The sequence below is a fragment of the Lynx rufus genome, unplaced genomic scaffold (genome assembly GCF_022079265.1).
Source record: "Lynx rufus isolate CCGP_SWC_20201006 ecotype Redwood Valley unplaced genomic scaffold, mLynRuf1.p SCAF_4, whole genome shotgun sequence".
NCBI lineage: Eukaryota > Metazoa > Chordata > Mammalia > Carnivora > Felidae > Lynx > Lynx rufus.
The window spans coordinates 4,314,440-4,366,690 of NW_025814856.1; the positions used below are offsets into that span (position 1 = coordinate 4,314,440).

Below are 52,251 nucleotides of genomic sequence, written 5' to 3' on the forward strand. Positions count from 1 at the left end.
AAAAAAAAAAAAAAAAAAAAAAAGCTTCCGACCATTTATTTATTCATTCAAGAAAGTTTTATAGCGCGTGTATATGCGCCAGGTGCTGGGAACAAATGAGACACATTTCTAAATAGGCAACAAAGAAACAAGTGTATAAATGTCAGGTTTGTCGGATGGTGGTCAGGGCTTAACACGGGGAAGTGGGAAAGAAGGGCTGTGATTTAAAATGGAGGGATTTGGGAAGATTTCCTAAGAGGGTGACATGGAGTGAAGAACTGCTGGGGCCCGGGAGCTAGCCATGAAATTGCTTGCCTAAGGCAGGGGGAGCAGCATGTGCAAAGGCCCTGTGGCAGGATTTGGAGGCAAAATTCTGCGGTGGCCTCATGTGTTGGAGAAACAGTGAGGAGGCCTGCGTGGCCGGGGCAGGCTGAGTGAGGGAAAGTGGTGAGTGGGAGACATGAGGGCAAGGAGGGGTACAGGGATGTGTCATGTGGGGCCTCGTTGGCTGCAGGGAGGTGGGCTGTAAGAACGGGGGCATCACGACTTGACCCGGGTGCTCACAGGTGTGCTCCTCTGTGGGGAGGATAGACTGTGTGTGTGTGGGGGGGGGGGCAGGTGGGGAGCCTGGGGACCAGGGTGGAGGGGGGAATGTGTTGATTCAAGCTAGGATGTTGGGGGGCCAAGCCAGAGTGGAGGCAGAAGAGAGAGGGTTCAGAAGAGAGCAGATTTTGAGTATTTTGCCCCGGGGGGGTACTGCTCGTGGGTTGGATGTGGCGGAAGGCATCAGGCCTCAGGCGCTCCAGCAGCAGCCCCCCACTCCTAGGTGCGCTGTGTTGAGCGGGAAAAGAGTCCTGTACAGGGGAGGCCGGACTGCCGATGCTCCCGCCTCTCCCCGCCCCGCCCCCCCCCATGGCTCCGCCTCCTCTACCCCCTCCGGGGCGACAGTTACAGGCAAAGAGGAAGTGGTAGCCGGCTAGCGTAGGCAGGCAGGCAGGCGGTGGAGGCCGCGAGGGCGCGGGCCGCCCGGCGAGGCAGCAACCATGGAGCTGTGGCGCCAGTGCACCCACTGGCTCATCCAGTGCCGGGTGCTGCCCCCCAGCCACCGCGTGACCTGGGATGGGGCCCAGGTGTGCGAGCTGGCACAGGCCCTGCGGGATGGCGTCCTTCTGTGCCAGCTGCTCAACAACCTGCTGCCCCACGCCATCAACCTGCGTGAGGTCAACCTGCGCCCCCAGATGTCTCAGGTGAGCCAAGGGCTGGGAGTTGGGGGGGTGCACCCTGGGCTGGCACCGGGAGGGGTAAGGCACTGAAACTCTGGGCTTGTGACGTGGAAGGGAATATATCCCCAGCTCTGGGGCTGGCGTGGAGGGGAGGATGGGGGGCGGCTGGAGGGGGCGGTAAACTCTGAGATTCTGGGGTATTTCACGCAAGGTTAACAGGGGTGGGTTAACAGGCTCTGAGTTAGTGCACGTCCAGGCTGAGAACTAGCAAACTCGGGGTTAACGCTCTCGGGTCCCGGACTGAGTCCACCGAGGTTCAAGCCCCAGGTGGGGCTGTGTGGGGGTTATTGAGGGACACCTGGGAACCCCCAGGTGTCCAATGGGGTGCCTGAGGTTTTGGCCTCCTTTGACATCCCCCCCACTTCTGCCTATGGGGGAGGGGCCTCCACCAACTTCTTCCCCCACATGTGTCTCCTCCTCCCGGGCCTGGGCCCCTTCCTTCCCCTCACATCTTCTTCCCCTTCGCTTCCTGCCTGGGCCTGGGGCGTGTGGGGCGCATGGGGTGGGTGGGGGGCTGTGGGCCCCTGGGCTCTGGTCTTCCTAGCTCTCTCCATCCCTAGGTGGCATTGAGAAAAGCCCCTGGTCCTGAGCCCGAGAGTGGATCCTGGGGTCTTGGAGCCTAGAAACAGCTGCCCTTTCTCTGTAGGGCTTTCTGCAAGGGCCCAGGTCCGGGGAGGGTGGATGGACTGAGCTGGCCCTGCCAGGCTCAGGAAACATATTCAAATCCCTATTTGAATGTGGTGGGGGCGGAGGAGATAACGTGACTGGGGCCACTGTCTGTAGCACCTTCTCTGGGCCGCTGTGGTCTCCTGGGTGCAGGGTGGAGGCCGTGCGTGCTGGGGTCTGGGGGCTCTGGTTGCCTCACCTGCCCTGGGAGTCTGAGGGGACCCTGGCCTCTGGCCCTCAGGCTCTACTCTGGAATGAAAGCTTTGTGCCAGGATCTGTGCGTTGTTTCATTGTTCTGGGGCCTTTTCTCTGGTCCGAGAGGCCATGTGCAGATGCGAGGGGAGTGGGCCCATGGCGGGGGAGGAGGGGGGGGGTCCCTGGGGGCATTCCCCAGGGACAGGGCCATGGGGTGGGAGAGGTGGGTGGCCCTTAGCCACCCTTCCTGTAAGGGTGAGGGAACTCCTGAAGCCCAGCCCCTCTGGCCACAGGCCATCCCAGATTTGCCTACATTTGCTTACCTCCCAGCTTCCAGCCAAACGTCGTCGTCCCGTCTGGCCCCAGCCTGGCAGGCAGTCAGGGTCCCCAGTGAGGCTCTAACAACAGCTAATCAGGAAGTGGGTAGACCTGAGGATGAACTTCCACCCCTGCCTGCGTCTAGCCTACAGCTGGTTCCCCAGGGAAGGGCACGGGGACGTGGGGTTACTGTCTAGGAGGGAGACCTTGGGGGGCTGCAGGGATACAGCTTCTGTCTTTGTGCCGGGCCGTGCGGAGGACCCAGGCGTGGCCTTCCGGGTGCTCCCAGGCTGGGAGACACAGACACCCCTAGCCCTGTGTTGTCAGGACTGGGACCCAGGGAGGAACCTCTGGGCTGGGGGCCCTTGAGGCAAAGGCAAGACATTGCCGGGTGATGTCAGGCTTTATACAAGAGGGGACATTTGTGTGATGTTTTGCAGCACGAGTAGGAGTTCTCTCATTGCTCTGGCTTGCTGTGCCCAGCTGTGTCAGGCCCCAGGCTGCACAAGGGGGTCCCCCAGTCCTCCCCATCTGGAGCTCTGTGCCTTCCTGCCCCTGCTCGTCTCGTCTCCCCTCGAAGCTCAGCCCCGGGCGCTGTTCCTAGCAGGGATGTGTGCTGGAAGCTAAAAGGTGGCTCCAGTAAGGTGGAGGGAGGTGAGGTGCCACATTCGGTTGTTTCCAGGGAAGAGGGCTGGAAGAGGGCATTCACGCATCACCAGTTACGATGTATGGTCAGGCCTCTTCTTGGTGCTGAGACGGTGGGAAGGACACACACACAGAGCCCTGTCGCTGAGGAGCCCCAACTGCAGTGGGCGAGACCGACAATGTCTAACTTGTGGGGAGGGGAGGGACAAAACAAAGCAGGGGAGGGAGCGCGGGAGTGTGCGGGTCACGCTTTTGAATAGGGGGTCCCGGAGGCCTCGCTGGTAAGGTGACATTTGAGCAGAGCCCTGGGGAAAGTGAGGGAATGAGCCTTGCGAATTCAGGGAATTGCCGTGAATACAGGGCTCCTGGCAGGGGTGCGGCCAGTGCAAAGGCCCTGAGGTGAGAGCTTGTGGGTGCCCACAGAGTCTGGTGGGAGTGGTTCATGACTGAGGTCGGACCAGGGGGAGTCTCTAAGCTGGATGGTCCCTCTGAGACCTGAGATCCTCACAGACGGCACACTGAGCCGCAGACAGCCTAACTCAGCTCCTTCCTCCGGGAGTCTGAGTGGCAGAGATGAAAGTATAAGGCCAAGGGACTGGGGAGGGAGGGATGAATGTGACAGTCATTGTGGGAAAGACCCGCCAGGGCGTGGGAGCTGATTAGACCTGGCAGGGACAGGCGCTGGGCCCTGGATGATGTCAAGGTCCCCAGCCTGTGAATGCCCCGGTCACTGGCAAGGCAGTGGAGAGGGCAGGAGAGTTAGAACAGGGCCTCAGCTCGAGGGAGGTGGCTCTGAGGGGCCAGAGTTCAAATTCTGACGCACCACTTCCTGGCTTCACCTCTCTGAGCCTCAGTTTCCCCATCTGTGAAACATGGGTACAAATGGCACCTTTATTGGGAGGACGGTTGTACTATTTCAGCACTGCTTAGCACGGTCTGTGACACCTGAAAACGCCTGGTAAACTGTCTGTTTAGGAAGGACGGGGGGTAGCAGGAGGGTGGGTAGCATAATGGCAAGCAGGAATTGGGGTTGGGGTAGTATTTCTCAGCTGGGGTGATTTTGCCCCCCCCCCCCGGGGCATTTGGCAATGTCTGGACACGTTTTTGGCCCCATCATGTCTGGGAGATGCTACTGAAATGTAGTGGGTAGGTATCAGGGATGCCGCTCAGTATCCGACACAGCAGAGAATGATATCCCCAAACATCAATAGTGCTGAGGTTGAGGGGCGCCTGGGTGGCTCAGTCGGTTGAGCATCCGACTTTTGATTTCGGCTCAGGTCGTGATTCCAGGGTTGTGGGATCGAGCCCCACGTCCACTCAGTGTGGAGCCTGCTTGAGATTCTCTCTTTCTCTCTTTTTCTCTCTCCCCCTCTGCCCCTCTTCTGCTCATTCTCTCTCTCTCTCTCTCTCTCTCTCTCTCTCTCTCTCTCAAATTAGAAAACAATTGAAAATAGTACCAAGGTTGAGAAATCCTATGCTAGGGGACAGAGAGCCTGCAAAAGGCTTTAAAATATTTGGTTAAATAATACATTCATATGGTTCAAATATTAAAACACATAAAAAGGTGCACAGGGAAGAGTTTAACTTCTAGTCGTGTCCCTCAGATACCCAGCTCCTTCCTTTCCTCATAAGTAACTTTTTTCTAAGTTGACTGTATATCCTTCCAGAATTTATTGCGAACATAGGCAACTAGAAATGTAGGTTCTTATTTCCTACCCTACTCCCTTAACTTGAAAGATGGTACATACAACTGGTTCCTTTGTATCTTGCTCTCCTCGCTTTGATAATCGTCTTGGGAATCTTTCCAAGTCAATATAGAGAGAGTGTCCTCATTCAAAAAAAAAAAAAAATGACTGTATGATATGCCGGATAATCCATTTGTTAAACAAATTACTTCTGTTGAGCTAACTATGTGCCAAGCATTAGTCCAAACCAGGGGCCAGCAAACTACAGTCCAACAGCGGAATCTGGACCACAGCATGTTTTTATAAATAAAGTTTTACTGGCACCCAGCCATCCCCACTGATGCATGCATATATCGTCTATGGCTGCTTTCCAGCTGCAGCTACGGAGTTGAGCAGTCGCCCCAGAGACTGTCCTCCCTGTGGAGCTGGAAATATTTACTATACAGAACTTTGTAGAAACAGTTTGCAGATCCCTGTTCTATTTTACATTTGTTTAATTCTCACAACACCCTGTTAGGTGTAATTATCCTCATTTTTCACATGAGCGATGGAGGCACAGAGATGTTGAGTAACCTGCTGCAGGGCACCCAGCTTGGAAGCGGCAGACTTGGGGACTGGAACCGTGGGCAGCCCGGTCCCGGGGTTCTTGCTGTCCGCAGTCACCCTCAAATGCCTCTGTCCCACTGCTCAGCTGGGTAATCATTTATTTTATCATCCTTTCTCTCAACGGACACTTGGGTGGTACCAGGCTTTTGTTATGATACATTTACTGCAGCCATTAACCTTGTCCACGAATCACTTTTTGCTGACTCTACCCTGTGACCTTGGGCATGTTACCTAACCTGCCGGTGCCTCAGTTTCCTCATCTGTAAAATGGGGATAATAAATCCCTATCTTTAAGCATCGCTGTGACAGGTAATGGATTACTCTAAAGAACGTAGAAAAGTCCCTGGCTACATAGAAATCTTACTGTTGCTGCCATACACATGAGCAAGTGTATTCATGGCATACGTTCTCAGAAGGAGTCGCTGGCCCAAAGTGTGTGAGCCTTAGTGTTTCTGGCAGATGTGGCCAAGTTGTTCTCCATATGGGATTGGTCCCCGGTGGACTGTTCTAATTACATTACCACTAGCAAAGCATAAGAGTGCTTACTGTCCTTCATCTTGCCACAGACAGTTCTCTTGTCAAGATTTTGGAGCTTTGCCAACTTAATGGGTGATAAAGCTCACTATAGATCAATTTACATTTCTCTTATTCTGAGTGAGGTTGAACCTCTTCCTTTGTCTAAGAGCTATTTCTGTTTTCTCTCGGCAAAGTAATATCTGTTCATTTCATTTGCCCATTATTTTTTTTTTCCCCCTTTCTGGGACCGTTTGCCTTTTTTTCTTATTGATTTTTAGAAACTCTTTACATATTAGGCTGGCTTGAATTTCAAGTCAGGTACTTACTACCTTTGTGATCTTGAAGGAAAAAAAAAAATGTTGCTTAACCTGTCTGAGCCCTGGTTGTCTTATCTATAAAGTGGGATGTGAATAGCACCTTTAAGGCTTGGGTGAGCCTTAAATGTGATAGGTTAAGTTAAATTCCTTATTAATGTGATTGACGTGCTGAATTTAGCAAATGCTAAAATGGTGGAGGCACTCTTTTGGTTAATTTGATTTCAGTCAGTCTGAGTTGGCTGTACGATGTGGCGTAAGTCAGCGTGTGTGATGTTAGCTGCTGTAACAAACTATTCACCTGGGTGGCAATAAGAGTTTACTTCTTGCTCACATCACAATCCAGTTTGGGTCAACTGGGAGCTTAAGAGGGTGGCTCTTCTTTACAAAGTCCCTGTAGCACCTGGGCTCTCCCCATCCCATGGCCCTTCTCTCCCTAAAGCCCTTGGAGCCGTCTCTATCCCAGAAGGTAGGGGAGAGGAGTGTGAGGAGGGAACCCATGAGAGGCTGTCATGGGCCAGGCCCAGAAGTGGTGCTGTTGTCTCCATTCTTGTTCCATTGGCCAGAACTCCATCACATGGCCCCCTCCAACTGCAAGAGAGGCTGAAAATGGTCTGGCTGGGAGCCAGGGAGGATAGGAAATGGGTTGGGTGGACATAGAAAAGTCAATGTCGTAGAACCCCGGAGTGATGCCTCACTGCCTTCAGAGATGCAGGTCTGGAGGGGTTGGCTTGGAGGAGTCCATGGTGGGAAAAGGAATAAGGAGGGCTTGAACCAAAGCCACAGGGGAGGGATCCAGCTAGGGATGGGGGAAGCCTGGGTGGGAGAAAATTGCAGCAAAGTAGGTTGGGTTGGGTTGACCAGAAGATCTTATCTGAAAATATCTACTATGGCTGATGGGGCTGGAAGTCTGGGAGCATCAGCATTTGGTATTGTGCCTTCTCTTCTAACGTTTTATTCTGTGTACTGACCTCCTTCTGGGTCTAGTACTGGGAAATGTCACCCTTCGGGACTTTCTTTCCCCACTCTATTCCAGCCACAAGAGCCTCCTTGCTGTTCCCAGAAACTACCAAGCCCCATCCAGTCTCAGGGCCTTTGCATGTCTGTTTTTTTTCTCTTGTTTTATTTTTTTCCGTAGCACTTACCGCCCTCTGACTTACATAGATTTTACTTGTTTGTTTATTATCCACTTCTCCCCACTGGATGTCAGGGAGAGGCTTTTTGTCTGTTTGGTTCACAGCTGTGTCCCTGTGCCTAGAACAGCACCTGGCACGTAGTAGGTGCTCAGTAAATATTTACTGACTATTCACTTCATCCATCTATTCATTGTCCCTTTAATACAGGAACAACAAACTATCACTTATCAGGTGGCTGCCTCATTTCAGAAACAAAATTTAATTGACACAACAAATCACACATCTATGGACGTTTTGTCTGGGGCTGATTTCATGATATGAGTAGTCATGACAAAGACACGAAGCCAAAAAAAGTTTACTATCTGTCTCTTTACAGAGTTTTCCAATTGATCCCTGATACAATGGGTATTTGTTGAGTGCTTACTTACTATTGGTTAGTGGTAGTGGTTTAGCAGTGGTTAAGTATGGATTGCTTGGGATCAGTCCAGCTTCTACTAGTTCCTAGTTATGTGACTTTGGGCAAGTGTCAAGGCCTCTTCTGCCTTTGGTTTTCTCATCTATAAAATGGGAAAAATGATGATGATGCTAGTAATAATAATGATGACACCACCCACGTCATAGACATTTCCTTTTATTAGGCCATGTGCAGGATGATAGAGAATTCCATGATGAACGAGACACAGACCCTCATGCAGCTCTTTGAAGTAGACCAGGAAATGGGCAGTTACAAAGGAGCGGAGCACAGTCCATGATGGGTGGGTGGAGCCCAGGGCATTGTGGGCGCAGAGAGGAGGAAACCCCCAGAAGCAATCAGGGTAGGCCTCCTGGAAGAGGAGACATGCCGATTGAGTGTGGGAGGTTGGGGCATATTTGAGGAGCCAAAATAAGTTCTGTTTGTCTCCCTTGTTAACACTAATGGCCAGGAAGTGGGCAGAACCTGAGGCTGTGTTGGGTGGGCATAGCTGAGCTCCTAAAGACCTCACCACAATGCAGAGATGAACTGTCGACCTTTGATAGCAGGGATGGTGTTCTGAGACCTGGACTTTAGGAGGAACTTGGGGGTCAGGTCCCCTGGGGAAGAAATAAGGGGTGTTCAGTCGGAGAAGTTTGAAATTTGAGGAAATTCTGAGCTCAGTCTGCAGAAATTTTAACCGAGAATTTTAGACCTTGTGACAGAAAACCCCACTGAAACTGGCTTAGTAAAACATAGGATTTATTAGCTCCCATAAGTGAGAAGCTTGGGAGAAAACGTCTTCAGGTCCAGCTGGATCCAGAGGCTCTGACAGTCTCAGGAACCCCTCCCCCCCCCATCTCTTGGCTCTGCTGTCTTTTGAGTGTTTTCCTTCGTTCTCGGCCATTCTTTCCCCTCATCGTGGTGGGCAAGGATGCCCTGCTGCTCCAAACGTATTGCCTGCGGTTCTGTGTGCAGTGGAGAATGGGCACTCAAGCCCAATCTATGCTTCATTCGACGAGATTTCTTTGCGGGGGCGGGGTGTGTGTGTGTCACGTGTCTGTTCCAAACCAATTGTTGCGGTTGGTAGAATACAGTGTTCTGATTGGCTGTGTTGAAGTCACACACCCATTCCAGCAGCTGGGGAGGAGGGGTCCCCACCCAAAGGAGCAAGATTAGGAGGAGGGGGCATGGTTCCACAGGGGACACCGAGGGTCTGCTGGCAGAAGAAGTGGGGAGTAGATGTCAGGAGGCCCCCCACGTTTATATTGGCTTCAAGTACTAACTTCAGCGCAGTTCACCGTTGACATTGGAAGCTGCATCTTTCTCTGTCCTGAGGGCTGCCTTGTGCATTGCAGGATGTTTGGAGGCATCCCTGACCTCCACCCACCCCATGTAGCACCCTCTCCCCTGCAGTTGTGACAACAAAGTGTCTGCAGACAGTGTCCAATGTCAAAGTGTCCAAAACAGAAACTCTGTTTTGGAGGGAGTGAGCTTCCTGTCTTGGGGAGGTTCCAAAGAGACGTGCATGAATAATTACTGTCTGAGGACAGTAAAGAAGAGATTGTGAGCTTCTTTGAGTTAGAATAATCATTTATTTTAGTATCAGCCACAGGCGCTGTGCTGAGTGCAGGGCTTATGGGATAGGACACAACAGATACACTCACTGCTCTCCGGAGTTCATGGCCTTGTGGGGGAGAAGGGTAGTGTACTTGTTTCCTGTGGCTGCCCTAATAAAGGATCACAAACTGGGTGGCTTAAAATAACAGAAAAATATTGTCTCATGGTTCTGGAGATTAGAGGTCTGAAATCAAGGTGTGGGCAGGGTCAAGCTCCTTCTGGAGCCTCTTGGGGGCAAACAGTTCCTTGCCTCTTCCAGCTTCTGGTGGCTCCAGGCGTTGCTTGGCTCCTGGCTGTGTCACTCTGCCTTCACAAGGTTGTCTCCCCTGCATCTGTGTATCTGTGGGTCTCCTCTGTGTATCTTGTGTATGGACACTTGTTGGAGGATTTAGTGCCCCCCCCCCCCAGTAATCCAGGATGATCTCATGATCTCAAGATTCTTAACTACATCTTGCAAAGTCCTTTTATTATTTTTTTTTTCTGGAATAATGTCACATTCATAGGTTCTACGCATCTGATGTCACATCTTTTGGGGAGGGCCACCATTCAACCCACTATAGACAGTAAACAAGAAAATCAACAGAATATTATGATAAGTGCTGCAGACAAAATAGGCCAGGGGTCAAGTTGGAGAAGAGGAAAGGGTCATGCTTCTGGAGGGTGGTCAAGACAAGCTGAAAGCTGTAGGATAAGGAGCTAGTTCTGGGAAGAATGGGGGGGGGGGCAAATGCTGTGCAAAGGCCCTGTCGTGAGGAGGGTCTGAAGGAAGGTGAACGATGAAGGGAGAGAGCTGGGAATAAGATTGGGGAGGAGGGCACTTCGCTGGCCTGGTTGCGGGTACGTGTGCAAAATTAAACGTGATGGGAAGTCCTTGGAGGGTTTAAGCAGACTGGTAGGTTGACGGGGTCCTAGTAGCTGCTCTGTGGGGGACCAGGCTGTAAGGGTGATAGAAATGGAAGTGAGGGGACATGGGCAGAGGGAGTCGATGGAGGTGTCCCACAGGGATGTGATGGTGCCATGGACTAGGACTTGGGACTAATGGATGGGTTCCCATTTTGGTGGTTGTGCCAATCAGAGTTTCTGATGGTCCAGATGGGGGAGGGGTAGAAGTGAACGAAAGGAGGCAAGATATTGTCTAAGCTTATAACTTAGGAACCTGCCCAAATGGGGACATTGTCTGCTAAGATTGGAAGGCTGGGGAGAGCCGGGTTTTGAGGAGTTCTGATGGGGCTGAGTTACCATGGAGAAGGAAGGCGGCATAGCCTAATGGTTAGTGCGGTGGGGAGTAGCTCTGTCCTCCCAGGGGACATTTGGCAATGCCTGAAGATATTTTTGGTTGTCACTACTGGAGGGAGTTGTGTGCTCCTGGCATCTAGTGGGTAAAGAACAAGGGTGCTGCTGATATCCTAACTGTCCTATAATCCCAGGACAGACACTGAAATATCAATCGTGCTGAGGCTGAGAAACCCAGTTTGAGGGGCAAGGACTCCAGCTGCATGGGGGTCTGAGTTCCAGTCCTGACTGTGGGATCGTGGATGACCTACTGAAACTTTCCGTGACTCGGTCTCCCCACTTTTCAAATGGGGGTCACGATAGCCCATGCCTTATAGGTCTGTCACAAGAATTAAGTGAGCATAATGGTTGTAAAGTCGTCACATGCCGCAAGCAGAACCTATTGTGATTGGTAAACAAACTCATTCGGGTGGATGAGATCATCTGGAGAGGGAGGAGGGGGAGAGAGAGAGAGAGAGAAGGAAAGGGGTCTGAGTCCCAGGGTGCAGCAGCGTGGAGAGGTCAGGGAGAGGAGGAAGAAGCAGCCAAGGAGTCAGAAGAGAGCCAGTGACTCAGGAGGGAGGAAAGCCAGAAGGATGTAGTGTCCAGAGGCCAAAAGAGGAAAGTGTACCCAGAATGATCCCCACCTGAGTACAGTGAGGTGTTGGTACTTGGAAAAGAACAGTTTTTCTGAAGTGGACGGGAATAGTGTTGGAAAGTATAATAAATAACAACAATAGAAACAGGTCCGATGCATGGAGCCCTTACTATGTGCAAGTGTTGTCCAAAGTACGTAAAACTTATTACCTCCTTTGGTTTTCACAGCAAATCCATGGAGTAGGTGCCATTACGTTCAGGTTACCTCTTCTGTGAATCGGAGCACCCCAAACTTGATGACGTAGGACAACTATTTTAGAATTCTCACAGATTCTGTGAGTCAGGAATTCAAATGGAGTGTGGCGATGATGGTTTGTCAGCCCCACGATGAGAAGCCTTGAATGTCTGAGGGCTGGAATCAGCTGGAGTACCCTTCACTCACAGTCTGGGCTGGGGTGACTCAAGGCTGAGCTCAGCTGGGGCTGGTGACTGGAGCACTGGCATGCGGGCTCTCTGTGTGGCTTGGGCTCCCTCACAACATGGTGACTGGGTTTTGAGAAGGAGTGCGGAGAGACCAAGTGGCTTTCACAAGGTGGAAGCCGCTGCCCTGCTTGGAGACCGCGTAGTGTCGCTTTGCTGCAGTCACCAAAACCTGCCTGGATTCCGGGGCCGGGGAATCAGACTCCACCCCCTGAGGGTGGTGTGACAAATCACACTGCAGAAGAGCTTGCTGCATGGGTGATATGTTTGTGGCCATCTTTGGAAAGCACAATCTGTTACTGATTATTAACCCTAGTCTCACAGATGAGGACATGGAAACATGGAAAGTTTAAGTGAGTTGCCCAAGTTAACAGGTAGCTATGTTGGGATTTGAAACCCCAAACCTGTGACCACCATAAGCACTCTATGAATATTGCCTCTTTGAAGGGACATATGAACCTTAGAAGATAGTCTTGGCTTCACATTTCTGGTTTTCTCAGTCAGGGTTTAGCCACGAAAGCAGAAATCATCTTAGATCTTTCAGAGAGGATTTAATTCAGGGAATGGCTCATGGATGATGGGGGAGCTGAGCAGACAGATGGGGAATACTGAGGCAACCCAGAGAGTGGCCACTAGGCTAGAGAAACAGTAGAAGAGGTGACGTGACCGGGATCCAGAGGCCAGAACCATGCAGGGGATCCAGGACGTTGCTCAAGAGCTATTATCATCAGGGAGCTGAGACCAGGAAGGAGACATATTTGTTGCTGTGAAGAGGCACAGCAAGAGAGGGAGAAATACCCTGGTTTCTCTTTCTCCCGCCCTCTGATTTCCTGCCTGGGCATCCCATTGGCTAAGCCTACCTGGAAGCCAGGGTGCAAAGGAGCCTGGGAAATGTAGTTCCCTTTGCTACAGAGTAGAGCAAATGGCAGGCAGGGAATGGCTCTGAGAGCAAGCAGGCCAACGGTCCTCATAGTGACTGCCTCTTTGAGCTCAGTGTATTATCTCAACGGGAGCAGCTGCTACTGCTATTTGCCTGAGAACAGACGAAATGCAGCGGCTTTAATTTGCAAGGCAGGGTCCTTTTTAGCTCTAATGGCTCTGGTGGTTTTGGAGTTCAGCTCAATCTTCGATCAAACCCAGATCTCCTTTTCTCCACCAGCACACAGCTCATCAGCCTTCCTCTAGACAACCCATCAGAGATCTTCCTGCCGTCATTATGTCCCCGGCTTCCTCCAAGTCACCTCCAGTCCTGGTGGAACACCACAGCACCTTCATGGCTGCTCAGCGGATAGTGTGTTTCCAGAAATCCACCTGGGGTTGTCTGTCTTGTGCCTGTTTGTCCTGGGGGCTCGGAATGATCCCCACCTGAGTACAGCATCCAGCACCCCAAGAGATGTGCGGCTGTTCCCTTCAGTGTGCTCTGTGTTGGGGCACGGGACTGGGGGAATTGGGGGAAAGGCATCAATCATTTGTGCTTCCCTCTCAAGGACTCAGAGATATGGCCAAAGGGTGGGGTGCTTGGGGGACAAGCACCCGCCCCATTTTGATGGCACAGTTTTGCTCTCCAGTTTTGGCAAATACTACCCTTTGTTCACTCCCTCCCACTCCCCCTTTCTCATTCTGCTTCAGCCATAGTGGCCTCTGACCTCTTCTTCCTATGCACCAGGCAGCATCCTGCCTCAGGGCTTTTGTCCTGGCTTGTCCCTCTGCAGGCAGGCACCCACCTGGATCATTCCATCCTTCAAGGCTTTGCACCGACATCACATTCTCAGTGAAGCCTCCCAGACCTCCTTATTTAAAACTGCACCCCCTCCTGGCATTTTCCATCCCTTTAATCCCACTTAGTTTTCTTCCTTAATACCTCCCCCCCTCCACATATGTATTCGTGTAACACTTTGGTTGTGTGTCTCCTTCTACCAGAGCGTCAGCCTCACACGGGCAGGGGTGTGTATCCCTTTTGTTCACAGCTGTATCCCCAGCACTGGAATCAGTACCTGGGGCCTAGGTGATGCCCAATAAATATTTGTTGAATCAATGAAGGGGTGGTTGCAAAATTAGAGTGTTCTCTCATGTGACATCATCTGATCATATGTTATGTACCCTTTTAGTTTACTTCTTTTTTTTAAATATATTTATATATTATTTTATATATTTTATAAATTCTATAAATTAAATGTAGTTTATATATTTATTTAGAGGGAGAGAGAGAGAGCATGAGCAGGCAAGGGGCGGGGAGAGGGAGAGAGAGGATCCCAAGCACGTTCCGTGCTGTTAGTGTGGAGCCCCACGTGGGGCTCGAACTCACAAACCGTGAGATCCTGACCTGAGCAGAAATCAAGAGTCGGAGAGTTCACTGGCTGAGCCACCCGGGGCTGGGGGGAGGGGGTTGGGGGGGGTAGTCTGCTTCTATCACTCGGCACCTTCTTTTGCGATTTATTGTAGTGCTGTGTGCATCAGTCCTTCCTGCCTTATTCCTGAGTAGTATTCCAGCACACAGACGCCCCCCCCCACTTTGCTAATCCTTTCTCCCGTCGATGGACACTTTGGGTGGCCATGTTTTGGTTACCACTGGTATGGTTGCTGTGAACGTTTGCTTTCATTTCTCTGTGTAGACGCCGTGGGGGTGGGGAGAATGCATCGCGTAGTAGGTGCAATGTCTAACCTTTTAGGAAACTGCCAAGCCATCCTTCCAACTTGGTGGCACCGTTTGACATCCCAGCCCCCGGGGTGTGAGGGTCGCCTGGAGCGCTGCTCCTCCCTCTTCGCCACCCCTCGGTCCTTGGCTTTATCAGACACCTCTGCCATTTCACCAGATCCCTCCCGTGGCTCCCTGTGCTGGTTCCCGTGCTCACTCACCACCGCTGTTAACGGTGTCATGTCGCTGTCTGTTCAGTGTCTGTCTCGCCACTAGACTGCGAGCTCTGTAGAGACGGGGTTCGGTCTGTGTTGGCCACCACCGGGTCCCAGGCCTTGGCACACAGTAGGCACTCAATACATGCTTGATAAATGAATGAATGAATGAATGAATGAATGAGTCTGACTATTGGGCCAGGTGCTGGAGTGGAGATTCAGTTGGTATTTTCATGCCCAGAGTGAAGATGAGGACCCACCCCCCCCCAAGTTGGTGCAGTGACCCACCCAAGTTTCTTCAGCGGGCGGCCGCCGGGCTGGGAGTCGAGCCATGTCTCTCTGACCCCCTTGACAGGCACTGAGAAGCTGAGTGTGTGCTGGGGTGAGAGGGGAGGAGAGAGAAGAGAGACAGGCCGGCGTGGGGGGTAGGTTTTGAAGGCCAGGATGAGGAGGTGATGCTCTGCACCCCTGCTTCCAGGCTTCAAAAAGAGTGCACAGCATGCCCAGCCTCTCTGGTCTGCAAGATGAGGTCTTGCAGTCCCAAGATTAAGGGGCTTCAGGGCTGAACACGGAGGCGCCCCCCCCTTCCTCTGTCTCCCTGAGCAAGCCCTGGTAACAGGCATTTCCTGTTTCCGGTGGCTCCCTGGGCTGGGCTGGGGGTGGGGGAGCGGATTGCGGCACTTGTGCTCAGCTGTGGGTCCCTCTCCTGCTCCCTGCCCCCAGCCACCAAATGGGGCCTCCGTCCCTGCACACTGGTTCCCTGGAGGAGGGTGGCAAGCTAACCAAACTCTGTGGCTCTTTCTTTGTCTTGGGCACGGGTGGTGAGGGGCCCGCAGGCAAAGGGGAAGTGTCTGGGTGCTGATTTGCATACGGGCAAGATGCCAGCCCAGCTCTCCGATATTCTGGTGGAAGGGGGAGGGGGGCTGAGGGGTTCGCCTCACCAACGGGGAGGAAATGTATTCACACACCCCTCCTACCTTTGGTTAAAAGGCCTCCTGTCCTTTGCCACCTTCTCCCACGCTTTGGGCTACCGAGAAGTCCTTGCGGTGGTCTAACCTCAGTCATTCCTGCTGTCTGAGGGAGCCCCCCGTTTTTCAGCTGGGCCTACCCCATCCAGGAGGGCCGATGAGTCATAGCCCCTTTCGCCCCTTGAGATGTCACATGACTGGGGGGAAGAAGTCTCAAGGCTCAGCTGATCTCCCTGAGGTCAGGAGGGAACTTCCTCCCTCTGGCCAGATGAGGCCAAGTGCTCTGTTGCCCCTGGTGACTTGAGAGCCCTGTGTGGAGTCAGCCTACCGCCGTGCAAAGGCTGCTGGGCAGGAGAGTGTTACATGTGTTTCCTGTCATGTGCCGAACCTCTTTCGTGGCATCAGGAGGCAGCCTGGTGTGGTTCAAAGAGGTGCAGTGGTACAGTGGTTAGGGGCATGGCCTCTGGGCTCCGAGAACTTGTATCTGGCTTTTCATTCCTTCCTGTGTGGCCTCAGGCAAGTGATACATCCTCACTGAGGCTCAGGTGTCCCATCTATAAAATATGGGTTCACGCATTCCCCAACTTTTGTTGAGCATCTCCCGGGTACCAGGCGATGTACTAGGTGTTGAGGCCACAGCAGTGAACAAACTATACTGAGAATCCTCTCCTAGTGGATGTTCTAGTGTGTGAAGGGGGACTGACTGACAATAACAAAATAAATAAGAGGAATACACCGTGCCCCAGAAAAAACACAAGGCAGAGGAGAAGATGGAGAGTGCTAGGTGTGTGTGTGTGGGGGGGGGTGCAGTTTTAAGTAGAGTGACTGGGAAGGTCTCATTGAGAAGTGACATTTCATCAAAGGCCTGAAAGAGACAAGGAAGGGAGGCACTGTGTTAACTGGAGATGGACATTCTGATCAGAGGGAACAGCCTGTGCAAAGGTCCTGGGGCACTACTGTGCGTGGCATGTTGGAGGGACAGCAAGGAGGCCTGTATGGCTGGAGCAGAGAGAGTGAGGAGAAGGGAGGGAGGAGGGGAAGGTGGGGAGGGGATGGGGCAGGTCGTGTGGGGCCTTGTGGTTGGCATCTGGGTAGGGTTGGAGTCTTGGGAAGATTGTGACAATATTTGAAAATAAATGATATGGGTCCAAGGGCAGAAGCAAGGATACAATAAGGAGGCCATTGCAATAAAGCAGGTGAATGATAATGGTGGTTTGGGCCAGGCAGGTGCAGAGAAGGGGCGGGATTCTGGCCGTATTTGGAAGGCGGAACCAACAGGATTTGCTGATGGATTGGAAGTGGATGAGAGAGAAACAGAGGAGCCAAGGTGACCCCAACATTTTGGGCTCGAACAACCGGAAGGACAGATGGGGTTAGAGCGTGCCTCCTAGACCTCAGTAGCAACATTGTCGGGAGGATCGAACAAACCTATGCGTGCCAAACTCTTCATACCAGCTTTGGAAGAGGCTACATTCTCAATCCAGGGTGCCTCCCCAGAAGGGCTGGGGGCTCCAGGAGGCAGGGACTGCCTCACACAAGCAGTGCCGTTTCACCGAGGCACGTGTGTGGGTTTCTCATGAGGCTGCAGTCATCTGAAGGCTCAACTGTGGCTGCAGGGTCTGCTTCCTAGGTGATTCAGCCACACGGAACCTCCAAGTTCCTCTCCCCTGGGACCCCTCCATAGGGCTGACTGAGTGGTCTCAACATGGCGGCCGGTCCGTGATCCAAGAGGCCAAAGTGGGAGCTGTAATGCCTTTTGTTACCCAGCCTTGAAAAGTCATGTATTGTTACTTCCAGCATACTTTGTTAGTCACACAGGGCTAATCGTGAGAGAGGCAGTTACAAAAATGACACAAGTCCTGGGATCTGTGGGCCATTTGGGGGCCATCTTGGAGGCTGACTACTGTTGTTACATTGTCTTAATTACTGTAGCTGTATGCTGAGTCTTGATGTGAGTAGTTGCAGTTTACTTCTCCCCTCGGCTTGACTTGTCTTGGCTATTTGTGACTATGCATTTTAGGATTCCTGCACCAAGTTCCATGAAAAAGCAGTTGGAGATTTTAACTGACACTGCATTGGGTCTATGGCTCAATTTTTGAGAAGGCTGGACAATTTTAAATGTTGAGTCTCTCTGGACAAGAGAGTATATATTTCACTCTACTTGTACAGATCTTCTTTCATAGTTTTCAATACAATTTTAATTTTCTTCATAAAAGAGTTTTTCACTTCTTTTTGTTAGATTTGTTACTCATCACTAGCTTTTTTGTATGTTTGTTTTACGATTTTTAGGCTACGGTAAATGGTATCCTTTTAAAATCGAAGTGCAGTTTTCGCGCAGTGAAATGCTCAGTTCTTCAAATTTACCATTCAATCAGTTCTAGCAAATGTATACACTTGTGCAACCCACACCCTTATCAGGACACTGAGCATTTCCATCCCTTGTGGCCTTTCTGAGTCAATCTCCGCCACCCTCCCCACCCCAGAAGCAACCACTGATCTGATTTCTATCACCGTAGATTAGTTTTGCTTATTCTAGAATTTTGTAAATGTTTTCTTAAAAAAAATAACATTTTATGATTAATTTTTGCTAATGTACCATCACACAGTAAACTTTGTGTGTTGATTGTGTATTCACTAGCATTGTTAAGTTACTGTATTGATTCTGGTTATTTATCTGTATTCTTTTGGGCTTTCTGTATTGGTGGCACCTTCTGCAGAATGCCCTTTCTCTCTCCTTCCTTCCTTCCCTCCTTCCCTCCCTCCCCCTTCCTTCCTTCCTTCCTTCCTTCTTTCCTTCCTTCCTTCCTTCCTCCCATCCTTCCCTTCCTCCTTCCTTCCTTCCTTCCTTCCTTCCTTCCTTCCTTCCTTCCTCCCATCCTTCCCTTCCTCCTTCCTTCCTTCCTTCCCTTCCTCCCTCCCTGGCTTCCTTCCTTTTTTCCTTTAGTTTTGTCTTGTAGTGCAGGCTAAGATCTTCAACGCAGTGTTGCCTAGAAATGGTAATGGGAACAGCCCTGATTAGTTTTGATTTCAAATGCCAGGGAATCTTTTCAACATTTCCACCATTAAATACAATGTTTTGCTTTTTATTTAAAACAGAGGTTTAAGATTAAAAAAATTTTTTTTAATGTTTTTATTTATTTTTGAGACAGAGGGAGACAGAGCATGAGCGGGGGAGGGGCAGAGAGAGAGGGAGACACAGACTCGGAAGCAGGCTCCAGGCTCTGAGCTGTCAGCACAGAGCCCGACACGGGGCTCGAACCCACAGACTGCAAGATCATGACCTGAGCCAAAGTCGGTCGCTCAACTGACTGAGCCACCCAGGCGCCCTGGTTCAAGATTTTTTGAAGATGCTCTCTTTATCAGGTTACAGAAATTCCTTTCCATTCCTACTTGACCAAGAGTCATTTTTTCCCCTTTTCTCTCTCTCTTTATCACAAATGGATGTTGAATTGCTGTTTTTAGGCATCTCTTACTGTTGCTAATCTCTTTTGAACAGAGAGAGAACAAGCCTTGGGTAGGCAACAGAATATCCAGCCGGCACTTAGTAACATTGTTTACATCACACTGATTTTACACTGGCTTCTTTTCATAGCAAATGATCCTAGGGTTATTTTTGTTTGTTTGTTTTGTTTTTGTTTTTGTTTTTTGATAGTAGGGTGTAAGGTTCTCTTCTTAAATACATTTATTTCAGCTAAGGTTTATTTAAAGTTCATGTTACAGAGATAATGGGTTGGGTATACTGTGGGTGCAGCATTTATGTTGCTCTGGCAAAATGCTTGCCGTCACACTGCCTGGGTTTGCTTTCTGGCTGGCTGGCCGTGCCTCAGTGTCCTTCTCTATAAAATGAGGCTATAACATTACTTGCAGGATTGTTGCAAGAATTCCGAGAGAGAGAGAGAAAGAATATGAGAGAGGGGAAGAGGGAGGGGTGAAAGGAGGAAGAGAGAGAGAGAGAGAGAAAGTCAAACTCATAGAAGCAGAGAGTAGAGGCTTAGTAGGCACTGGGTGGGGGGGGGGATGAGAAAAATGGGGAGACGGTGGTCCAAGCATGCAAAATCGCAGTTAGGTAGGATGAGTCAGTCTAGGGATCTAATGTATGGGCATGATGTTGCTGCCGTCCTGAATAATCCTGTCTCAAGCACTGGAAAAATGCTAAGAGAGTAGATTTCAGGTGTGCTGAGCCACACACAATGGTGACTGTGTGAGGAGATGCGATGTTAATTTGCTGGACTGTAGCAATCATTTCACTATGAATACGCATATCAAATCATCACATAGTATGCCTTTAATGTATACAATACTATATATACATATTAAATATATATGTATATAGAGAGAGCTGGGATTGGGCACATGGTAGGTGCTCCTGCAAGGCAGTGAGATAAAACTGTGGTCAAGAAATTTGGTTCAGATTCTGTAGGATCTAGGGACCTTAGAGCCCATTGGGGCATTTGGGTGAGTTGACATAAGGCAACAATAGAACCAAATTCCCCAAACCCAGAGGGACATCCTGTAGGTCTGACTGCTACATCAGTTTATATCTTCTGGTTACAAGTCACTACAACCCAACCCAGACTGATTTAAACAGGAAAGGAACGTGTTGACTCGTGAAATTGCGACCTTCAGAGATGTTTCCTATAAATGGCGCCATACGATATGTGACCTTTTGTGCCTGGCCACTTTCACTGGGCATCACAGTTTTGAGGGTTATCCATTTTGTAGCATGTATCAGTACCCTGCTACTTTGTATGGCTTTTTAATATTCCATTGTATGGATATGCCTCGTTTTGTTTATCCACTTATCAGTTATGGACATAGGTGAATACGTAGGGACAGAAAACAGACACTGGTTCCCAGGGAGAAGGAAGAGAGTGCAGAATGACAGGTGACTGCTTAATGGGTACAGGGTTTCTTTGTGGGCTGAGAAAAGTGTCTTGGAACTAGATGAATTGATCATTGCATGACATTGCAAATACGCTAAGTGTCACCGAAGTGTACATTTTAATATGGCTAATGGTTGGGGGGCGCCTGGGTGGCTCAGTTGGTTAAGCATCCAGCTTCGGCTCAGGTCATGATCTCGTGGTTCGTGAGTTTGAGCCCCACTTTGGGCTCTGTGCTGACAGTGTGGAGCCTGCTTGGGATTTTCTCTCCCCTTCTCTCTCTGCCCCTCCCCTCCCCCCCCCCCCAAAAATAAATAAACTTCAAAAAATTAAAGTGGTTAATGGGTAGGTTTTTTATTATGGTAAAAGATACACAATATTATATACATAAATAGAGTGATACAAATATATTTGATAAATATAAATACAAATTTATATAAACTGGAGAATATATACATAACAGAATACTTATCATTTTAACCATTTGTAAGCGTACAATTCAGTAGCATTAAACCCATTCACAGTGCTGTGTAAGCATTACCACGGTACCCAAAACTGTTCCTCTTCCCCAACAGAAACTCTGTCCCCATTAAACACTAACTCCCCATTCCCTCCTCCAACCCTGGCTCCCACCGTCTACTTTTTGTCTCTATTAATTTGCCTACTCTAGGGACCTCATGTAAGTGGAATCATATAATCATTGTTCTGGCTTATCCTTCTGTGTCTGGCTTATTTCACGGAGCATAGTGTTTTCCAAATTCATCCATGTTGTAGCATAAATCAAAATTTCCCTCCTTTTTCTGGCTGTGTAATATTCCATTGTAGGTACGGAATACATTTTGTTATCAGTTAATGGTTACCTTTATGTTATGTGAATTTTGCCTCAATAAAAAAAGATTTCAGGGGTAGATCAAGCTTCAGGTACACTTATCTTTATCAGAAGAGGGTGTGAGAGGGAGGCTGTGCCTTCTTTTCCCCCTTCCGTGCCAGTTCCCAAGTCAGACTGCCTAGGGTTCAGCTTCTCCCCTGTCCTGTTATGTTCCCTCCACCCCCATTTCTGTTTCTCCTCACAGTTCCTGTGCCTTAAGAACATACGTACCTTCTTGTCTACCTGCTGTGAGAAGTTTGGCCTCAAGCGGAGTGAACTCTTTGAGGCCTTTGACCTCTTTGATGTCCAGGATTTTGGGAAGGTAAGCTGGTGCTGAACTTCCCGCGAGCTGGGCACAGAGAGGTGGAAGATTGGATTTCCGTTCGTTTCCATGAACATTTACACTGGGAAATCTAAGTGCTGTTGGGGGGAAGGACAGAGAAGTCAGACCAGGCCATACACCAGATGCAAAGGGGTTGGCTTGGGGTATGCACAACTGGCTTCTGGTCCCTGCTTTGCTACTGGTTGTGTGACCTCAGATCTGTGGTCATGCCGCTCTGAGCCCTAGGTGCCTCCTTTGTAACACAGGAATAATATCATCCTATCCTTTCTGAGTGGTTATGACGATTGCATAGAGTTAGGGGATCGAGTGGTGGGTGCTCAGTTAAGGGAACCCTGATCTGGTCACACAGAGGAGTGGGAAGGGGGAGAAAACCCTGAATTAGCTCCCAGGGGCATGGAGTCTAACCGTGATCGTCTAGCCCCGGGGGTTGGAGTCTGAGCCTGTGTTCTGGCACGTGGGTGGGCAAGGGGCTTACTGAGTGGCCCATGGCCCTTGTCACAGGTCATCTACACCCTGTCTGCTCTGTCCTGGACCCCGATTGCCCAGAATAAGGGGATCATGTGAGTAACCATTTGAGCTGGCATCCTTGGGTGACCTGGCTCCAGTCCTACCCCTCCTGCAAGTCCCCGTCCCTGGCCCCCAGGCCTCTGGCTCACCCATCCTGGCTCCCTCAGGCCCTTCCCCACTGAGGAGGAGACCGTGGGTGATGAAGACATCTACAGTGGCCTGTCTGACCAGATCGAGTGAGTGTCTGGGACCACCAACCTGCCCTGGGGGGTCGGAGGGGACGTGGCCCTGCTCTGGGGGGTCGGAGGGGACATGGCCCTGCCCTGGGGGGGTCGGAGGGGACATGGCCCTGCCCTGGGGGGGGTCAGAGGGGACATGGCCCTGCCCTGGGGGGTCTGAGGGGACATGGTTCTGCCCTGGGGGGGGGTCTGAGGGGACCTGGCCCTGCCCTGGGTGGTCTGAGGGGACATGGCCCTGCCCTGGGGGGTCTGAGGGGACATGGCCCTGCCCTGGGGGGTCTGAGGGGACGTGGCCCTGCCCTGGGGGGTCTGAGGACACATGGCCCTGTCCTGGGGGGGGGTCTGAGGGGACATAGCTCTGCCCTGGCGGTCTGAGGGGACATGGCCCTGCCCTGGGGGGCCTGAGGGGACACAAGTTTGATCTGGGAGGGGTCTGAGGGGATATGGTTCTCACCTGGGGGTCTGAGGGGACATGCCCCTGCCCTGGGGGGTCTGAGGGGACGTGGCCCTGCCCTGGGGGGTCTGAGGGGACATGACCCTGCCCTGGGGGGCCTGAGGGGACACGAGTTTGATCTGGGAGGAGTCTGAGGGGTCCCTGGCCTGGGGGCTCCGGTGGCCCTAGCTGACCCCACACCCCGCAGCGACACGGTGGAAGAGGATGAGGACCTGTATGACTGTGTGGAGAACGAGGAGGCGGAGGGTGATGAGATCTACGAAGACCTCATGCGCTCCGCGGAGCCGGTGCCCATGCCGGTGCGTGGGGCGGAGCTTGGCGTCTGGGAGGCCTCATGGTGGGGGGGGGGGCCCATGAGCCCCGGGCCCCCCAACACCGACCTGTGCTCCCCACTCTCAGCCCAAGATGACAGAGTATGACAAGCGGTGTTGCTGCCTGCGGGAGATCCAGCAGACGGAGGAGAAGTACACGGACACGCTGGGATCCATCCAACAGGTGCGGGGCTCCGACCCAGCCCCGGGGGCGCATGCGCGGGGAGCGGCGGCCTCTGGGCCGTGCGTAGAAGCCCCGTGTGTCCCAAGCGGGCCTGGGGCTCCTCTGTGTCCCCATTGTCTTGTTTCTTCTCTCTCTCTGCCGCTGGTTTTCTCTTTCATGCCATCTCCTGTCTTGATCGGTCTCTCCTTCCTTCTTCCTCGGTCGCTCTTTCCCTGGGTGTCCCTCTATCCCTGTCTGTATCTTTTCCTGTGTCCTCGCCTCTGTCCACCTGTGTCTATTACTGTCTCTCCGACCTTCTATTTTCTTCCCTTTGGCCATTGCTTTTTCAACAGCTTTATAGAGATGAGCTCAACGTACCATACAATTCACCCCTTTACGTGGACAATTCAGTGGTTTTTGGTGTATTCACAAGGTTGTGCAACCATCGCCACTGTTTAATTTTAGAACATTTTCGTCATCTCCCCCAAAGAAACCCCGTACCCTTTAGCCATCACCCCCCACGCCCCCGTCCTTCTGCAGACCCTGGAAACCGCTAACCTACTTTCTGTCTCCGTGGATGTGTCTGTTCTGGGCATTTCACACACGTGGCATCCCACACGACGTGGCCCTCTGTGTCCGGTTCTCTCACCGAGCGTCGTGTGTTCGGGGTCCGTCCACGTGTGCCAGTGTCGCTCCTCTTCGTGGCTGAGCGACATTCTGGTGGGTGGGTGGACCCCATCTTGTTATCCGTTCACCCATCGCTGGACGTTCGGGTTGGCCCCTCCTTTTCGACTGTTGCGAATAACGCTGGCGTGAACAGCCGTGAACAGGTGTTTGGGTGGCCGTTGTGCATCTCTGTCTCTCAGCCTCTCTTTCTGTTGGTCTCTGACTCTGTCTCCTTGTCCCCGGTTCCCTGGGCCTGGGCCGGACGGAGGGGTCCTGCCCCCTTCATCCTGCTCTCCCCGCTCCTGCAGCATTTCATGAAGCCCCTGCAACGGTTCCTCAAACCCCAAGACATTGAGATTATCTTCATCAACATCGAGGTGAGCTGGCCGGTCCCCAGCCCTCCCGGGCCTCTGTCCAGTGGGGACGACCTGCTGGCTCCACCTGTGCCTGGAGAGTGGGGGCTGGGAGTTGAGCACTGCAGGGTGGGCCTCCTGAACCCCAGCCCCCACTCCTTCCTCCGAGTAGGACCTGCTTCGTGTGCACACTCTCTTCCTAAAGGAGATGAAGGAAGTCCTGGGCACCCCAGGTGCGCCCACCCTGTACCAGGTGTTCATCAAATACAAGGAGAGGTGAGACCCAGCCGGCCAGCCCAGACCCTCGGAAGTCACCCCGTCCTGCCCGCGCCAGGCATTTGGACGACCTTGCCCTCAGAGGCTACCGGACAGGCAGGGCTGTTCCCTGTCTGCTCACGGGCAAGGGAAGGGACTGCCCACTTGTAGGTCAGTCCCCAGCTCTGCCTCTGCCGGGCTGTGTGGCACTGTAGACTCACTGAACCTCTCTGAGCATCTGCTGCCACATCTGTAAAATCAGTGTGGCACAGAATGTACCTCCCAGGGTGAGGATGAAATAAACGGATGCCTAAAGAGCTTGGCACAGGGCCTGGCACACAGTAGGTGCTCCGTAAGTGCTTGTTAGGCGAGTGAACATTGAGGAGACAACATACCGAGTGCTAAGCGTGTCTTATGCATCATCTCCCTCCGATGCTTCAGTGGCTCCATGCGGGAGGTGCCATTGTCATGCCCATTTTACAGATGGGGAGACCGAGGCTCAGACCATCTGGGAAGAGGCGGGCCTGGACTGACACCCAGATTCGCCTGACCACGGTGCGGGCCACCATTACCCGGCCACCTGTCCTTCCCTCAGGTTCCTCGTCTACGGCCGCTACTGCAGCCAGGTGGAGTCAGCCAGCAAGCACCTGGACCACGTGGCCGCCGCCCGGGAGGATGTGCAAATGAAGCTGGAGGTGGGGCCCGGGCGCCATCTGGGGGGCTCTCTTACCCCTTCCCAGGCCCCAGGGGCAGTGGGGAGGAGACAGAGCCGGTGGTGCTACTTTCCACCGCAGCCCAGCCAGGGTTTGGGGTGGGAGGTACTGACCAGCTGAGTGGGAGAAAGGGAGCAGGAAGAGGTGGGCGGGAGCCCTGAGCCCTGGCCCCCGCTGAACCCCGACTCTGGACTCAGTCCTGACCCCGAACTCAGCTCTGACTCCGGGCCGACCCCCAGTCCAGCCTGCGCTGAGTCCCAGCCTTGGCCGTGCCCCGAGTCTGGGCTGAGCCCCAACTCACACCGAGCCCTGATCCTGGGCTGAGCACCCCCCCTCCCCTGCCCCGGAACCAGTGTATCTACAGGGCAGAAATGAGGACGGGCCACCTGCATGCACCGTCCATCCGGCCGCGTCGGTCTCCGCTGTGGGGACCCTGCAGTCCTGTCCCCCGCTCCCTCCCCAGCTCCACTCAGCTACTGGAATCCTGCCTCAGGCAGTGTTTGCCAGCCTTCCAGGAAATTCTTCCTTCACTACTTCCCCGATGATGCTTCAGGTTCTAGAAAAATCCATACCTGTCTCCACCTCATCGTGCTCATCTCTTTCTCTGACCCCCCAGGAATGTTCTCAGCGAGCAAACAACGGGAGGTTCACCTTGCGGGACCTGCTGATGGTGCCCATGCAGCGGGTGCTCAAGTATCACCTCCTTCTCCAGGTGCACAAGTGGGGGCCCCCAGGCAAGGGCTTGGTTTGTCTCCCTCTCCGTGTCATAGGCGTGGGGCAGAGCTGTCTTCCCGGGGCTGGGGCCTGGCACCCTCTGGGAGGAAGGAGGAAGCTGGCAGGCCAGGCTTGTCTGGAGGGTCCCCAAGAGGAGAGGGCAGGCCCAGGTGATGTCTGTCTCCATGGGCTGTGCAGGAGCTGGTCAAACACACGCAGGACGTGATGGAGAAGGAGAACTTGAGGCAGGCCCTGGACGCCATGAGGGTGAGTGGTCACACACAAGCGTGTACACGTTCAAGGCAGGGCACACGGTCACACCCACAGGCAACCCCTCCTCTCATCAATGACCACACGCCCATGTGACCAGTGAGTGATTCCTAGCGTCTCGCTTGGGGACAGTACATGCGGGGATGCCCTTTCTACGCCTCCTGCCAGCCCCTGGTGGGGGCTGACCCCCTACGCCCAACCAGAGAGGGGATTGGCCAGGGTGGGGGGCCCAGGCTCACCCCTGCCCCACCCCCAGGACCTGGCACAGTGTGTGAATGAGGTCAAGCGGGACAACGAGACGTTACGGCAGATCACCAACTTCCAGCTGTCCATCGAGAACCTGGTGAGGGGGCAGGGCAGGACGGACAAGGGGTGTGGCCGCGGGGGTGGGGTGGGAGGGTGTTTGGCCTCCCCCTGGGTGGCCCCTTGCCAGACCCCCTTCCTGCTGCGTAGGACCAGTCTCTGGCCCACTATGGCCGGCCCAAGATCGATGGGGAGCTCAAGATCACCTCAGTGGAGAGGCGCTCCAAGATGGACCGGTAAGCGGAGCCAACAGATGCAGGAAAGAGCCGGAGCAGAGGCGGGAAGGGATTTCCAGTTACGCCAGGGGGTGGGGCCTAGGTGGGCGGGCGGGGCGGGACCAGCGTGGACGTGTGGGTGGAGCCAAGACCCCCAGGTGCTGGGACCCGGAAGGACCTTATGGCCGAGGTCAGGATGGGTGGGCCAATCCTGCCAAGCTGGCCACAGAGGAGGAGAAGGGCGGGAGTCCTAGACGGACGGCCGGGTGGGGCCAGGAAGGTGGAGCTGGTGGGGAGGAGCTGGCCGAGGGGAGCCAGACGGAGGCCCCTGATCCAAGTTGCTCTCAGGTACGCCTTCCTGCTCGACAAAGCTCTGCTCATCTGCAAGCGCCGAGGGGACTCCTACGACCTCAAGAATGTGGTGGATCTGCAAAGCTTCCAGGTTCGAGATGATTCCTCCGGAGAGCGAGAAAACAAGAAGGTGGGGCTCCGAAGCCAGATCTGGGGTCCCCAGTGCTGGGAGAGCTGAGGCTCTGCACTCGAGCTTTAGAATGCCCGTGTGTGTGTGTGTGTGTGTGTGTGTGTGTGTGTGTGTGTAAGACACGCGTGGTCTTAGATTTGTGCACGTATGTTTGGTTCTCCCAGGCAGACCCTTACAAGGGTGCCCGCGCCCAGTTTCTCCGAGGGGCAGAGAGGCTGTTACGAGGCTGACCCTTTCCTCCCCACAGGGGTAGGGGTGAAGAGGGTGTGTGGTCCCATCCTCTGCAGACTGGGTGTCTTCATTCTGAACCCTGTTCCCTGCAGTGGACTCACATGTTTCTCCTGATCGAGGACCAAGGTTCCCAGGGCTATGAGCTGTTCTTTAAGACACGAGAACTGAAGAAGAAGTGGCTGGAGCAGTTCGAGATGGCCATGTGAGACCCCCCCTCCTCCCCCACCCCCTGTCCTCAGAGGACTCTGCAGTGGACAGGGGCTGAGAGGCAGTTGTGCTCTGTTCCGTAGGGCCACTCTGAACCTCAGCTTCCCCATCTGCGAAATGGGAAGCGTAGGCTTTTCATGCTGTCTGCATCCTCAGAATGTCAGTGTTCTGTGGGTGAGCTTCAGCCGCCAGCCTGAACCCCTCTTCCTCCTCCTTTTTCTTCTTTTTCTTCTCCTCCTCCCCTTCCTCCCTCTCCCCCTCCTCCCACTCCTCTCCCTCCTTCTCTTCCTTCTTCTCCTTCCGTTTATCCTTCCCCTTCCCTTTCCTCTCCTCCTCCTCCTTCCTCTTTTTCTTCTTAATGTTTGTTTTATTTTGAGAGAGAGAGCAAGAGTGTGTGTGTGTGTGTGTGTGTGTGTGTGTGTGTGTGAGGGAGGGGCAGAGATAGAGAGAAGGAGAGAGAGAATCCCAAGCAGGCTCTGCACTGTCAGCACAGAGCCCGAAGAGGGGCTCAGTCTCACAAACGGTGAGATCGTGACCTGAGCCGAAATCAAGAGTCGGATGCTAACCTGACTGAGCCCCCCAGGCTCCCTTTCTTCGTCTTCTTGAGATGAAGCTCACGTAACAAAAATTTCGCTATTTTAAAGTGTATGATTCAATGGCATTTAGTGCCTCACGATACTGTGTAACCACCACCTCTAAGTTCCAAAACATTTTCATCCCCCCAAAAGGAAACCCTGCACCCATGTAGTACTCAGTCCCCATTTCCCCTGCTCCCAGCCCCTGGCAACCACCGGTCTGCTCTCTGTCTCCACCCAAATGCCCATCAGTGGAGGGCTGGAGACATGGCTTCTGGTTTATGTATGGCTGCCCCGATACGTCCAAAGGGCAGCACGTGTTGGTCCTTCATTCCCTTGTGCGGCTGAATACTGTTCCGTCATGGGGAATTCTCTCCCCTCTCCAGCTCCAACATCTACCCTGAGAACGCTACTGCCAACGGGCACGACTTCCAAATGTTCTCCTTTGAGGAGACCACGTCGTGCAAGGCTTGCCAGATGCTGCTGAGGTAGGGGTCTGGGGGGATGGGCCTGGGGCCTGGGTGCGGTCCGCTCGTCCCCCTCAGAGGGGCTTCTCTGGCTGTCTGTCCCCTGGGTTGGGAGGTGGGAGGCTCTCCCTGGGGCCTCCGCTTCTGCATCTCTCTCTTGCCCTGAAGAGAACCCAAGGGCACCCTTCACGTTGTTGGCAAAATGATCGGCTGTGTCCAGTCAACATCACTGACGTCCCTTAATCTCCCCTTGGCATCCCAGAGGCACTTTCTATCAGGGTTACCGTTGTCATCGGTGCCGGGCACCTGCACACAAGGAGTGTCTGGGAAGGGTCCCTCCATGTGGCCGACATGGGCAAGGTACCAGTGGGAGAGACTGGGGCAGGTGGGCTTGGTCCTGTGGGGGGGATTTCCATGCTGACTATTTCCTTTCCCGCCCCCCATAGATTTTTCAGGAACTATGAAGAAGGTAAGACCCCCATTCTCCTTTCTCTGTATGAGAAATCATGGGGGATAAGGAAGGGTGACCCAGGAGACCCCAGCAGTGGGCATGGCCCTTTGCTGGGTGCTCACATAGGAGCTGAGGGGGCCCCAGGCTGGGCCTGGGGAGCCACACTTGCAGTTTCGCTGTCTCCCTCCAGGATAAGCCACATCGCCGACCTCAGGACAAAAAGCGGAATGACCTGGGTGAGTCTGAGCGGGGTGGGCGTTGTGTGGGGCAGGAGGAAGCCTGGTCTCTGCCCCAGATCTCAACAGTTACATTAACAATCACATAAGGTCCTGCTTGTAAAGCTGTGAGCCATTGGTTGCAGTCCTAGAAACCCGAAAGGAATTTAAAGATAACCAACTGGGGGCGCCCGGGTGGCTCAGTCGGTTGAGCGTCCGACTTTGGCTCAGGTCATGATCTCGCGGTTGGTGGGTTCGAGCCCCGCATCGGGCTCTGTGCCGACAGCTCGGAGCCCGGAGCCTGCTTCGGATTCTGTGTCTCTGCCCCTCCCCTGCTCATGCTGTCTCCCTCTCTCTCTCAAAAATAAATAACATTAAAAAAACTTTAAAAATGACCCAAATTATTTACTTGCTTTGCTCAAACACTAGGAAGAGAAGGCATGGGGCAGTAGCCATCCTTGCAAAGGTGCTCTTTATCTTTCCGTCCAATTTCTCCTCTTCACTGCCTCTTTTTCCTTGCTTTCCAACGCGGCACGCCTCTGGTGGTCCTTACCTCCTCTCCTCTTGATCCGTGCCACAGAATCTTATCATGATGTATAGTTTCAGCAGAGTGCCCTCCACTCGAGGATGGGGAAGTGGAGGGCACAGATTCATTTTAGCCCAATGGCAGGGGGGGAAAGGCTGGACTCATTCCTATGTTGACGAATTTTGTGGCATCACAGCAGTGATGGGTGCCTTGTGTTCAATATCTACGGTATACGTGGTCACATCTGGGGCCTCTCATCCTCCAGAAGCTCTGAGACAGTGGTGAGGGAGAGAATTTTAAGACATTACCTTGTAGTGGGCGGACTAGAAGGTCCTCTGGAACATAGAACCTGGGGGACTTGACAGATCTGAGCCCTCAGGGAAGCCTTCTCAGAGGAGGAGACATTTAGGCAGACATTTGATGGATGAGAGGGTGAGGCAGGTGAGGAGGAGGGCAGGGGTGTTCCAGGCAGAGGGAATGGCATGCGCAAAGGCTGGGAGGCAGGGAAGCCAGGCAGCATTAAACACGTGAGAACAGTTTGGTGTGGCTGAGGAAGTAAAACCTTTGCTCATAATAATACAGAGTCAGTGTGAAGGCTCAGATTTCATATCTATCTATCCGTGTCTATGTATATTCATATATAGATGTCAGTGTACAAAGATCTATAGATGTCTATAATCTGTGTCTATAGATAGCTATAGATATATCAGCTTTATTTGAAATAATAAAAAATTAGAAACAAATGATTCAATAAGAAGAACGTATATATAATTATACGTAGATTTATATGCGTTGTATAATCCGTTTTATACAAAAGTGTATGTCAGCTTTATTTGTCAAAAACCAGAAACAACCCAAATGTCCTCAATAGAGGGAAATATTTGTGTGTGTGTGTGTGTGTGTGTGTGTGTGTGTGTGTGTGTGTGTGTAGGGGTGCCTGGGTGGCTTAGTTGGTTAAGTGTCCGACTCTTGATTTTGGCTCAGGACATGATCTCACAGTTCGTGAGTTCAAGCCCCACATCAGGTTCTGCACTGCCTGCTTGGGATTCTCTCTCCCTCTCTCTCTGCCCCTCCTCTGCACTCTCTCTCTGTCAAAAATAGATGCACATTTAGAAAAGTAAGTGTGTGTGTATCTATTATATGTATTTATATTTATGCATATTGTATATGTATATCACTATATTATATTAATATAATTAATTATATTTAACATATAATTATATTAATTAATATTAATATATTATATACACTTATATTAATACACACACTTGTACATATCCATTATATATATGCATACGTATGTGTGTGTGTGTGTACACACACACACACACACTGTTTATTGAGATAGAAAATACATACTGTAATGTGTGTAAGTGAGCAAATCTTAACTGCATGGCTCCATGAATTTCTACCCCTGTAACCACCACACAGATCAAGATATGGAACGTTTCGCCGAATTCTAGAACTGCACTGTCCAATGCAAATTGAAACTCATTTAAATAACCTTAAAGCTCCCGTACTCAGCCACACTAGCCACATTGTGAGCTCTCGCTCGCCACCTCTGACTAATGACTGCCCTGCTGGACAGGAGAGATTATTCAACTCCTCCACACAGAAGGTTCTACCAGACTGCTGTTCAGTCCCCCCCCGCCTGGCTCTCCGAGGGGACCACTCTTAGACCCCTACCACCATAGGTCAGTTTTGCCTTTCCTTGAACTTCGTAAAAATGAAATCATGTGGTATGTCCTCCTCCTGCGTCGTGTTGGTGAGACTCATTGACGTGGTTGCTTGTGACAGTAATTTGTTCATTGCTGTGTCACCTTCTGTTGTGTGCTTCTGTCACACTCAGTTTATGCATTCCATTGAGGCCGTTGGGTTGTTTCCAGTTTGGGGCTCTAGTGAAGACAGCCCGTCTCGGACTTTTGGCACACACGAGGGCGTGTTTCTCTTGGTCTCTAATTTTCGCCATCCTGGAGGGCGGTGAGGCTCAGGTCTGAAAACCCGTGGCCGCCAACCGCACTGAGCCACCGCCTTCCCTTCCCTCCAGGCCTGCCCAAGATGGAAGTGTGCCAGGAATACTATGGGCTTCCCCCACCACCTGGAGCCATTGGTCCTTTCCTGCGGCTCAACCCTGGAGACATCGTGGAGCTCACCAAGGCTGAGGCCGAACAGAACTGGTGGGAGGTACAGGCTGGGCGGTGGGAGTGATGGAGAAGGATCTGAGTGTGGGGTCATGGGTGTAGGCGGCCCCGGGAAGGCTTTGGCAAGGGGAGGCTGGTTTGGAGGAGGCATCTGGGGAGGCTGTTATACATGGGGATTTCTAGGGCTGGCCTGGCCCTTCTGAGCTGGCCGTCTTGCCAGGTGGTTGATACTGGCTAGAACTCCATGGGTCATGCGTGCCACAGAGGGATGGACGGGTGGGCAGATGGCCAGTGGGTAGAAAGATGGGCACACACACATACACGCACGTGAATGCAAGTAACTTCTGCGTCCGTGTCTTTCCCTCCCGGATGTTTAGGGCAGGAATACGGCTACCAATGAAGTTGGCTGGTTTCCCTGTAACAGGGTCAAGCCCTACGTGCATGTAAGTGCCTCAAATCTGATGGAGAGAGGGCAAGGGGGGTCTGGGGAGGGTCCTGCGAGGGCGGGAAGCCTTGAATTAACACCCCTGAGATAGAGAGGGGCTGCCCATCACGGTAAGTCATTCCCAAACTCCATGCTCTGCCTAACGTGTCAACCGAGCCCAGAGTGGAGGTGGGGGGGCGGGGGGCACATGGACAATGATGACCAATCCTTTCCCTCTTGATTCTTCCTGTATGAAGGTCCTTTCCCTGGTACTGCAGAAAATCAGGGGTGGCCAGAAGGCTGGCCAGTCACTGGCTTCCTTTCAGAGGCAGCGAGTGCTATCCCATCGGGTGCTGGGGCCACCCAGGCCTCTCGGGCCAGCTTCTGTGGACGCACCTGCCCGCACTGTGCCCAGTCTCTGCTCACCCAGCCCCCTCGCTCTACGATGACCTCAGGTCTTTCCCATCTCCCCAGACCTCTCTCCCTCACTGCAGATACCCCTCTGCCTGCTTCACAGCCCAAATAGGAACCCGCAGAGGGAAACTCCCCTTCTGTTGCTTGAATTTTGTATCATTTCAGACTTCCAGAAAGGTGGCTACAATAATGCCAGCAACTCCAAATAGCCTTTCCCAGATTCACCAGCTGTCCACATTTGTTCTTTCTCTGCACACTTTATTTTATTTAAAAATTTCATATTATTGTTTTCCTGAGACATTTAAAAGTAAGTTTACAGCTATGTTTTCCCTTCACCCTTAAATACCTCCTGAGAACAAGAACCTTTTCTTACATAACCGTAGCGTGATTTTAACAACCATGAATTTAACACTTGACATTGACATTATACTACGATTTAACCTGTAGTCCATATTTATTTTTTAAAAAAATTTTTTTTTCAACGTTTTATTTATTTTTGGGACAGAGAGAGACAGAGCATGAACGGGGGAGGGGCAGAGAGAGAGGGAGACACAGAATCGGAAACAGGCTCCAGGCTCCGAGCCATCAGCCCAGAGCCTGACGCGGGGCTCGAACTCACGGACCGCGAGATCGTGACCTGGCTGAAGTCGGACGCTTAACCGACTGCGCCACCCAGGCGCCCTGTAGTCCATATTTAAATTTTGACAATTTTCCCTAAATTGCCTTTTAGAGATTTTTTTTTTTCTTTTTTGGCCTGAGGTCTCCCAGGTTTCTCCACTGTGGAGCTATGCATTTCCAACGTCATTGTTCTGTCCAAGTTTATTAGCAGATGTAAGGATGAGCTGCCTCCCTTTCTGTCAGTCAGTCAATCAATCAGTCACTCAACCTACCTATCAATCAGGCATCTGTATATCTAATGATCAGCTATATATCTATCTGTGTCTCTGTGTGTCTATCAATTATTTATGTATCAATCTACATACCTATATATGTATTGAACATCTATAATTCTATGTAGGCAGATATCTATCCAATTACTAATCAATCAGGTATGTATGCATGTATGTATCTCAGGGAATGCCTGTGGATTCTTATTCTAAAAATGGTCCCAGCTTTGGCCAGCGGGAGCCCCATCAGGCTGGCTCATCTGTCCTTTTGATATGTCCCCAGCATTCTCTGAGCTGTTCCTTATTTTCTGGCACAAAACCAGACCTACCTTGTACTTCCCATGCCTCAGTCTTGGAATCACCTGTTTTTCCAAGGAGCCCTGGTCCTTTCAGTGGGACACGGCATTCAGAAGCCAAGATCTGGGCATCTCTCCAATTTCTGCCTCCAAATGTACTGCCTTCTTAAAACTACACCTGTCCTAGCCTCCTTCTCTCTCATTACAATGAAGGCTCTGAGAAAAGATAGAAAAAACGACAATTCTCCTTTCTACTGAAGGATTCCATCCTCCTGGTCCCACCTACTTTACAAGATAGCTACTATTGTATTTGTTTTATGAGTGTCTGTCTGGAGTTTCTTAATATACATACTAAGTCGATACGAATAGCAATTCTCATTTGCCCCATGATTTATTCAGAAGATTTAATACTATTTTGCAGCCCCCTGCTTGCCTTTTAATATATCTTGGGATCTTTTCATATTGTGCACAGAATATTTCATTCTTTTTTCTTCCCCTTTAAAAAAAATTGAGGTGAAATTTGAAAAACATAAAAACCATTTTAAAGTGCACGCTTCAGTGGTATAGTACATTTTGCAATCATTTCATTTATGTGAAATATCTCAGATAGGTACATCCACAGGAACAGAGAGCAGATTGGTGGTTCCCAGATGCTGGAGGTGGGGGGCTTTGGGACCGACTGTTTAATGGGTGATGTGTTTGGGTTTTCTTTTGGGGTGATGTTTCAGAACTAGATACAGGTGGTAGTTCCACATTCTTTCTATCACTATTTTTATTTTTGTTGTTTCTTTCTAAGTTTATTTTTTTTTATTTTGAGAAGAGGGCAAGTCGAGGGGGGACAGAGAGAAGGGGAGGGAGAGAGAGAATCCCAAGCGGGCTCCAGGCTCTGAGCTGTCAGCACAGAGCCCGACACGGGGCTCGAACCCACAGACTGTGAGATCATGACCTGAGCTGAAGTCTGACGCTCAACTGACTGAGGCCCCCAGGCGCCCCATATTATTACTATTTTTAAATTATGGTCAAACACAAATTGTATAAAATTTGCCATTTTAGCCATTTTTGAGTATACAGTTCAGTGGCATTAGGTACATTCGTACGTTTGTGCAACCACCACCACTGTCCATTTCCAGAACTCTCCATCCTGCAGAGCTGAAACACTAAGTCCCCACCCCGTCCCCCAGCCCCTGGCTCCCACCATCTACTTCCTGTCTCTGTGAATTTGACTCCTCTTAGGGACCTCGGATGAGTGGTACATGTGTCCCTTTGAGACCAGCTTTTGCAGTGAGCATAACATTTTCAGAGTTCATCCATGTTGTAACAGATGTCAGAATGTCCGTCTTCTTATGGCTAATAATCCATTGTGTGTGCATGCCACATTTGGTTCATCTGTCCATCTGTTGATGGAGACCTAACCCTTTGGCAATCGTGGGTAACGTTGCTAGGAACATGGATGTGTAAATATCTCTTCGAATCCCTGCTTTTAATTCTTTCGGGTAGATACTCAGAAGACGAATCGCTGGGCCATATGGTAATTCTATTTTTAGGTTTTCAGGAACCACCGTCTGTTTTCAGTAGTAGCTGTGCCATTTCACATTTCTGCCAATAACGCAACAAGGTTTCCAATTTCCCTATATCCTTCCCAACACTTGTTATTTTTCTGTTCTTGTTTTGTTTTGTTTGTTTTTTGTTATTTTACAATAGCCGTCCTGATGTGGTGGAAGTGTGCACTTTTACATGTATTCAGACCAGGGGTTGGGCTTTCTGTAAATAGACAGATAATATAGAGTTTCATCTTTGTAGGTCAGATGCTCTCTTTTGTGATTTCTCACCTCTGCCAAAATGGTACAAAAGCAGCACAGACGATGTGCAAATGAGTGAGCCTGACCATTGTCCCAATAAAACTGAATTTCTGGACCTTGGCATGTGAATTTCACCCCATCTTCACATGCCGAGCAATATTATTCTTCCTTTGATTTTTGTCAACCATTTAAAAGTGTAAAATCCATTCTTTTTTTTTTAATTTTTTTTAACGTTTATTTATTTTTGAGACAGAGAGAGACAGAGCATGAATGGGGGAGGAGCAGAGAGAGAGAGGGAGACACAGAATCCGAAGCAGGCTCCAGGCTCTGAGCCGTCAGCACAGAGCCCAACGCAGGGCTCGAACCCACGGACCGCGAGATCATGACCTGAGCCGAAGTCGGCCGCTTAACCGACTGAGCCACCCAGGCGCCCCATAAAATCCATTCTTAACTTGAGGGTCATGCTACAACAGTGGCTGGACAACCCCTGAGTGGAAGTGGACCAGTCTTTCCCATTAGATTCTGAGGCTGTGTCTTCAATGAATAGCACAGTGCCTGGCGTATAATAAACACTCAATAAATGATGGCAGAGTGAATGAGTATATGAGTGATGCACCCTGCACTCCGTTGCTAACCTTGGCTCTTTACCCTAAGTCTCGGTCTCTGTGTCCCCAGGGTCCCCCTCAGGACCTGACTGTTCATCTCTGGTGAGTGGAACTACCTTTCCTATTTTCAACTTGGGCCCCCTGGGGTGGGTTCCCTGGCTGGGCACGGAAGGCGACTCCAAACCAATATCTCATTCATTTTTTGAACTCTGGGCATCGACTGCTGGATGGAGCCCTGGGCCCAGGGCTGCTGAGGCGCGAGCAAACAAAAGAAGGTCCCTGATTTTGGGCGATTAGGGCCTCACTGGAAGGAAAATGATGGTGGTGGTGTTACCAGCAGCCCCTCGCCCCTGTTTTTTGAGCACCTATTGAATGTAGAGCAGTGAGGGGCAGGTGTTTACAGTGTTGCTTCTGGAGCCCACTGACAGGGTTCAAATCCTGAGTCCAGTATTTCCCGGCTGTGTGACCTTGGGCCAGTAACTCAGCCTCTCTGTGCTTCAGCTTTCCTTTCCGGAAAATAGACTAATACCGACTTACGCTTCCTAGGGCTGTTGTAAGGCTTTAATGGGCTGTTAGTCCTGTGCCTGGCACACAGTAAGCACTTTTTATTTTTCATGTTTTTAACATCTCTGACATTGCAATGGCTCTTACAATCGACGGAGTATCAGTCTTCTGCCTACTTTTATGGGTAGTGGTTTTTATTTCATAATGGCCCATGAAGGAACAGTGCCTTTTACGATCACTGGCCTCTTAGATGATGTAACACGGGAATGTTCTTATGGCTGCTGTGTCCGTGCTTTAGGGAGCGCATTGAATTTTCATACCAACCCTTGGCCACTCTCCTTTCCTTTTGGGAAAGAAGGAGGCAACCGAGGCTCAGAGAGGGGAAGTGACTTGTTCGATGTCACACAGTGAGGAAGGGAACGGAGATGGGATGGAGCCCATCTGCCTGACTCCAGAGCCTGACCTTCCTGCCTCTGGAAAGTCATGATGCTGACAGACCACGTGTTAGGCGCCTCAGCCTCGTCTGGTCAGAAATGTCCTCTGCAGAGGGTACTTTTATCTTCCTTTTTTTTAGAAGAGAAAACTGGGGCCCAGAGTGTGGCAAAATCAGCTCCCAAGGTCACAGAGCAGCCAAGTAGCAGAGCCAGGATTCAGACCTGGTGTCTGCCCTCCCCCGCTGGGATGCGGTCACCAGGCGTGGAGTTGTATCAGGAGAGCGAGACCCTCACTTTAGGTGCAGAATTGGAGGAGGCAGCCAAACAGGCATTGAGATCCGTGATGGGTCAATGAGGCATTTAAAATAACCGAAAGCAAGGCAAACTAAATCCATGATAAGCAAAACATCAAAACTGTAAATAAAGACAGGACCTGACAGGGCTGGGGGTAGAAAGAGTTGAACCCAGGAGTATGGAGGTCGATCTTGTCTTTATTTAAAGCCTTGGCATTTTGTTCACCATGGATTTTCTTTTGCATTCATTTCAAAACCTGAGGTGAAATCCACATAACGTAAAACTAACCGTTTAAAGTGGCGTTTCTGTTAGTATTTATGTTTCTATTACATATTCACATGCATATATCGTATACAGTTATATATTACCTCAAGTTAATGGTATATTATTTGTTATATGTTTACATTTGCAGCATAAATATATTCATATCCACATTTATGTCATCTGTAATTACATATCATCCAAAACTAGTAAATAGTATGTATGTTACGTATTTACAGTTATAACATAATACATTCATATTCACATTTATGTGTCATGCATAATTGTATATTATCTATAATATATATTAATATATTATATGATATATTAATTATAATATAATTAATTAATATATATTATAGTATAGTATATATTATATAATATACTACATAACTATACATTATAATTATAATATAGTATATAATATATAGTCATATATTATAATTAATTATATATATAATTATATATATAATTATATATATAATATGTATTATATATAATTATATAATATATAATATAATATAATATATATTCTTTATGTTATATATTTACATTATGGCACAAATATATTTATATCCAGTGGCATTTACTACATTCACAAGGTTGGGTGGCCATCATCACTATGAGTCTAGAACATTCCATCCCCCAAAGGAAACCCTGCCCCCGTGTGTGGTCACCCCCCTGCCTCCCCAGCCCCCAGCACCTTCCTCTGACCCCTTCCTGTCTGTGGATGTGCCTTTTCTGGACATTCCACACACGGCTCTCTTTTCTGAGCATCCTACGTTCGGGATCCGTCCACGAAGCGGTACATGTCAGAGCCTTGCTCCCTTTCTGGCCGCTTTGGCAATCATTTTGACTTTTAAAAGTATTGCATTAAAATACTCCTTCCTTCATTTGCTGTCTTTTACCTTGCTGGCGGAGTATTTTGGCTCCCGCTTCGCAGTTGGTCTCCGAGGCTAGTGTCTCAGCCCTCTCATCCAGCTTCTGTCCTGGTGGTCACAGAGACGGGCGAGGAGTGTGGATGCGGTAAATGCCCGTCCCAGTAATGCCAAATTCCAGAGTAAAGGGGAAAACGTCTGCTTTTCTATACTCACAGTCTCAGCCGAGTGTGTGGGTTTTTCCCCACATCTAAGCAGTTCTGCAATTCTCCCCTCTCAGCTGGCTGTCATGCAGTTCAGTTCATTTCTGACACTGCCCACCTAGAGATGACTGCAGTCCCCACCCGTTAGGGGTCGGTTCCCAGGAGACTGCCAATGTCCGGTCCAGGCTTCCAGGACTTCCCACCGACCGGCTGTAAATTAGAGGTTCCCACAACGTCGTCCCCAGTTTGCTAACACAAACTCCCAGAATGCAGGAAAATGGTTTACTTAGGAGATTACCAGTTCATTATAAAAAGGCATTTCAGGGAGCCAGAATTCCCGTCCCCTTCTAGGTCCTTCTAGGGGAACTAAGAATCAGATTGACATGACACAGAGTGAGAGGAGAAAAGTCAAATTGAATTTTGTGTGTGTGGGGACGCCACCCAGACGCTGAAATCCCAAGACAGTCGGGCAAACGGAGGCATGTACGTCATTCTGAACCAAGGAGAAGGGAGCAGTGGTGTGGGACTTGAAAGGGAAGGAAGGCACTTCTCTGGAAGATGAAGAAGAGGAAATCTTTGGTACACATGTTTGCTGGGCCACTCAAAAGCCGTGGGTCACAGAGGATTTGATCAAACAGGACTTGCTAGGTTCCTCTGTGTCCGTGGTACTTCGTTCGTAGACTAATGGATGTGTCTGTGCTGACAGCTCTTTGCCCCCAGCAGGTGCTCTGTCCGGATCCGTTTGGGGCAGTTTCTTTTTTTTTTTGGTCGGGTGGGGCAGGGGGGGAAGATAAAGAGTTTTGATTGCTTTTTAACCCAAAGTGGCCCATTTTGGAGCAGCCCGCCCTGGGACTGTCACCTGCTGAAAAATCACAGGATGGGGGAAAGAGTGGCCTCAGTATGACAACGTGGGGGCTCAAGCATAGGGGCCGTGTGGACCTCTCTCCCTGATGTATCCTGACAGGTACGCTGGCCCCATGGAGCGTGCTGGGGCAGAAAGTATCCTCACCAACCGCTCGGATGGGACGTTCTTGGTGCGGCAGCGGGTGAAGGACTCAGCAGAATTTGCCATCAGCATTAAGTAACTCCTCCCACCCTGACTCCCTGTGATTTGGGTGCTGCAGCAAAGGAGCCTGGGAGGAAGGGAATGAACTATCCTGACAGCCATCTCTCACTGAGCCCTGTGGCGTCCTGGGTGTTTTTATCCGTCTTATTCCTTTTACTTGACTGACACCTACAAGAAAACGATATGCCTCCCAGACAGTCTCCAAAAGGCATTTAGCTATCCTAGTGAGAGGCAGAAATGCCACCTGGACCCAAGGCTAGTGGGTCCCTTCACTCAGGTCTGTCTGTTGTGTGAGCTTCTCGCTCACGGTGACTTGTTTCCGGATTGGTTTTGTAATTTTGTCTTTTTTTTCCTTAAGTTTATTTATTTAGAGAGAGAGAGAGAGTGGGGGAGGGGCTGAGCAAGAGGGAGAGAGAGAATCCCAATGCACTGTCAGCACAGAGCCCGACACGGGGCTCTATCCCACGAACCGTGAGATCGTGACCTGAGCCAAAATCAAGAGTCAGACGCTTGACCAACTGAGCTGCCCAGGCGCCCCTGAAATTTCGTCTTGTGATCTCGGGTGGGGCTTTCCTGGTGGCAGTCTTCTGCTGCTTGGGTCTCCAGAGATTTTGCATTTGTTTTCATTGGGGTCACCAACAGGTGGATTTGTTTTTAGGTTAATTCTTTAGCTTCCCAGGCTGTACATGTGGTTTAAGTTCAAACACCAAAACCTGCATGAGGGCAGGTCTGAGGTTCTGAATTCACAAGGGTGACTTTTCTGTGTTGAGTCTGAGACAGACCTTTTTTATTGGCCGTCTGTGCGATGGGTGGTTTTTCTAGAGGATGTAGCATTTGACCGTCCAGGCTTATGGGGTGTAGGCAGGTCTCACTGCTAACTCCACCTCCATGGACCCAGTAACTCATCCCATGTCTCTGTGGGGTCATCAAGGCATAAGATACTTGGTGACCAAGATAAACAAACCCTGTAGGGTAGCAGTTCGTGCAATAAGCTTGGTTTTTAGTTTCAACCTCATTTCTGGCCACTGGGAATTTCCCTTGCTTTTTTGAGAGCTCAGCATTTTTTTTTTCTCATCATTTCTAGTTTTCTGGAGTCAGATTTTTGTTGTTGTTGTTGTTGTTGTTGTTATCTAGGTTTCCTTGTTGGCAGATGTGAATATCTCTTCCATGCCCTTACTGACCTGTGGTCTGCCATCTTGGTGGAAATGGGTCTCTTTTCCCATCCTATAGATTCTAGGTCCTTCATCTTGGGGGAAGGATAGATCTCATCTTCTCTGTTATAGAACGTGTCTTTCTTTACAAGATCTTTGTGACTTCTTAACAACCCTCTGAATCAGGGAAGGTGATTCAGTGGTCTCGCCTTCCCTGAATTTGTCAAGATTGTGCCTTCCATGGTTGGGGGTGTATAGACTGGGGCTGACACCTGGCAAGGGACAGATGAGCTTGGGTCCCCAGCCTCAGGGCCGAGTGACCATCCGGGCCTCTCTCTCACTGCTTCCAGGTATAATGTTGAGGTCAAACACATTAAAATCATGACAGCAGAAGGATTATACCGGATTACAGAGAAGAAGGCTTTCCGGGGGCTTACGGTAAGGGCCAATCTACCCCATCCCCAGTCTCCCAGCATCGAGGCAGGGCCCTCCCTGAAGCTCCATCTTGGGACCGCCCCCCCTCACCTTCACACACTCAGAGAAGCCTCTCAAAGAACCCTGTGAAACAATTGGCTTTCAACTCATTCCCCTGATGGCTGATGATGAATGGCAATGAGCATTTACTGAGCACTTAGTGAGTGCCAGACATGCTGTAGAAAGAACTCCAGTGTTCCCTTAAGTCACTGTGGGACATCCCATTTCACATGCAGGTGAAATCGATGTTTTGTCCTTACCTTGTGTCACAGAAGAGCGTTGGTCTTGTTTCAAGACCTCATCTGTTCAATGATCTTTTCACTGAGAATTCAAATGCCTGTTTGGTGCCTTGTAATTTTGGGCAATCTTTTAGACATTTTAAGCCCATGGGTCTAAGACACATGAATCTTACCTACGGTCTGTGGATCCCTGCCGAGCTTTGGGTCCTCTGGTAGAACATCCAGAATTTTGCACATACCTGAATGTATTTTTCTTGGAGGCGAGGGTCTCAGATTTCACTCGATCCTCCAGTGGATCCTTGGCTTCCTAAAAGGTTAGGGACTGTTAATTTATTCTACAATTTTTTTTCCTCCCCCAAACTTGTTTCTGAAAATTTTGCTCCTCATTTTTTTTTTTTTTTTATTTCTGAAAAATTTCCAAAAACTTACTGGAATAGTGAGAGGAACATTCATGAATCTTTCATGTACATTTACTAATTGTTACCTCTTTTGTGCCCTCTGTTAATCCCTCCCCGCCCCCTACACACATTTAATCTGCTGTATATAAGGGTAAGTTGCAGGCGTCAAGACCCTTCTTCAAAAAATACTTTAGCATGAATATCCATAAGAGCTAAGACATTCTTGTACCTCATCACAGTATCATTATTATACCCAGGAAGTTGAGCATTGCTGCAAAATTTATGTAATATGCAGTCCAATTTCCAAACTCTCTGATGGCCCCATATATATCTTTTATAGCTCTATTTTTCCTCCAGGATATAATTAAGGATCACACATTGCATTTAGCTTTTGTCTCCTTAGTCTCTTTTCATTTGTAATAGTTTGTCAGTCTTTCTAAAATGTCTCTCTCTCTCTCTCTCTCTCTCTCTCTCTCTCTCTTTTTTTTCTTTTTTTTTTGGTCTTTCATAATACTGGCATTTTTGAAATCTAGAACTCCAAACCATGAGACATTTTGTTTTGTCTTAGCCACTACATTCTATTGCCCCTTTCCTCCAGGGGACTGTATTCTGGATCTGCCCTTTCCCAGATATGAGACCCTGGACAAGGAACTTGGCTTCTCTGTGACTCAGTTTCTCCATTTTTAAAATGGGGGAATCATGAATGTATTCCTTTCACGGTTATTAGGACATTCTGATGATGTGTGATTGCACACTGACCAGCACATAGTAGGTGTTCAATAAACAGAATTATTATTCTTATTATAATAATTAATTATACAAATAAGGTTCTTGATATCCATGGGGGGGGTTGATTTTGGTGAGCTGTGTATCAGGCAAGTTGATTATTTGTTAAATTTATTATCAAGTGAGTTGGCTGTTAAGAGAACCAGCTTTAGGCAATGTGATCTCTTCCCCATAAAACAGTCCTGGTTGCTCAGGAAGGGAATGAGCCCCCCGTCATGGGGAACAGTCCAGGAGTCCCTTGCCAGGGAGGTCAGAAGAGGGATCTGCTGCACCCGAGGAGTTAGCTGTAACCCCTTCCAGCCCTGGCCCCTCATGGGCTGGCCCCCTGGCAGAGCTTCCGTCCCTCTGTCCCTCCAGGAGCTGGTGGAGTTTTACCAGCAGAATTCCCTGAAGGACTGCTTCAAGTCTCTGGACACCTGCCTGCAGTTCCCCTTCAAGGAGCCTGAGAGGAGAGCCATCAGCAAACCACCAGGTAGAGGTCAATATGAAGCGCTAATGAGTATCTATAACCTTCTCCCACAAAAAGGCAAAATTGCCTCTCTCACCCACAGGTTCACTGACATTATCTGGGATGTTGGATACAGTGCGCTGTGAACTAAAATAATTACAACGTACGCTTAAGGAACTTTTTCTTAACGATTGCATTTGACTTCTCAAATACAATATCAAGAATTATTTAGCCTGTGTCTGTATTTCTTGTTTTCCATATTTTTCCTTATTTTTTAAATTCCTTACTCTGACCCACATTTCATTTTGCTGGAGTGCATCCTGAAGTTTCTGAATTCTTATACATCAGAATTTTTTTTAAAAAGAGGGATTTAAAAATTAATTATTGTGGGGCGCCTGGGTGGCTCAGTCGGTTGAGCATCCGACTTCAGGTCAGGTCATGATCTCACGGTCTGTGGGTTCGAGCCCCACGTCGGGCTCTGTGCTGACAGCTCGGAGCCTGGAGCCTGCTTCCGATCCTGTGTCTCCCTCTCTCTCTGCCCCTCCCCCACTCTCACTTTGTCTCACTCTGTCTCTCAAAAATAAATGTACAAAAAATTTTTTTAAATTAATTATTGTTAAAATATTACGTTTTTGAAAAAGCAGCAGCAACATAACATCAGGACTCCAATCCTTAATGGAGGATCCCCATCACCCAGTGAAATAAATGTATCTGTCTGCACATTGCTGATTTGCCCTGATGTATACACGGATCTCAGCACATTTGCAGAAATACTACAAAGTAGTTTTACATTCCACAGTGTTGCTTAACATTTTACTATGAAAAGTTTACTATGAAAAGTTCCCCCCCCCCCCGTTCATCTTTCTTTTATTCCTCTTTTTCTACCCTTGGTCCTCTTGAGGATAATTAATATTAACAGCGTAAAATGAATTTTTCCATAGCTTTCCTCTGTTTCTTTCATTATAAATATAGAGAAACCATTAAAAAAATACATAAATGGCATTATTTTCTAAATTTGGATACTGGTTGGGCTGGAAAGATGATTCCAGAAGTACAGTTGTGTCCTCTCAGGGCATCTAACCCTCTACACAAAGAAGCATTGAGGGACTTTCCATCCTCCTGTTACCTTCCTGAAAGCAGACTGTCCCCAGATGGGGGGTGGGTATCTGCTCCAAGCCCTTTGCCCACTTCTGCTCTCCCCTACACAGCAGGAAGCACGAAGTATTTTGGTACAGCCAAAGCACGCTATGACTTCTGTGCCCGGGACCGATCAGAGCTGTCCCTCAAGGAGGGTGACATCATCAAGATCCTTAACAAGAAGGGGCAACAAGGCTGGTGGCGAGGGGAGATCTATGGCCGGGTGAGTTGGGGTGAATCTTGGCAGCCTGGGGAAAGGGCATGGGGGTGACCTGGCTATAGTGGAGGCGTGCTGGAATTGTGGAAGGGAGCAGGTGGGGAGGTCTTCCCTGGTCAGAGGGGAGGAGAGGACATAAAGATTTCATTCCTTCACATAACTTGCATTTATTTCCTGAAAGCCTACTACGTGTCAGGCATTCTTCTGGGTGCTGAGGAGACAAAAATGAGGGCTGTTCAGGCACTGTCCTCATGAAACTCATAGTCTAGTGAAGACAATAGACTTGTAACCAAGCAGGTACAATGCTGAGTGGTCAGGGTTGAGATGGGGAATCACAGGGCAGGATGGGAGCAGGTCAGAAGCACTTCAGAGAGGCCAAGGTTTTCCCTGCGGGATGAGTGAAGTTAGCCAGGTGAGAAGATCATAGAGGGGGTGGTGGGAAGTATTCCAGGCAGAGACCAGCATGTGCAAAGGCCCTGAGGTGAGAGAGTGATTGGCATGTTTGGGGGACACGGAGGGAGGGATTTTTGTCTATCTTGTTAACTGCGGGGTCACCAGTGCCTGGAACAGTGTGTGACACATAAATATTGAATGCATGAAGAGGCATAATTGGAACTGACCACTCTTGCCTTTTGTGCTTTTTTGCCTGCTTGAATTCGGACTGTCAGGAGGGACCTCTAACACACGAAGTTCGTGTCTACCTGGTTCTTATTTTTGTCTCACAAAGGCAGGGAGTCTTCTTTCTTTAACCCATGAATTAATTCCTAGTCTCTAGAACACTGCCTCGCTTGTAATGGTTTCTCAAAAATATTTGTTGAATGATGATAAGGACACTGGTCAGGAGCTTATGTTCTACCGGGGGGGACATACATGAAAAAACAGCCTGGATAATTGCTTAGGTGAACATTTTTTTTTTTTTTTTTTTTTTAAGAATTGTGGAAGGTAAGCTCAGTATGCAGTGGAGGACAGTTGGGGTTTGAGAGAGCCTTTTGGGGGTATATGGGAAGGTCTGGGCTATGATGAATTCACCCATCATTGTATCCATCCACCCATCCGTGCACCATCCATCCATTCACCCATCCATCCACCCATCAATTCATCCATCCATCCCACTACCCCTCTACTCATCCATCCATCCATCCACCCACCCGCCCATCTACCCATCTGTGTCCCCACCCGCCCGTCCACGCATCCATCCATCCATCCATGCGTCTGTCCATCCATCCATCCATCCATCCATCCTTTTAAGAAATATTTATTGGGGGCGCCTGGGTGGCGCAGTCGGTTAAGCGTCCGACTTCAGCCAGGTCACGATCTCGCGGTCCGGGAGTTCGAGCCCCGCGTCAGGCTCTGGGCTGATGGCTCAGAGCCTGGAGCCTGTTTCTCATTCTGTGTCTCCCTCTCTCTCTGCCCCTCCCGTGTTCATGCTCTGTCTTTCTCTGTCCCAAAAAAATAAATAAACATTGAAAAAAATTTAAAAAAAAGAAATATTTATTAATCTCTTGTGTGCCAGAACTATTCTAGGCTCTTGGGAATCTAATGAATAATGCAGACAGGAATCCCTGCCCTCGGGGAGCTCATGTGGTAGCGGGGGTATGGAGACAGACAACAAGCTAATAAGTAACGTATATAATCAACAAGATGCTGACAAGTGCTATGGAGAAAAATAAAGCCAAGAATAGGGATAAGGGGTGTTGAGGTGGGTGGGGTTTGCAGTTTTAAATGAGGTCAGGAAGACCTTATGAATAGGGTGACATATGATAGAGAGCTCTCTGGAAGGCGGGGTGAGGGGGGTCAGCCATGTATACCTCTGGGGGATGTACTTTCTGAGGTAGAAGGTGTGGCAGGTGCAAAGGTCCTGAGGCGAGAGGGAACCTGCCCGGTGTGTTGGGGAACAACGGGGAACGTGCAGAGGCTGTCCTAACCACTTCCTCCTCTCTCTCCAGGTTGGCTGGTTCCCCTCCAACTACGTGGAGGAAGATTACTCTGAATACTGCTGAGCTTGGCACACTGGCCAAGAGACGAGAAACTCCAGGCTCCAGGCAGCAGGGCCAGGGGGCTGTGACAGGTCCCAGCGGGCTGAGCACCGGTATGGATGGCGGAGGGCCAGCGTCCAGCTGGCAGGGCTACTGGGATGGTGCTCTGCCACGGTTAATTTATAACACACCGACTTCCTCCTGGGGCCCCTCGAGAAGGCGGGGCTCGAGGCAACAGCTTTTAATAAAATGTCGAAAGGAAGGACTGTAGTCGTTCAGGATGACAGGGAAGGGTGGGAGAGGACATGGGGACACCGATGAGAGCCCTCGCCCCGATCCCTGCCTCCCAGCTTTATCATCTTACCGTGCCATTTAAAATAAGACCCGACGGGGGCGCCTGGTGGCGCAGTCAGTTAAGCGTCCGACTTCAGCCAGGTCACGATCTCGCGGTCCGTGAGTTCGAGCCCCGCGTCGGGCTCTGGGCTGATGGCTCGGAGCCTGGAGCCTGTTTCCGATTCTGTGTCTCCCTCTCTCTCTGCCCCTCCCCCGTTCATGCTCTGTCTAGACTCTCTGTCTCAAAAATAAATAAACGTTAAAAAAATATTTAACTCGGGGCGCCTGGGTGGCTCAGTCGGTTAAGCATCCGACGTCGGCTCAGGTCATGATCTCGCGGTCCGTGAGTTCGAGCCCCGCGTAGGGCTCTGGGCTGACAGCTTAGAGCCTGGAGCCTGTTTCCGATTCTGTGTCTCCCTCTCTCTCTGCCTCTCCTCTGTTCATGCTCTATCTCTCTCTGTCTCAAAAATAAATAAACGTTAAAAAAAATAAAATAAAATAAAATAAGACCCGACGGGGGCGCCTGGGTGGCGCAGTCGGTTAAGCGTCCGACTTCAGCCAGGTCACGATCTCGCGGTCCGGGAGTTCGAGCCCCGCGTCGGGGTCTGGGCTGATGGCTCGGAGCCTGGAGCCTGTTTCAGATTCTGTGTCTCCCTCTCTCTCTGCCTCTCCTCTGTTCATGCTCTATCTCTCTCTGTCTCAAAAATAAATAAACGTTAAAAAAAAATAATAAAATAAAATAAAATAAGACCCGACGGGGGCGCCTGGGTGGCGCAGTCGGTTGGGCGTCCGACTTCAGCCAGGTCACGATCTCGCGGTCCGTGAGTTCGAGCCCCGCGTCGGGCTCTGGGCTGATGGCTCAGAGCCTGGAGCCTGTTTCCGATTCTGTGTCTCCCTCTCTCTCTGCCCCTCCCCCGTTCATGCTCTGTCTCTCTCTGTCCCAAAAATAAATAAACGTTGGAAAAAAAAAAAATTTAAAATAAGACCCGACGAAGGAAATGGGGCCCCCATGAGGCAGGGAAGAATTTTACACTCACAGATTCCAGATAGCAAAGAGCGTAACTCTGCTTTGTTTTTGTCTGTGCTGGACCTTCATTACTCTCCGATTCTAAGAGGTGGAGACCTCGTGTTAGTCCGTTTCCCCCCAAGATTCCAGGGCCCTTGGCACTGGGGTGTTGGGCAGACAGCTGGTACGTGGAGGTTCATCTCACTGCCATCTGCAGACAGATGTCATTGCTTTTGCTTCACCTCTGTTTCCTCTACGTCTTCCGTGTCTCTCTTGGCACACGCAAGACATCTGGCGGTTTGTCCTGAAATGCCGAGTGGAACCACTGTACTTCTTGGTTTATCTGCAACAGTCCTGGTGTAGTTATTAATCACGACCCTTTTCACTCTTCAAAGGGTCCTGGTTTGGGTGACAGATTGTACGGTCACTGTCTTAGGTTGGGCTTTTCCAGAAGCAGAGCCTGAGACAAGGATTTGGGTGCACAAAGTTAATCCGGGAGGTGATCCCGGGAAGTAGCCAGAAGGGAGAGAGAAGGGAGAAGGGAAAAGGAAGGAGACAGTACAGGGAGCCCTGATGGGCAGGTGACAACTGTGGGCTTTGGGGGCTTATTCTTGTTGGGGATCCCTGGAGGTCTGCGTAGGACATGCCTTGCAGTTGAAGGACAAAGAGCTGGGGTGTGTGTTTGCCAACACCTATCAGTCATTGATCGAGAACAGCTTGTATCTGGGCGGTGCGTGTGCTGATGGCTGGAGGACCACAGGTGTTTCTGGAGCTGCTGACCTGTTGGATATTGTCAGTACTGAGGAACTGTGGGTGGGGTGCTCACAGTGCCTGCGTGCAGCCATCCCTACCCAACAGGTGCCATGTGCAGGGTGCGGGGGAACGTCTGCAGGGCTTGCTAAACCCTGGGTTCCATAGGGCTCCAGGGAACCTTCTTCCTCCCGTATCACCCTGAAGCCACCTAAACAGGGGTGTGCGGATAGGATACAGGGATGCTTCTCCGGACCTGTTTCTTCTCCCCCACCTTGGGGAGCCACGAACTGTCCTGTTGCAGGAAAAGTATCTTCAGCGTGGTGAATGCTCTTCCACATACATGGCCAGGTTTTCTTTTCTTTTAATTTTTAGACTTACTTAAAAAAAATTGCGGCAACATTTACATCATATAAAATTAACCACCCTAACCAGTTTTACGTGCACCATCCAGTACTGTGGTGTATATTAATTGTGCAAGCAATCTCCAGAATTTTTCATCTTGCAAAATGAAAACCCTGTCTCCTTTAAGCAACAACTCCCCAGTCCTTCCTCCCTCCAGCCCCTAGAACCCGCTATGGCCAGACTTTTATCAGGAATCCTTTGGGGCTTAGATTTTTTTTTATATATAATCTCTAAGTTTTATTTATTTATTTGTTTATTTATTTATTTATTTATTTATTTTCAATAGATGAAGTTTATTGTCAAATTGGTTTCCATACAACACCCAGTGCTCATCCCAAAAGGTGCCCTCCTCAATACCCATCACCCACCCTCCCCTCCCTCCCACCCCCCATCAACCCTCAGTTTGTTCTCAGTTTTTAAGAGTCTCTTATGCTTCGGCTCTCTTCCACGCTAACCTCTTTTTTTCCTTCCCCTCCCCTGGGGCTTAGATTTTTGAGGCTCAAAAGCCAAGATGCAAAATCTCTAAAAAAGGCTTTTGAAGTTTTTTTTAATGTTTTATTATTTATTTTTGAGAGAGAGAGAGAGAGAGAGACAGAGCATGAGTGGAGGAGGGGCAGAGAGAGAGGGAGACACAGAATGAGAAGCAGGCTCCAGGCTCTGAGCTGTCAGCACAGAGCCTGATGCAGGGCTTGAACCCACAAACCATGAGATCGTGACCTGAGCCGAAGTTGGCCGCTCAACTGACTGAGCCACCCAGGCGCCCCACTAAAAGAGGCTTTTGAAATTCAAAAGCTAAAAAGCTGTTTGGTTTTTTTGTAACTCTCCTGAAGGTTGCAGAAATAACCCTTTGGAGGCTGGGGAAGGGCCATGGGCTATATGTTGATTTGGGGGGAAATAGTTAATACTTCTGACTGTCACCCGCTGCACACTAATACAGAGGCAGCCCTCCTGTCAAACATGCAACGTGGCCTCATGCTACAACCAGCTCTGGGGACAGTGGAGCTGCATGGCCAGGACTCCGGGGAGATCCTCAGGTCAGTTTTGGTCCTGGAAAATTAGCTATAACACTTTGGGAAAGTGACTTCACTTCTCTGAACTAGAGGAAGATGAGAAGTCACCTGTCCGGGGGGGTAGACTTGTCCAGCGATGAAGTGCAAAGCCACCCTCTTACCCATCACTCCAGCGGCTGGTGGGAACCGTAGATTTCCTAGTTCTGTCTTCAAGCAGAGGAAACCAGGGCCCAGACACCTGTGCACACCTGGCCAGGTGCGGGATCTGGACGCCGGAGTCTGGAAGCGTCTTCTGTGTTTGAAGGACCATGTAGCTGGAAAGGGGGTATTGGAGTCACAGAGGTCAGGACCATGTGGGGGTTTTCTGCCCTCCCCCATGACTCACCCCCTGAGCCATGCCATGAAATTTGCTTAAGGTGGCTACCTGGGCTAATTCAATGGTGTTGATGAGGTTGAGGTTATGAACTTGTTCTTGGAGGTCCTAAGCATCACCATCCTCCAGCCACAGACTGAGCTTTCACCCCAGTGATGCCTTGGGCTCTCACCCCAGACCTGGGGGTCTTTACGGTACAAGCTGTAAAGTCAGTCACTTTAGGCCACATGTTCTGCAGTAACGAGTGACTTTCCAATCTCTGTGTCTTACAAACAACTCCTTGATGTATTAGCTTCGACTGTGCTGAAGAAGTTTCCAGAAGGAGAAGACACGGTTTGAGACATACCAGGCTCAGGATACAGGAGGCTCATGGCAGAAAGAAAGGAGAAAGGAGAGATGTCAGGACCACTCAGTGGCTCTCAGAGTTTCTTCTGGAGAATGGAAGAACCACTTCCTTGTGCACTGCGCTGGCTAAAGCAGGTTGAACAACTAAGAGTGACGTTAACAGGGCAGGAATGTTTAATCCTCACACAGAGAGAGGTGTGAGTATTTGGAGCAAAGTGAGAATTGACCAGAGAGACCTTTAAATCATTCATTCATGATTCATTCACTTGTGTTTGTGATAAGCAATTAATAACACCTGCTGTTATGGGGTAACCTACATCCCCTCCCAAATCAGGAGCTGACGTCCTAAGCAGGACCTCAGAATGTGACTGTATTTGGAGATAAAGTGTTTATAGTGGTGACTGAATCAAAACAAAGTCGTTAGGGTGGGCCCTAATCCAATGTGACCTGTGTCCTTGGAAGTATGGGGACACAGACATTCACGGATCATCGGTGAACCAAAGAGAGCAACCCCCAGAAAGAACCAAGCCAGCTGACATTTGATCTTGGACTTCTGGCCTCTGTGAGACAACACGCCTCCGTTGCATAAGCTGGCCTATCTGTGGCACTTTGTTACGGCAGCCTGAGCAAACGCATACACCAGCTTTGTGCCCTGTGACCGAATCGGGCACAGACCTGCCTGCAAAGTGCATACGATCTAACGGGGACTCTTCATCAGCTAGGTGATCAGAACACACAGTGACGTGTTTCATACTGAGGGACGCGAGGGGTTATGGGAAAAGAGACAGACATAGCTCATCCAGTCTTGGGGTGAGGGGATGGTCAGGGAGGGCTTCCTGGAGGAGGGAACATCTAGGGTGGTACCTGAACAATGAGCTGGAGTATTTAAGAAAAATGCAGGGACATTTCTTAAGGGAGAGGTGCAAGGGAGGGTGTGCTTTGTGGATTCTGGGAACTGGTTTGCTTTTCTTAGGAGGGAAGGGAGAGAGTGGGGCTGGAGTTAAGTGTC

At 50.2% G+C, this 52,251-nt stretch overlaps 1 protein-coding gene across 5 annotated transcripts; it reads left to right on the forward strand.

The window, feature by feature from the left end:
• Positions 1-725: 725 nt before the first annotated feature.
• VAV1 (vav guanine nucleotide exchange factor 1) lies at positions 726-47,282 on the forward strand. Of its 5 annotated transcripts, none has more exons than XM_047097050.1 (27): positions 731-1,226; positions 21,535-21,651; positions 22,174-22,232; positions 22,347-22,415; positions 23,060-23,171; positions 23,272-23,367; positions 24,321-24,389; positions 24,538-24,641; positions 25,216-25,315; positions 25,950-26,045; positions 26,246-26,314; positions 26,574-26,660; positions 26,771-26,856; positions 27,184-27,316; positions 27,640-27,749; positions 28,716-28,817; positions 29,059-29,156; positions 29,243-29,265; positions 29,438-29,483; positions 32,036-32,172; positions 32,507-32,572; positions 36,625-36,656; positions 40,093-40,209; positions 41,696-41,783; positions 43,600-43,720; positions 44,899-45,050; positions 46,991-47,282. In XM_047097050.1, exons 1-27 carry the CDS (start codon positions 1,023-1,025, stop codon positions 47,042-47,044), a joined length of 2,547 nt encoding a protein of 848 aa, XP_046953006.1. In that variant the 5' UTR covers positions 731-1,022; the 3' UTR covers positions 47,045-47,282. The 5 variants fall into 5 exon arrangements, with proteins under 5 accessions (XP_046953011.1, XP_046953006.1, XP_046953007.1 ...); XM_047097051.1 differs by having other exon boundaries at positions 44,902-45,050; XM_047097054.1 differs by having other exon boundaries at positions 43,600-43,714; positions 44,902-45,050.
• The last annotated feature ends 4,969 nt before the right edge of the window (positions 47,283-52,251 follow it).

Coding starts and splice junctions, on each gene's coding strand:
- VAV1 (XM_047097050.1), top strand. CDS start 1,023: ATGGAGCTGTGGCGCCAGTGCACCCACTGGCTCATCCAGTGCCGGGTG. Junction 29,266..29,437: donor TTTCAGGAACTATGAAGAAG/GTAAGACCCCCA, acceptor GTCTCCCTCCAG/GATAAGCCACATCGCCGACC. Junction 45,051..46,990: donor GAGGGGAGATCTATGGCCGG/GTGAGTTGGGGT, acceptor CTCTCTCTCCAG/GTTGGCTGGTTCCCCTCCAA.